The 70,489-nt window shown below is 40.5% G+C and overlaps 5 protein-coding genes, 2 long non-coding RNA genes and 1 other non-coding gene across 10 annotated transcripts; 4 read left to right on the top strand and 4 right to left on the bottom strand.

The window, feature by feature from the left end:
- Positions 1 to 4,924: 4,924 nt before the first annotated feature.
- On the top strand, positions 4,925 to 6,116 carry LOC122009696 (bZIP transcription factor 27-like). 2 transcript variants are annotated; one of them, XM_042565960.1, is made up of 2 exons: positions 4,925 to 5,642; positions 5,723 to 6,116. In XM_042565960.1, exons 1-2 carry the CDS (start codon positions 5,265 to 5,267, stop codon positions 5,798 to 5,800), a joined length of 456 nt encoding a protein of 151 aa, XP_042421894.1. In that variant the 5' UTR covers positions 4,925 to 5,264; the 3' UTR covers positions 5,801 to 6,116. The 2 variants fall into 2 exon arrangements, with proteins under 2 accessions (XP_042421894.1, XP_042421903.1); XM_042565969.1 differs by having other exon boundaries at positions 4,956 to 5,642; positions 5,729 to 6,116.
- A 1,183-nt stretch (positions 6,117 to 7,299) lies between these two features.
- On the bottom strand, positions 7,300 to 8,785 carry LOC122009690. Its single transcript, XR_006119636.1, has 5 exons — positions 8,729 to 8,785; positions 8,519 to 8,648; positions 8,155 to 8,450; positions 7,967 to 8,068; positions 7,300 to 7,865 (listed from the first exon to the last, which is right to left on the bottom strand). It is a non-coding gene; the product is annotated as an uncharacterized LOC122009690 (long non-coding RNA).
- A 32,023-nt stretch (positions 8,786 to 40,808) lies between these two features.
- Positions 40,809 to 42,550, bottom strand: LOC122030917. Its single transcript, XR_006125659.1, has 3 exons — positions 42,384 to 42,550; positions 42,042 to 42,144; positions 40,809 to 41,208 (listed from the first exon to the last, which is right to left on the bottom strand). It is a non-coding gene; the product is annotated as an uncharacterized LOC122030917 (long non-coding RNA).
- A 340-nt stretch (positions 42,551 to 42,890) lies between these two features.
- Positions 42,891 to 46,185, top strand: LOC122030907 (eukaryotic initiation factor 4A-15). The gene is made up of 5 exons (XM_042589954.1): positions 42,891 to 43,031; positions 43,820 to 43,889; positions 44,068 to 44,174; positions 44,256 to 44,686; positions 45,304 to 46,185. The coding sequence occupies exons 2-5, from the start codon at positions 43,822 to 43,824 to the stop codon at positions 45,937 to 45,939; spliced, it is 1,242 nt and encodes a 413-aa protein (XP_042445888.1). The 5' UTR covers positions 42,891 to 43,031; positions 43,820 to 43,821; the 3' UTR covers positions 45,940 to 46,185.
- Positions 46,186 to 47,252: 1,067 nt separating this feature from the next.
- On the bottom strand, positions 47,253 to 54,635 carry LOC122030890. 2 transcript variants are annotated; one of them, XM_042589946.1, is made up of 12 exons: positions 54,424 to 54,635; positions 52,797 to 52,897; positions 52,641 to 52,713; positions 51,580 to 51,873; positions 51,398 to 51,491; positions 50,448 to 51,217; positions 50,259 to 50,364; positions 49,289 to 49,344; positions 48,395 to 48,501; positions 48,204 to 48,291; positions 47,690 to 47,780; positions 47,253 to 47,574 (listed from the first exon to the last, which is right to left on the bottom strand). In XM_042589946.1, exons 1-12 carry the CDS (start codon positions 54,631 to 54,633, stop codon positions 47,549 to 47,551), a joined length of 2,016 nt encoding a protein of 671 aa, XP_042445880.1. In that variant the 5' UTR covers positions 54,634 to 54,635; the 3' UTR covers positions 47,253 to 47,548. The 2 variants fall into 2 exon arrangements, with proteins under 2 accessions (XP_042445880.1, XP_042445873.1); XM_042589939.1 differs by having other exon boundaries at positions 47,253 to 47,780.
- Positions 54,636 to 54,912: 277 nt separating this feature from the next.
- On the top strand, positions 54,913 to 59,522 carry LOC122030880 (ranBP2-type zinc finger protein At1g67325-like). Its single transcript, XM_042589929.1, has 10 exons — positions 54,913 to 55,044; positions 55,675 to 55,720; positions 55,837 to 55,952; positions 56,321 to 56,585; positions 56,903 to 56,979; positions 57,227 to 57,278; positions 57,369 to 57,478; positions 58,534 to 58,564; positions 58,809 to 58,957; positions 59,148 to 59,522. The coding sequence occupies exons 1-10, from the start codon at positions 55,036 to 55,038 to the stop codon at positions 59,148 to 59,150; spliced, it is 858 nt and encodes a 285-aa protein (XP_042445863.1). The 5' UTR covers positions 54,913 to 55,035; the 3' UTR covers positions 59,151 to 59,522.
- Positions 59,523 to 60,680: 1,158 nt separating this feature from the next.
- TRNAE-CUC lies at positions 60,681 to 60,753 on the top strand. The gene has a single exon. It is a non-coding gene; the product is annotated as a tRNA-Glu (tRNA).
- A 438-nt stretch (positions 60,754 to 61,191) lies between these two features.
- Positions 61,192 to 64,356, bottom strand: LOC122030871 (glucan endo-1,3-beta-glucosidase 6-like). The gene is made up of 3 exons (XM_042589922.1): positions 64,077 to 64,356; positions 63,475 to 63,943; positions 61,192 to 62,436 (listed from the first exon to the last, which is right to left on the bottom strand). Exons 1-3 carry the CDS (start codon positions 64,081 to 64,083, stop codon positions 61,317 to 61,319), a joined length of 1,596 nt encoding a protein of 531 aa, XP_042445856.1. The 5' UTR covers positions 64,084 to 64,356; the 3' UTR covers positions 61,192 to 61,316.
- Positions 64,357 to 70,489: the final 6,133 nt, after the last annotated feature.

The following is a 70,489-nucleotide window of genomic DNA, read 5'->3' as shown; positions in this document are numbered from 1 at the left end:
GAGGAGAGGAATACAGCAGAAGATCAAGAGGTCTTTAAGCTACAAAGAAAGGTATAACTAGTTAATTGTTTCTGCTGCATACTAGTTTAGTTTTTCTTTGTATGGATCCTGAAATACCAATACAAGAGGCTAGCGATTTTGTGCTTCAATTGAGGTTTCTATAGTTAAACCTAAGGTTACTGTAAGGAGTTTAAATATTCAATTTCTTTGAAAGACTTTGTCTAGGAAGTGGTGGATGATCTCATACCCAAGAAGGTCGAGTGTCTCGCCAACGACCTGGAAGTCAATCCTTGAAATAAATATTTAATGAACTTCTGTAATATGGTTTAACTTATGATGAACACATGCGTTGAACTTGGATTAATAATGTTAAGTTTCGTTTGCAATCCAAGTTTAACTCTTGAAAAGCACATAGGTTGCTAGGAAAAGACCTGTGCTTGTACAAATTTTTGTACAGGGGAAAAAAATGGAATTTCGAGTAGCACCCAACAGAGGATAATGTTCATTTATCAACAAATCAAGAGATACCTGAATCTAGTCAACCTAGTGGGAGTAATTTGCCACTGAATGAGTAAGTTTCTCAACAGTCTAACCTACGAAGTAGTCATCAGATTATTCCTCAGAGAAGGTTTGATATTGAGAATGAGGCATTGATGATTCTCTTAGTTGATGATGAGGAACCTCGAACAGTTGAGGAAGCTTTGAGATGCTAAGTTAGAAAAGAATGGAAAGTTGCAATGGATGAGGAAATGGAGTTAATGATAAAGAACCAAGTTTAATATTTAGTCGATCTTCCTCTGGGCCGAAGGGCTATTGGGAATAAGTGGATTCTCAAAATAAAGAGGAAAGAAGATGGATCGATTAATCGATACAAAGCTCGATAAGTTGCAAAAGGATACACCCAAATAGAGAGTATTAACTTTGAAGAGACATTCTCCTCATTTGTAAAGTTTGTGTCAATACTTGTCATCCTAGCTATAGTAGCATAATTTGACATGAAATTACATTAGATGGATGTAAAAATGGCTTTCCTTAATGATAATCTTGACAAAAAAATCTATATGGCACAACCAGAAGGTTACATTATTGAAGGCCAAGAGAAAAGAATATGTAGACTTGAGAAGTCTATATATAGGCTAAAGCAAGCTCAAGACAATGGAACATAAGATTTAATGAAGTCATTTTATCTTATAGTTTTGAAATGATCAATGAGGATCATTGTGTTTACCTAAGAAAGGAAAAAAAGGAAAGTTTGTCATTTTATCATTATATGTTGATGATATGCTAATAGTTTGAAGTGACATAAAGTGTGTGATAGAAGTCAAATCCTGGATTTCATCACAATTTGACATAATAGACATGGGAGAAGTAGAGTACATCTTAGGAGTGAAGATCATTAGAGATCGTTCTAAAAGGCTTTTGGGTTTATCTCAAGAAGCTTATATCACTAAGATGTTACAACACTTCAATATGTCAAATTGTAATATTGAACAGACACCTGTAGCGAAAGGTACTATCTTGAGCAAAAGTATATATCCCAAGACTCCTGAGAAAATAGTCGAAATGAAGGTAATACCATATGTCAGTTCTATTGGTAGTTTGATGTACATTATGTTGTGTACTTATCTTGATATAAGCTATGGTGTTGGCTTAGTTAGTCGTTTCCAATTAAACCCAAGATCGAGATATTGGAAAGCGATGAAAAGGATAATTAAATACCTCAAAAGGATAACAGATTATGTATCTATTTTTCAAGGATCTAAAATGAGCCTGAGTGGCTACACAAATACAGATTGGGAAGGAGACCTTGATGACAGAAAATCCACATCAGTCTATACCTTCTTGCTAAATGGTGGCGCAATCTCATGGAATAGCAAGAAGTAGGCTTATGTAGCCTTATTGATAATGGAAGTTGTGTGGCTTGCGCATCAATTGTGCAAAAAATCTGTCTAGTTGAAAAAGGTTCCTAAAACATTTGAAGATTGCTGAGGACAATGAGAGTCCTGTTACAGTGTACTGTAATGGTCAAGCTAAGGATCCTAAATATCACAGCAAAGGTAAACATATAGAATTAAGTATAATTTTGTAAGAGATATTGTGGATAAGAAAATGATAATTCTTGAGTATATCCCTACACGTACTATGCTTACAGATCCTTATATTAAGTCATTGACTAAAGAGTCATTTCAAAGAATGGGAAGTCTTTGTGACTTCGTAAAATGTAACACGTTGTAAAATGTCATGATATATTCAGTGTATAAGTTGTTATATTTTGGATTAAAGTCTCAATGAGCATGTTGTCAGGTTGAGATTGGTCTACTCACATGGACAATTATATCTATTTGTTTAGTATAAATAGAGGTAAGACTGTTACTTATGAGACAACTTATGTAGCTGTGAATAGAGGCATACCTATAAGTTAAGGTCGCCTTGATAATCTCAAGATGAGATCATTTATGTAATGATCGAAGTAAATGAACCCACCATTTACTAAACTTGTTGAAAGCCAGATTGGAATTCATATGTTGAATTCAGGATTAGACATTAGGTATGTCTAGATCGAAATATGTACGATGTTAAAATTTGAGAAAAACATGCACTTTTTTTAGTAAAGAGAATAACATCATAGGATGTGATTCATACCACATGTGCTATGGGGACAAGAAGGATAGTAGGAGAATGGATCCCTGTTTCTCTACTATGTGAGACCTTTGATATTATAAATTAATCTCAGTTTTTGTCCTTAGTGACTATTTAGTTATTTACTTGAAGTTTTAATTAGTGTCTGCTACTTTAGCATGTATCCTATGACTATGGATGATTCGGTCTATGGAACAGAACTAGAAAAGCGACTGATTGAAATGAATAGATTCTAGCTAAAAAGGAAGATTAAATAGATTTACATCTTTTGATGTTATTCATTAGTCGACCCATTTCTGTTATGTATAGAAATGAATGTAAATATTGAATATGGAACATGCTCTTGACATAATGGTCATTGTAAGAGATTAAAGATGTTCATATTGATATAAATAAAGATTATTTAATCTAGGTAAATAGCAAGACATGGAAATCTCCAAGATAATGGTTGTGTGTCACTGGGAGATTGGATGTTTTCTAGATAACGGATATGTTCTGCCAAAAGAGAGGCTATGTGCCATTACGGGAGTGTGTCTAATTCATTTGGAAGAACGGCTAAGTAAAGTGTAATAACTTTGTTAGCATTGATCGCTTAGAGAGCAGCTATGTGAGGTGTAACAATCTTCTTAGCAATAATTGCTCAGTGTACTTGCTATCGCACAAATCATTTTCCCAAAAGTATGAATTGGATGTTCTTATTTAGTCGTTGTAACTAATTAGTATTTTGCTTTGGCCTTCTTATAGTCTATGTGACTTATTTGATCTTTGTGACCAATTAATGTTTGGCTTTGACCTTGTGACATGATCATCTTGTAATCTATGTGACTGACATGGTCTATGTGACCAGATAACCTTTATGGATTGACTTGGACGAGTGAGAGATGTTGGTGTTAAGAAGGTGAAAGGGTGCATCTTCCCCTTCACCTTCCAACCCTTTATCATTCCTCCATTAATGGAGGTAGAGGAAGATGAAGAGTCATCTTCCTCTATAAAATAGGCGTCCAAGGCAATTGGTAAAAAGGAGGGAAAAAAAGAGGAGCACAAGAGAGAAAGGAAGAGGGGGCTTGCTATGTGCAAGTTTTGTGCAAAGTCAAAGAGAATGGGTTCATCCCATATGAAAAGTCTCTATGCAAGGTTCGTCCATGTGCACAAGATTGAAAGAGACATGAAGAACATTCAAGATTGGTTTGTCTAATCTCGAAAGAGGGATTTGATTTGTGAACCATGAAGAGCTTTTCGATTTATTCGTGATCGCTCTTCCGACAGCAAGTCCGAAGATTATATTCTGTCATTAATTGCGAATCTACATGAGATCGTTGTAAGTTTTTACAGATTTCGTATTTCTGTATTTTTCATTCTTAGAACTATCAACAATTCTATTGTAGAAAAAGGTAATTTACGTTCATCTCACGCGCTCCTCACAATCTGTCTTTAAATTATGTGAAAGAAGATAAATTACGAAGTCAGTTTATAATCGACCGTCAAGTAGTTAGGGGGTGAGAGATGTTTTTCCTTGACCGCCAGATATAGATATTATGAATCAAGTAACATCGAACCTGAGACAATCAACGTAACTTTATGGAAAGTGTCCATCAATCATCAAAGTAAATTGAAAAATGTTGATATTAGAGGGTCCAGAAGTCTAGCATTCTATAATTGCACGTCCCATTTGATGATTTAGATAATTTACTAAATTAAATTTCAAGAGTCATTTCGATTCAACTCGAAAGGGTTAGAGGAGGGGCATCATGAGTCCATGAATGGACTAGACGATTTTACGAGAGCAAGAGCTTCCTCGGTAGCTATCTAAATAGCAATCCATCAATATTCCACAGTCACCGGATAGGTCATTCGATTATTGTACATGTAATTCTGAAATGAAGTGTCAAAGTCACAAACTCGATTAAAAGTTGACTTTCAATGGGCGTTGTGGTTTTTGATCTATCGTTGCACTTCAATGTGGAAGACTCACTCAGGGTCGTTATCTTTCCTCCACCTCTTGAATAATTTTTTTATTTATTTAAAAAAATTAATTATAAAACAGTCTTTTCTGTTTCCTTTTTTTCACTTTGAATGGAATATATTCGGAGTCGTGTAAACCAAGAGAGTTTTGTTGATACGAGATATTTTTATACTATAATTATTTTAAAATATTCTTTTATTCTTTTTTATTTTTGTGAAAGGGAATTTCAAGAATCTCAAGTTGTGAGAGGACGAAAGCACCGAGCATTCTTTCTTTTCTTAAAGCCTAAAAGCCTAACGAATTGCCTTTCTTCCTGCCTCCCCACCATCGAGCACACAACCATCTTTAGACAAGCACAAAAGTTGTCTATCTCCGACTTGGAATCCCCTTTCCTCCTCCTCCACTCTCTCTTTGCCCAGACGACGCCTCAAAATCCCAAAGCTAAATCGGATCTGTCGGTTCGACCGGTTCACTCGGCAGTTGAAAGTCACTTGGGTTCACTCTCGTCAAATGAGTCATAACATGACTTTGAAATTCATCAAATACGATGAATAATGTGGATGAGAGCCATTTTGACAATATTCCTTCCCTTCCCTTCCCTTTCCTTCCCTTTTAAAACGCTGCACTCACTCCCTCCTTCAACAAGGACAACGGAAACAGCATGGAGGAGGTGTGGGAGGGCATCAGCCTCAGCTCTCTTCATCAGGACAAGCCTTCCACCCCTTCTTCCCTCTCCGTGACCGCCGCAGCCGCCCCTTCTTCCCTGACCTCTGTCGGGGGCATGGTCCTCCAAGACTTCCTGACCAGAGGGAGCCCGAAGGTCGGCCGAGACGGGGAAGGCCACCGCAAGCCGAGCAAGGAGCCCCCCGAGCCGAAGCAGCAGACGCGCGGCGTCGAGCGGCAGCGGAAGCGGATGATGCACAACCGCGAGTCGGCGTCGCGGTCGCGGGCGAGGAAGCGCGCGTACATGGACGAGCTGGAGAAGGAGGTGGGCCGGCTGCGGAGCGAGAACCGGGCGCTGAGGGCGCAGAACGAGAAGGTGAGCGGCTGGCTCCGTGATGATTCCGTCGGCGGCCGTCATCATTTTTATTTATTTATTTATTGAGTGTGCGGTGGCAGCTGCAGAAGGCCGTGGAGGACCAACTCTGCGTCGCCACGAAGCGAACCCTGCAGAGAACGTTGACGGCGCCGTTTTGAGGAATGAACTATATAGCCTAATGATCTACGATGATGGCTTTCTAAATTTGGTCTTGTATAGTCTTCTCTCGAAAATGGATGACCTCGAGTGGTGCTTTTAAGTCAGTATTGAATCCGCTATCGGGTTTGGTTGATTCGATGTCAGTGGGTCTTTATTGGTTTACTTGCATGGATAAGCATAAGGGAGAGGGAGTGTATCTAACTAAGCAAATGGTTCGTGTAATTTGCTTCTTCCCTCTTTTCTCTTCCATCCATGTAAACTTAACATGTGACGCGGTAATTTAACGAATAAAGAGTTCAGCTCTGTTTACTAGAAGAAGGTAAAAAACTACAAACGCTTTCCTCTGTTTATTTTGTAAAAGGATGATTATATTCTGTTCTCTATAGTTGCAAGTGACCTCACGCGGCCACTATCAACGATCGTGGGTATCACTACAAAAATTACCGCAAATAACGATGAAATATTTCGTCGGCATTCCGTCGATGAATGAGGATTCCGATGAAAGTTTTGATATCGGTAAGAATTGGGTCGGCGCTTAATTTACCGACGGAAATGATATTCAGTCGACAACTACAGACGGGTTAATGTATTCCGTCAGTATATATTAATGACAGAAAACTTATCCCGTCGGCAAAGGGCAAACGGAACTTAATGGAGGTTACCGACTGAATAAAATTCAGTCGGTAAATTATCGACGGAATAGGTAATTCCGTCGGTCGTTACCAACGGAATATGTAATTCCATTGGTATTGACCGGCGGAATAGGTAATTCTGTCGGTTTCTCCCGACGGAATACTTAATTCCGTCGGTAACATACCTACGGACTACCCATTTCCGTCGGTAAATACCAACGGAATAGGTAATTCCGTCGGGAGTTTATCGAAGATGTACTATTTCGCTTCGATAAATTTCTGACGGAACATGTACTTCCGTCGGAAATTACCGACGGAATTCAATATTCCGTCGGCAATATGCAGTAAAAAATTTGAAATGCCTCCCCTGCATTTCCAACTTATCATATATACCATTTTTATACAATAAAAACCATCACAAATGATGGTAACACAAACATAAGTCAGACATCAAACACAATCCGTACATCAATCACAATCCATACAATCAACACAACATACAATATACTCACAAACAAATGATAAACTATCTAAAAAACAATACAAAACATACTAATAAGTGGTCATATCTAAAAAATTCAATATAAAACAAAATATAACTATCCAAATATCAAGTACTGACAATCATAAACATCCAAAAGTACTGACAAGTGAAAGTCAAATACAAAATATCCAAACGTACCATGATACATCACCTACACATATATCCAAATATAATCATGTAAAAGTCAAATATAAGAGATTATAATCAGACTGAATCGATACAAATGTAATATCTAACTCAAAAATTGTAATATATAACTAATTTTACATGTAAAAAATTACCTGGATTATATTGTAGATATCCAATGATAGTACGGTGGTGAATGTATCAATATGAACTCCTAAAAAATATAAAACACTTAAGATAAACATCTTATAATATCGCAATAGAATAAATATATTTGACTTAACTAATTTATAAGAAATTTCTTAAAAAAATCAAGTTATAGTTAAACATATCTCAAAAAAATCTAAACATCGGCGAAGTCTGATGGGTCTCGGGTCTCCTCTGACTGGGGCTGCTGTGATGAGTCCCATCTAGCAATGATTGCTTGCATTTGGGCCAATGTCTGCTCCTGAGCAGTCCACTTCTTCTCCCACCTATGATCCATGGTAGTCATCTGAGTCTTCAATTCTTGGTTTTCTTTTCTTAATGACTCCACCTCATAAGAAGAAGAAGAGGAACTCGCACGACCCCTAGGAGTCCTCAAGCGATCAAATACCACCTTGGCATGGGAGCCAAGGCCGTAAAGGAAGGAGTTCTTTGTCCTTCCACCCACAACATCATAATAAATTTCGTTTATTTCCTGGGTGGATAGATCCTGTGACTCCCCCCCCCCCCCTCTACTGGTGGTTGAGATGCTTGAGCAACCCTGTTTGTCATTTCCTCCTGTGTAGAAAAAATTTACAATTTATATTTTATACATAATTATTAAAGCTAATTATTCATTATTAAAGATTAAATATAAATTGCAAGTTAATAATTCAAACCCCAATGTTATTTGATCGAGCATCAACATATGTGTCATCCTTTCTCTGGTGAGTTTTGAGAAAGATCTCCAGGCAAGTAGATTGTCTTTCTAAAGAACGCTCCTGCATGCACAAATAAGTTTGGCTAAAATTATACAAGTTTATTAATAAATAAAAATTTGATTTATATAACTTTAAATTAAAATCACCAGATCCATAGTGTGCTCAACAATGGATCGAGATCCTGATGTATGCTGAGCAGATCCAGTACTCGGCTCACCTGGCTCTGTATTCCTATTCACTCTTGCTTTTAGAGTCTTTGTCTGTCATCTTTCTGTAGACCAAGTGGTCGTCCATGCACTTCAGATCTCGTCGGATACTTAAGCTGGCCGTCTGTCATCCTTTCTCACATAGTATAATAGGTCTTTGTACAACTTGGCACAATAAATATTCCAAGTTGCTGCAAATTCTACCTCGTGCCCATCCTCCCACGTATATTTTTTTTCTGCAATTAAAAAATAAAATTTTAGTATATTAAAGGATACATATAATGTATATATTCAGTTTATTTACCACAAATTTTTTATAATAAAAATCCTTAGTTGCAGCATCTACATGTCTCCATGTAGTCCCAGATATGCAGACTCTTTCCTTAAATTTTCGTGTGATATATGTCGATACTCGATGGTCATCGGGAGTAAATCTACATATAAGCAATATTAAGACATAAGATATATGTTATAAATAAAGAACTTGAAATACTAATAATAAAAAAATACTTACGACTCTCCAACAACCCTAAGGACGGTGGATCCACGGAGTGGTGCTGGAAGATCTGCCATGATACCTTATATCTACAAAAAAAAAAAATTACAGCACATCATAATAAATCTTTACTAACATGATAAATAAGCAACAAAACATGATTGAAGCATTATTAAACTTGTATCACTTGAAACATTATAAATAAGGCATTATGTGCACAATTTCATCTCACGATCATCGTATCATATAACCGAAACTCTCCTCTCCACTAATAGAAATGTCATAAAATTTGATCCAAATTATCTGATCCATGAAACTGCAAACTATTATGATATGTAAATATAGTTTCCAGGTACATCGCAATGCTTATTTTTACTCTCTCCTATTAACTAAGAGATGTTGGTATGAGAAATTAAAATGTTAAACATAACTTTGAACAATTCTTTTTCTAGTTTTCTTTAGTTAAATTAGATATCTAGCTGTCCTATAAACTATTAATAAACCCTTCGTTCTTGTAAACACATTAAATGTCACATATTGGCAAATATTTTGTTTAAGCTAGTTTATGAAGATTTGCATGCTAATTGAAGAAATGTAAAAGATGTTCAAGTTACTAAGTTGACTACTACAAAGATTGTTCGAGTTATTAAGTGTCACTACAGTTTGATGAATCATCAAACATCAATAATAGCAATTGGATGTTGTTCCAAAAAGTCATGCCCGCTGCTTTTTGTAAGCTTTCAGCGGTCGCTTGCTCGCTGCCGGTGAGCCGTCGCTAGGGGCTTCTCGCGGCAAGCCAGCCGCCGCAAGCAACTGCCTGCGGCTGGCCTGCCGCGAGCAGCTGCCTGCGGCTGGCCTGCCGCGAGCAGCTGCCTGCGGCTGGCCTGCCGCGAGCAGCTGCCTGCGGCTGGCCTGCCGCGAGCGACGGCTGGGTTGCCGCGATAAGCCCCCAGCGACGGCCCGCCGGTAGCGAGCAGGCGACGCCGTCCATGTGAAAACCAACAAACGACAGAGGAGAGCGAGGAGCATACCTGAGTCGCTGGTTGCGGAACGCAGTGAACGGGAGAGGGCACGAGGATGCTGGACGCAGAGATCGCCGGAAAAAATCGCCGACAGAGAGAAAGAAACGAAGGTCGCGCGAAGAGGGAAGGGCTCCGTGCCCTAATTCTAATCTGTTTTACCGACGAAATCACGGTTCCGTCGGTATTTACCAACGACATTACGGTTCCGTCGGTATTTACCGACGGAATTACAGTTCCGTCGGTAAATACCTCCGGTTAACGGGTCCGCGTTAACCTTTTTTAAACCAAACGGGTATGTTTAGAAATATTACCGACGGACATTAAATTCCGTCGGTAGGTTATACGTCCGCACCCGTTAAACTGAAATAAAATTGAAAATCTACGGGAATTACCGACGGAATTAATAATTCCGTCGGTAATCACCGACGGAATTAATAATTCCGTCGGTAATCACCGACGAGATAATATCCCGTCGACAACCCCCGATTGAATTATATTCAGTCGGAAACTACCGATAAAATTAAGGTTCCGTCAGTACGTCTGTCGTTAATTCATCAACAAATTAGGGGAGGCATGGCTGGTGACTTGGAACCTGCCGGCGTGGTTCAATTTCAAGATCTGGAAGTTCAATCTCGATAGGAAGATGTCAAAGACAGCCTCTCCCCGGAGGAGAACAAGTAGAGCCAGTTGCATTGATGGCCATGGAAGCAACCTAGGTGTTGGACTCCTTGAACGTTTGGGCATTGGTGGAGAGGCTCAAGTATTACTGGTTGTGCTTCCAGGCTATCATGACATCGCCGGAGGTGATGACGAAGGCATAATTCCCCCAATGAAGTTTGTGCTGTAAAGAGTCACTGTGAGCGGTGAACTCACAGAGAGGATTTGGCCAGAGGAGGGCGTTGGTGGGGTTATTGAACAATTGCCAAGAGGTTGGAGTTCACGGCATCGAGGAGGAGGAGGTTGTCAGAATAAGGAGATGAAGGGCGCACACAAAGAAGGAAAGGGCTTGGATGGTCCATTTGACGGTACTGTCAGAGAGAAACAATGCTGTCAGAGGGGATGGAGGCATTGTAGTTGGCCGACCAAATGAAGATGGGATCCTCTGGACCATTAAAGGATCCTTCTTTTTACATGCATTGGTAAGAATAAATATCCTTATTTATTTTATAAATAAGGATCATTCATCCTTTCTAATGTATTAGTAAGTAGGGGCGGAGCCACGTTGATGATTGGTGGGGCAATTGCCCCACCTCAATATTTTGTAAATGTCCATAAATATTATAAAATTACAATCTTGCTCCAGTTAAAAAGAAAAATAAAAATAGGGCTCGCAAGTTGCAATCCTCGTCTTGAATTTCCCTACCCGTTGCCCTCTCCTTGCGCGGTTGTGTGCCGCCTGTGCTCCCTGAGACGACCACCCCCTAATTCCTATCCATCTACATCGACAACGACTCTAAGATTTTCTTCGCCCTCCTCTTCCTCCTCCGCTTCGGTTCTCTAGTCTCTACTCTCCGCCGCCTTCGTAGCTTCTCCAAGCAGAACCTCATCGACGACTCGACAAGGCTCTCTTTTACGGTGTCGACAGCCGACTTCCCTCTGGGCTCCGCCTTGTCCGCCACTCATTGGATTCGATAACGCTACTGTGCTTGCAAGACTTCGAGGACGTCATTCCCCCTAATTTCCACTGCTTTGTCCGCCGGATTCAAGACTTCGAGGACAGCTGGTATCTTCCCAATTTCACTTATTACTGCTTGCAAGTTGGAATTCATTCCCTGATTTCTCTTAGTATTTAGTAATTTTGGTTGATTAAATATTATTGGCTTTACATAAGTTACATTACTAAGACACTTACTAATTTTGGTTAACTCACAAGGTAGTAAAAGAACACATTTTTAAGACCAAGAAAGCGAACTTCTCGACTGATCAGATTCTCGATTATGCAAATTGAGAAAAGAAGTTAACATTTTAATCTTGTAGAGGAACTTCCTTATCATATAGGCTTACGATGTTGCATTTACTAAACAATTGAGGACTTGAGGTGAATAAATGAACGGAAAAATAAGTGGTGGACGATTAGTGTCAGCTATTGTTGCAATTTTCCAGTTGCCAATACGAAGCCCTGATTTTTTTAAGGAATCCTAGGTGGTTAAACCGTTAAAGATTTTTGAGTCACTTGTCTTTTTTGATACTGCACAAATTTACCAAAATTTTCTATGTTCATTAGTGTAACTTCTGTTTATACTTGTATCAGATCCTTGAGGGGATCAAAAAGCTCACCAACTTCATAATCAACAATCGTATTCATTGCCCCACCTGTTATAAGGGGCCTAGCTCCGTCCCTGTTAGTAAGGATGACAAAGTGGAAGAGAGATATGGATGTTAGAGTTCTGCGTGCTGAGATTGACAATGGTGAGAGAAAGAAGCGACAGGCAAGGTGAGGATGACGCCCAGTTATTATTTTTATTTTTGTCTTTTTATATTCTTTTTCATCTCTTTCCTTCGTAGAGTTTTTCAATTTTTTCTTTCCAAACGTCAATTTCTTTCATTCTTCTTTCCAACTTTTGGAGAGAGGATAAGTAAGATCAACATGAGATTCCGCTAGATGTGTCGAACAGTAGGGATCGGAATTCCATATATTTATCTGACTCCTATTCATTGAGAGAAGGTTCTAAAAGTGGTAAAATTTTCTGGACATTTTTTATGATCTAAATAATATGTCATTCATATTTACGATCAAATCATGATCGTGATTCAACCATAAATAGTTGTGCTTTTTTCTTGGATTTACCATCCCTATTATGTTATAGTTTTTATTCGGAGTGGACGACCGAAGGCCGCCCGGATGACACCCTCACTCGGGGTCCAGTAACCTGACCACTTATCCACCGTTGAAAGCCTTCGGACGACTTCCGACCGCTCGCTCCTAAAAAAAACTATAACCTGATGGGAACGATGAACCCAGGAAGGAATCGCAACCATTTACGATCGGATCATAATCATGATCTGACCGTAAATACGAATGACACATCCCCTGAGCAATAAAAAAAATGATCCAAGAGATCTATATCCATTCAAAAGAGGAGTGACAAAAGTCATCCTCAGACGCATTCTCAATTTCTACGACTAAAAATTGAATCCCAACTTTAATAAATTAATAGATAATTTTTTTAATAAGTCATTGGCATAAAAAAAACTGAATGCATCATAATTTAAAATTTTTCATAAAATCAAATCAGTCAGTTTTAAAATTAATCAGCATAAATTTGACACATGACACCAATTAAAAATTAAGAAAAAACAAACGACAGACGAAAGAATGATAAGATTATCTCTACGCTGCTAGTACGACCATCGCTCGTTAGGCACTCACCTCTCACCACCCCCTCGGAGCTATCTTTTCTATCTTTTTGACCTCCAAATCCACCGCTCGAGCCTAAATCCCATGTCGACGTGAATAAGGGACCAAATTTAAAAAATGTGCTATCTACTTTACATATATATATACACAAGAGGGTCAGAAGTCAAGTTGACCTGGAGGTCAAGAAGGTCAGAAGTCAAGCCTCCGTAGCCGGTTAGAAATCAAGATGGCGTGGAGGTCAAGGAGATCAAAAGACGAGCTTACATGGACAGGGTCGAAGTCTCAGCAGATGAGACGGTCAGAAGATTGGATTATGTGCCGGACAAGGATTAGCCCTGATAGTGGTCAAGGATCCGACCCACGGACCAAGTCGAGAAGTACTAGTCATGGATAACAGCGGATATAAGCATGTCCGGACACAGACCTGGCGTGCAGGTCGGGACATCCCAGTCAAGGATAATAGGCATATAAGCAGGTCTGGACACAGACCTAGCTTGCAGGTCGGGACATCCCAGCCAAGGATAATAGATATACATGTAGGTCTGAACATAGACCTGGCGTGCAGGTCGGGACATCCCAGCCAAGGATAATAGGTATACATACAGGTCTGGACATAGACCTAGCGTGCAAGTCAAGACATCCCAGCCAAGGATAATAGGTATACATGCAGGTCTGGACATAGACCTGGCGTGCAGGTCGGGACATCCCAGCCAAGGATAATAGGTATACATGTAGGTCTGGACATAGACCTGACGTGCAGGTCGGGACATCCCAGCCAAGGATAATAGGTATACATACAGGTCTGGACATAGACCTGGCGTGCAAGTCAGGACATCCAAGCCAAGGATAACAGTAAATAGAAGCAGGTCGGAAAATAGAGCCGGCGTCCAGGTCTGGACATACAAGCCAAGGATAACGGTAAATAGAAGCAGGTCGGGAGACAGACCCGGCGTACGGGTCGGGACATACAAGCCAAGGATAACGACGAACAGAAGCAGGTCGGAAAACATACCTGGCGTACAGGTTGGGACATGCAAGCCAAGGATTACAGGGAGCAAATGCAGGTCAGGAAACAGACCAATCAGACAAGTCGGAACAAACAAGCTATGGATAAGTAGTAGATCTAAGCAGGTCAGGATGTATACCCAGCGAAGCACTACAGGACAAACAAGTCAAGGAATCGTAACCGCCTGTCAGAGAATGTCAGAAAATAATAAAGGTGTCAGGAAATATGTTAACAGTCGGGGCGCACAACGTCTTCGGTCTTGTCATCATCCTATCAGGAAGAGCCACGTGTCAATCACCGCCAGACAGCCTGACAGTCGACATTCCTTGACACCCGTCAGACCCAGAAACTTCCATTACAGTATAAAAAGGGAGGCTTTGTCCCTTACGCAGGTACGCTCACTCGTCATTTCTCACTAGTCTTTACTTTTCGTCCTGTCTCTGTGCTTTCTGGGGAAAAGTACCTGACTTGAGCGTCGGAGGGCCTGACCCGGGGACTTTTTCCCTGGTTTCTAATCTCTAACGACTCGTGGGCTCGTCTGAGTGTACGCAGAGCAACAACATCATTGTCGTGGTCATCTTTCCTCGTTAGCCGCCCGTGCGAACCTTTCTAGGGGGGTACCCGGCAGATCCAACTCTTCAGCGACTTTCCGTCAACTTCCAGTACATCAAGGCCCGCCTTCATCCGACTCAGCTTCCAGACGGGATCAAATTTGGCGCCGTCTGTGGGAACACAACAGCTTGTTCTGGAACGTGAAGATGGAGGAGTCTAGCCGTATCAATGTTACTATGACCGCCGGAGAGTATGAACTTTTCAAGGAGGCCAAAAGGCGAGCAGCTTCCGAGAAGCAAGCAACCGTCTCGTGACCGCGACAAGTTCCTGCTGAAGCTTCCAAGGAGCCCCTCCCCGTCTCGGATCGGGGCTCTAAAAGAAAGCAGCCTGAGGTATTTCCTCAAATTCCTTAGCGTGAGCCCAGTGTGGGGTATTATCAACCAGAGCCCCGGGACCACAGCCTCAAGAAAGAGCAGCCACAAGCCTCCATGGCTGAAAGCTCCTTGCCCAGAGACTCCAAGAAGGGGAAGGCTCTCATAATACCCGAAGTATTCCCGGAAAATCCGGACGAGAAAGTACCTTTCTCGACCAGGATTTTAAATGAAAGACTGTCTAATGTTTATAGAGCCCCGTCGATTGGAGAGTATAACGGGAGCAAAGACCCGGAAGAGCATTTACGAAAATTTAAAAATGCAGCCCTGCTGCATTAATACAGTGATGCTGTCAAATGTAGAGTTTTCTTGAACACTTTAGCTGGCTCGGCGCTAAAGTGGTTTGATGGGCTACCTCAAGGATCCATCACCTGTTTCTTGGACTTCAAGACGGCCTTCCTGCGTCGATTTGCTAGTAGTAAGAAATATCAGAAGACAGATTACTGTCTCTTCGCTCTGAAGCAAGGGCCGACCGAGTCCTTAAGAAGTTATATCAATCGCTTCAATCAAGTGGCCCAAGATGTTCCCACCGCCACTTTGGAGATTTTGATGAGCGTCTTTTCTCATGGATTGGGAGAAGGAGAAGTCTTCAGAGATCTCATTAAAAATCTCGCTCGAAATTTTGATGAGATGGTGGAAAAAGCCGCCTGTTACATTAAGGTAGAAGAGGCACAAGCGGCTAGGAGGAAAGTCGAAAGACTACCTCCCTCTACCAACAAGCTGGAGAGAAGAGTGCCTCAACCGCCTCCTCAACCTCTACCGCGCGCTCGAGAAGTCAGACCTACTTTCCAGCCCGGGCCGGAAATCAGACCCGCACCCCGAGTTGCAGCTGTGCATGCTCCCGGACAAAGACCATGGAACAATCGGTATTGCACTTATCATCGGTCTCGCACTCATGATACTAATCACTGTTTTCAGTTTGCTCGAGACTCTAAACAGGCTGCCGAGATAGGCTTACCGCCGCCCGAATTAGCCCCTCAGTTAATCAAGATAATGGAAGAGCAACGAGCCACAACAGGACAAGCCGGGCAAGAAGGACCCAGTACTCATCAACCCGGTCGAGGGAAAGAGCCAAAAGGATCACGGGAGATCGAGAACAGAGGTAATGTTGCCGTCAGGGAGATCGACATGATCTCTGGGGGGTCGACTGATGGAGATTCAGGGAGAGCACGCAAGTCACATGTGCGTCGGTTGGAGGTGCATACTGTCGGATGCAGTCAAGACCAGGTTGCTGGCCCTGTTATCAGTTTCGGGCCGACAGACCTGGAAGGTCTGGAGTTACCTCATGATGATACCCTCATCATCAAAGCCATCATTGCCAATAGCCGAGTGACTTGGATTTTTGTTGATATCAGGAGCTCGGTCAACATTCTATTCAGGACCGCATTCGAAGAGATGCAGATTGATGCTACTGAACTCCAGGCGGTGGTCACATCTCTATATGGATTTACAGGCAATGAGGTGAAGCCAATGGGTCAGATTAAGCTGGCCATATCTTTGGGCACCGAGCTGTTGGTGCGCACGAGGAGGAGCACTTTTATAGTGGTGGACTCTCCTTCTTCTTATAATGTTATTTTGGGAAGGTCTGCTCTGCATGAATTTAGAGCTGCTGTGTTAACTTTCCATCAAAAAATCAAATTCCCCGTGGGCGAGCAGGTTGGGGAAGTTAAAGGAGAGTAAAGGGTCTCTCGCCGATGTTATATCGATATGGTCCGGGTGGAGACCCGGAAAAGTCAAATGATACAAGACGGAGGTGTCCATACTGTTCAAGAAGAGTCTTCGCTTATGGCTGAAGAGCCTATCCCTTGGGAAGAGGTACAATTACACGCCGAGCGACCCGAAAGTCTGACCCGTGTGGCAAACAACCTTCCTTCTCCCCTCAAGGAAGAGTTAATTCAATGCTTGATTCGTAACCGGGACGTCTTCGCTAGGTCTACAGAGGAGTTACTTGGGGTCAGGCCGGAGGTAGCCGAGCATAAATTACATCTACTACCAGACTCCAGACCTATCAAGCAAAAGAAAAGGAACTTCTCGGCTGACCAGAACAAAATAATTAGAGCCGAAGTGGACCAGCTCAGAAAGACAGGCCTTGTTCGAGAAGTGTAGTTCCCATCCTGGCTCTCGAATGTGGTTTTAGTAAAGAAGCCCAACAATAAATGGAGGGTGTGTATAGATTTTCGAGACCTCAACCGAGCTAGTCCCAAAGACTGCTATCCTCTGCCCCAGATTGATCAAATGGTGGACTCCATAGCCGGCTGCGAGAGGATTTGCATGCTGGATGCATATCAAGGGTATCATTAGATACCTTTAGCGGTGGAGGACCAAGAAAAGGTTAGCTTCATTACGGCTGACGGTACTTTCTGTTATACTGTCATGCCCTTTGGTCTCAGGAACGTCGGAGCCACATACCAAAGAATGATGGATAAAATCTTCCAGGAGCAGATCGGACGCAATGTGGAGGTTTATGTGGACGATATGCTTATCAAGTCCCCTTTAGCCGTAAACCTGATTAAAGATGTAGAAGAAACATGCAGGACTCTCCGGCAATATGGGCTGAAGCTGAACCCCTTGAAGTGTCTGATTGGAGTTAAGGGAGGAAAATTCTTGGGTTACCTGGTGACTGAGCGAGGGATAGAAGCTAATCCAAAAAAAGTTCAAGCGCTAAGGGATATGCAGCATCCTCAGAATTTGAAGGAAACTCAGAAGCTGGTCGGCCGAATAACAACCCTGTCAAGATTCATTTCCAAGTCTGCAGATCGGGTCGCTCCTTTCTTTAAGGTGCTCAGGAAGGCCTCCAAATTCCAATAGGATGAAGACGGTACTCGAGCTTTTGAGGAGCTGAAGAAGTACTTGGGGGCTTTTCCATCTTTATTTAAGCCAGTTGTTGGGGAACCCTTATGGGTCCACTTATCTGTAGGTCCCTTTGGAGGCCGGCAAGAGGGGAGGGGTGAATTGCCCTACAAATTAAAACACGAACCTTTCTCGGATTTCAACTATATAATGAACACTTGTAATAAATAAATAAAAGAGACTAAGTAAAGAAAAACAGACACCAGAGTTTTACTTGGTTTGCAATCAGGGGATTGCTAATCCAAGGAATGTAAGCGCACTATCTGATTCTCCTCTGGGCGGAGTAGCCTCTTACAGCGTTGAACGTACAAGAAGAAAAGTAAAGCACACAGAAGTTGATTACAAGTTCGTCGTTCTGATTGATTGATTTGCAGGGGTCCGAGCGCCTGGAGTGGTCCGGGCGCCCAGAGGGGATAAAACTTTATCCCAAGCGCTGCGTAGCTGTTTGCAAGAAGATCAGATTTGCCATGCTGGGTGCGCCCAAAGAGATTTCGAGCACCCGGACCGTGCCATGTCAGCAAATGGTCAGTTTCAACCAGTGAACTTTAAATAGAGCTCTGATCCTCTTTGTTTGACACAACCCACTCTGTACTTCGAGTTTCTTTCTGTCTTTCCTTTATGAGCTTCATTTTTCTGTACGAGGCTTATTCGCCTCCGAAGTTTTGTTTGGGACGCACCGAGCCCGTCGGCTCTCTCCCGTGCCGTCCTTCTCGCTAGCCGCGTCTTCCGCTCGACTTCCTGTGTTCCTAAGTTCCTGCACACTTAGACAGAAGGGTTAAACAACGCAGGACCTAACTTAACTTGTTTGATCACATCAAAACACCTCGGGGTTCCAACATTATCTGCCACCCCCGAGGCTGTAGGGGCTGTGCTTGTTAAGGAGCATGACAATGTACAACGGCCAGTGTATTTCTTCAGTCATCTATTAAAAGGGGCCGAGACTCGGTACACGACCCTAGAGAAGTTGGTTTACGGATTGGTCCTTATGGCTCGGCGGTTAAGACCCTATTTCTTATCGTATCCTATCACGGTTCTGACCAATAGCACTATGGGAAAAGCGCTAACTAATGTAGAAGTTGCAGGTCAGTTTATCAAATGGGCAACGGAGTTGGGAGAGTATGACATACAGTATCAGCCCCGCACCGCCATTAAGGCGTAGGCCTTAGCAGATTTCTTAACAGAAATTCATTAAACCAACTCTAAAGAAACTTGGAAGGTCTACGTGGATGGATCGCCTAATCACCAGGGAAGCGGGGTTGAGGTCTTGGTAATATCTCCCCAAGGAGATATACTCCAATTGACGATTCAATTGAATTTCCTAGCCACGAACAATGAAGTAGAATACGAGGTTTTGTTAGCAGGACTGCAAGCAACCCGGTACGTAGGGGCAGCCCGGGTAATCATTTATTCAGATTCACAACTGGTAACTCAGCAAGTGACAGGCAACTTTATGATAAATTGTGATAAATTACAAGTGGACCGGGAAGCCTATGAAAAGATGAAGGAGGAATTCGCAGAAATCACTGTAACCAAGATACCCAGGTCGGAAAATGAGAGGGAAGATGAGCTAGCAAAGATAGTCAGTTCCTTAACCACTTGGGTGTTGGACCAGTCAACGTCACAAACTTTTCTGATAGCTCAGATAGATCTGCAAAATAATAGAGAAACAACTATTGATTGGCGGGCGCCCATGATCAACTATCTCAGGCATGGTATCTTACCGACCGATCCAGAAGAGTCACGGCTGATCAGGAAGCAAGTTCATGCTTATGTCATGATCGAAGATCAGCTCTACAAGAGGTCCTTCTCTAGACCCTTACTCAAATGTATGGGTATAGAGGAGGCCGACCAGGCCTTGCGAGAAATACATCTGGGATGCTGTGGCAGTCATGTAGGCGGACGGACCCTATCTCGCAAAGTACTCCTGGCCGGATATTTTTGATCTACCTTACAAAGAGATACTCACAAATTGATAAATATCTGCCTGTCCTGCCAGAAACATCAAAATTTAACACATCATCCTACGACTCTGCTAAAAACGTCTATAGTCTCATGTCATTTTGATAAATGGGGCATAGATATTGTGGGACCATTTCCAATGGCACCAGGTCAAAGACATTTTTTATTGGTGGCGGTGGATTATTTTTCTAAGTGGGTGGAAGCAAAGACCTTAGCTCGGATCACAGAAGATGTCATTCAATTCCTATGGAGGAACGTTCTTTGCAGATTTGGTATTCCTCACAAACTGGTGTCAGACAATGGAAGGCAATTTCAAGGACAAAAAATCCAGGCCTGGTGCAAGGGGTTTGGCATAACGCAGGCATTCACGTCAATAGCATATCCACAAAGCAATGGTCAGACTGAGGTAGTCAACAGAGAAATAGTACGATGTCAAGCTGAATCATGTGGGAGGCAATTGGGTAGAAGAGCTGTCAAGCATTCTGTGGGCCTATCGTACAACACCAAGAGAAAGTACGGGTCTGGCACCATTCCACCTGGTTTATGACAATGAAGCAGTTGTACCCATAGAAATAGGAGTACCATCAGTCAGAAGGACCTTATATGATGAAGGAAACACAGAGAGGCAGTTAGCTGAGTTGGATCTTATTAGCGAAACCCGTGACAGAACGGCGGCTCGGCTGGAGGCTTATCGACAAAAATGAGGCAAAATTATAATAGAAGAGTAATTCCTCGATTCTTTGGGAAAAGAAATCTGGTCTGGAAACAAATCAAGCCCGTGAGAGATGTAACCAAGCTAGCACCGCAGTGGGACGAGCCTTACAAAGTCATCAAAAAATTAGCATCCGGGGCTTATTACTTACAAGATGAACGAGGTAAAAAGCTAGACCGACCCTGGAGCGCTAATTACTTGCAACCTTATCGGGTCTAAAGGAGCACGCTAAGAAGAGTAAGTCGGGCGGTAAGCCAAGCTGTCACTCACTTGACAAACCAGGATAGCAGACCAGGGAAAAGCAGATTGGAGAAAGTAGAAGAGGATATGAAAGCGGAAATTGTATGTCCTAATACTTTTTTGTGGTAAAACTAAGCTAATTTTAGCAAAAATAAGCCTTATAATGCAAAAGGAAAAATAGCAAAGAACTTTACAAGAAATTGTTAAGTCGTTATATACAAGTAGCCAAGAAAGATCACTTGAAAGGAGCAAAAACTTCATCGGAAATCTCTTTAAGGATCCGATCATGATCTAAAAAATCAGGAGGGGGAGCTGAGTTCAAATAACCTTGTTCATAAAGTTGACGCAGAGCCCCGGCCGCCCGTAGATAACAGACGTGGAGAAACGTTATCTAGCTTGTGTACAGAATTCCGGAGAACGCAAGTACAGAGCGCGATTCTGTTGACAGCGATCATTCTCTCCTTCTTTGTAAATGGCCAAAGCTGTTGATGCCCCTTCTGCAGTAGCCCGAGCCTGAGACGGTTCATTTCGGGCGGCTAATAGTTCTGTTGCTTGGGATGTCAATTGAGCCTCCTGGGATTTCAACTTCTTGTCTTGTTCTTGTGCTAAAGTCTCGACGGCGCGCATCTTTTGAGCCAATTGATCCATAGCTCGTTGATGCTCCAAAGCTTGCTGGTCCATGAGCTGCTGGTGTACAACCTCAACTTGGCTTTTTTCTTCCTTAAGGTCCTTAAGCTTTTGGTCAGATATCGTCAAGGATACCTCCAGGCTATTCTTCTTTTTTGTTAGTGCCTTTATTTCAGCTCTCAAGGCGTAACTAGCTTGTGTCGGGTTATTCAATTGAAGCTCCAGTTTAGTTACTTTGTCCTGCAGCATCTTATGTTGACGATGAATGGCATAGAAAGATTGATTTACGGTCAAGGACTTTGCACAGGCTTGGAACATAGGAGAAACATCTGATGAGGATGAAGAATATATTAGTTGCAGCAAATAATCGAGAATCACTGACCTTTATATATAGCTCAGAAAATCTATCCATTTGGGCAAGAGGTGGCAAAAGTTCCATCTAATGTTTACTTTCGTCCCACATAGTGGTCAGGCGACCTTTCAATGTCAAGCAGCTGGTGGGAACATCACGCCGAGATTGTAGCCCAGCCTCAGAAAGAGTGGTGGTACGATAGTAAAGAGGAACAGGTGGAGGCGGTTGTGAAGGCCCCGCGGCGGAGCTGGAAGGCCCAACAGCTGACCCAGAAGGAGCTGATGGAGCCACAAGAGATGGCCCTGGAGGCGAGATAGCTGGCAGAGAGCGACGCGAGGGAACGGCCTCGGTGCTCTGGTGCTGAGGTGACGTAGAAGGTTGAGTAGGAGGATGAGCTGGAGGAGAAGGTTGAGCAGTGGGAGGCTCAACTGGAATTGCGGTGGGATCCGGCGGAACATTTGCCTGGCTCGGGACAGGAGGCGGAGTCACAATAGGAGGTGGAGGAGAGGTAGCTGCAACTGGAGGAGGAGGAGAAGGGATAGAGGACGGGGTCTGAGTCTGATACAGGACGAGGGGCTCGGCGTCCACGTCTCTTAGCCAACGGCTGATCATCCGAATCAGAATCATCAGAATGTAGTCGAGCCCTACGTCTAGAAGCAGAAGGGGCATTCTAGCTCAGGCGATCATTAGTAGCACGGGCTTAACGAGCTGCCTGAGATGCCTCCCTAAAAGCAGGACTGACGTAGGGAACATTGCCTGATCTTCGACCTAGGCCCAGACCAGGTATATAAGTAGCTCGGGGAGGATTAACCGATTGGAGAGGAGTCGGGGTAATAAGTCGGGCTATACGTGGGGCCCGGGGGCGAACAGGGGTGGACGACCGGGGTGGACGCACAGTCCGGGGGCAAGTAGGGCGAGCCAAGGGGGCAAGTCGAACACCAGAAGACCCTCGTCGAGCAGGTCGGGGTGGAGGATTGGCCAGGGAAGCCCCACCGATTGAAGTCGAAGACGAGTAGGGAAGTGATCTTCTTTGTAGAATAACTCGACCACGCCTCACGATTTCCATGTCACTCAGGGGAAGGGGCTGAACCTCTGAAGCACGGGTTAAGACTTCAGCTACACAGAATAAAGTAGGAGGTCAGTGGCAATAGAAAAAAAATAAAATATTTTTGAAGCGGGGGTGGAACTGAGAGGGAAGCTTACCCATGGAATGAGGCGCATCCGGAGTAAGAGAGCTCAGACGGAAGTAGGCCAGTAACTCCTCAGACAATAAGCGGGTTAAGTTTAATTGCCAGTCCACTAGGCGAGAGGAAGCCTCTATATAGGAGGTATTAAGATGAAAATCCTCCAGCGGCGAGCTCGGGGGAAGTGAAGATTGTCATCGCAAGGGCAACTCCACCTCCTGAGGGAATCGGATGAAGAAAAATTTATTCCTCCAACTTGGGTCAGAAGGCGGCAGGGGCGAGAAAAACAGTCCGAAGACGAGGCTGGAAGCGGAAGGTGCCTTCTTCATGTTGCCGGAGGGTGAAAAAGCAATGGAATAAGTGGGCGGACCAGGACAACTCGCAAACGTCGCAAAGTACCACGAAGCTGCAGAGGAGTCTTATAAAATTCGACGTCAACTGTCCTAGAGGAATCTTGAAATGGCGGCACACATCCGAAAAGAAGGGGTGCAAGGGAAGACGAAGGCCGGCCACGAAGTGCTCTTTAAAGAAAGTGAAATATCCATGGGGAGGATCAAAAAATCGATGTATCCCAGTAGGAATGACCACATGCGCATTATCCCCGACTCCGTAGGTATAGCGCAGGTCATCCCGATCCAATTCATCGAAAGTGGATCAACCAGGGTAGTACACCGCCGCCAAAGAAGGAAGAAAAAAGAGAGACGCTATGAGAAAAGAAATGGAAGGAAAGAAAAAAGGATTGAGCGGGGAGCTAGCAACGCAAAAGCAAAGGTTCAGAAATGATACTGAACTCCAGTGGAAGGAAGAGGAAGACGGGCCAAGTCTAGAGGCGAAGCTTGAGGAGATTATTTATAGCCGCCAAGCAGAGGGGCAGTTTCGTCAGACTATCATCCATCGGAGCAAAATAATTGACAGGAACAAAGAGAACCGACGAATCTTCCTTGAAAATAACGTCCAAGGGTATATTTGGAAAAGTACCGGTGAGAAGTACGAGGAGACAGATCTCGGGAAAAGACGCAGCAGTTGTCTTATAGAAAAATGTCTTTGCATTCTCGGTCTGGGCTCAACCATTAATTAATTTCTCGGTCTGAAGTTATCTTGACCTGGAGTATAGATGAAAGAATAGATTGGAAAATATGACCGAGTCAGGGCCGTCAGTAAAGGAGAGCAAGTTGAAAAGGTCGGGATATAAACGCAGATTGGGCAAGTGGTTAAGCTAAGTTAAGTGGTCCATAGAAGAAAGTGAAGAAAATAGGTCGGAGTAAAAGGGGGATTCCCGGTCGGGGTCCAATAAGACGATATAGACAGCTAAAGCACATGTTCTCTTGATCGTGGGTCGTATTGGTCGGATAATATACAATGCAACTGAGAAGAGGGTTAACATTACATACCATAAGAGAATCAAAAACCAAGGGTCATGCCATATCATAAGGGTGATAAACAGTTCACATAGAAGGCAAATCCGCAATTACATAGTAAATAGATAGTAAAAGGGTGACAGCTTTAAGTTTACATTAAGAACCACATCTTGGATCATTGTTAGTAGGGGACTCAGGGGGGCAAGACACAGAATCGGCCGGAGGCTCAGGAAGGAGGAATAAGTCGTCATCGTCCTTGAAGGTGGGAAGCGACCCGTCCGGAATCTCTCTCATCAGTCGAGCGGTATCTAAGAAATCCTCTGAGGGAGCAGTGCAAAACAGATTCTGCTCAAACATTTGTCGAGCCCCGCCAGCCGCGCCACAACAAAGCATGAAATTCATCAAACCCCCTATCTTCCTCAGGAAGAAGGGGGAGGAGACGTATGCTCGCCTGTATGCTCGTAGACGACCCACTTCTCCCGTCTGGTAATCAGTCAACTCTGCATGGACCTTCTCCATATCAGCTCTGGCCTTTTCTACATCAGCTCGGGCCAAAGTCAAATCTTGATGACCCTGAGAAACATTCTCTTGAGCTTTCAGAAGGTTGACCTGCATTGATCTAATGGTTTCTTGGCTGGCCTCCCACTGGTTGTGAAGGGCCTTCTCCCGATCTGAACTAGAGGCCAGCTGACCCTGGACATCAGTTAAAACCTTTTGAAGGGATTCCCTGGTTTCCTGCAGACTCGCCAATCGAGAGTCCTTTTCATCCATTTTCGTTACCAGCGAGCGACGCCTCTCTGCCTCAGAAGTTAATTTGGACTCGCTCGTCCGAAGAGCCGCTTCCAAAGTCTTAATTTTGTCGAAGGCCGCATGAGAAATGTTGCGGGCAGACTCTGCAGACTCCCCAATCAGTCGAAAATAACTCGCTAAATCCCCAGGGGTCGGGTTGAGAGGATCTCGGGGAGTTAGCGGCAGCACTAACTCCTGAAGACGAGCCTTCAATACTTCGTTCTCCTTCTGCAAGCGAGTGGCGTATTGAATGATGCTCAGATTGATGGAACAGGCCTGTGTTAGATAAAGGAAGAAAAATTACAGAAGATTCCAGCAGAGGAGCGTTGATGCAAGAAGACTTACGGAAACAATCTGGCAAGCCGCTTGATCTTGCCCCGCCATCGGGGGATTGTTCCAAAACTTCCGGTTGCCTGAGTGCCAGGACGCCGCTAAATCGCCCTGTAGTTCAATCAGGGCAATAGGGGGAGGAGCCCCTTCAGCAGTTTCTTCAGTGGCGTCTGACCCTGTGAAGGAAGGCAGGCGCCAAGAGTCAGTAAAGGAATACTTCTTGCGAATTTTCCTTCGAGACCGAGAAGTAGAGGCGGGAGCAGCTAACGGAAGGGAGGCAGATTGAGTTGCAGAACTCCCATGCTGGTCAATTAAAGGAAGGGGTAGTTGCCCGGGAGAGGAGGCTTTAACGGGAAAAGAGGCATGATCGGAAGTTATAGCCCGACCGGGGGTCGGGGCTGATATGTGAGGCGACATAATGGGAACTTCCGGCCCCAAAGCAATCTCCCGGTCAGGAGTAGCTGCCCTGGCTTCCGGAGAATGGGGAGTAGCAACGGAGCGATGACCAGGAAGAGGGGGAGGTGACGCCTGAGTCGCTGGAGTAACCTTCTTCCTCTTACGCTGGAGCTTTAGACGTTTGGCCGGCGGGGGAGATACAGCCCGCTCTTCCTCGACCTGCTCTACAGTGGCCAGGTCCTCTACAGGAGCCACATTCAGATGAAGGGCCGAGGAAGCTTCTTCCTGGATCAGCGCAGGTGGGGCTAGCTGAGAGGCGGAAGGAGCAGACTGCGGGGCAGACAGGCCAGACCGGGAGGACGCCGCTAAGCCCTTCCCAAGCTCAACACTTAAAGTTTTCAAAATGGTGAAGGATTGGCATTTTACGTCTGAAGAGTAAGCCCGCAGCATGGCAGCCTCTGCAGAGTGAAAGAAGGATACCTCAGTTAGCGAAGAATAACAAGGAGGAAAACGTGGTCTTACCAAATGGAGCCCCTATCTCCGTCTGAACAGGGCTGAGCCCAAACAAATACAGAAAGTCTTCCAACAGTAATACAGAAAAGCGAACGCTCACGCCTTAAAGCTTTTCTGAAGCAGCGTTACAGGAAGGCTGGTGTTGATGTACAGGGAGGTTGGAAGGGATGTCGGAGCACCACTGGGTTGGCCCGATCAGGGGCTCGGGGGATCTAATAAAAAAGAAGCGAGATTTCCACCCCTTGTTGGAGGAGGGCATGTCAGAAAAAAATTTATAACCCAGTCTCGCCTATACCATAAATACTCCCGGTTCCAAGCGTTTGAAAGAGTAAAAATGATAAAATAGTTGGACTATCAGTGGAAGTTGATATACGCGACACAAAATGACAGTGCCACAGACTACTCTAAAAAAGTTGGGAGCAAACTGAGAAAGGCATATGCCAAAGTATTGGCTTAGAGAAGAAATAAAAAGATGGATGGGGAAACGAAGGCCCCCTAGCAGTTGATTCCGGAAAACGGTCATAAAACCTTCAGGAGGGGATGAAGGATGCTCGTTGGGTGTGGGGATACGAAGTTCATATTCTTTGCCAAGCTTTAGATCAGACCAGATCATGGACATGTCGTGGTTGTCTATGTCAGAAATGAAACACGAATACCAAAAAGAGGTCTTACCGTCAGCCATTATCAAGGGGAAGGAGGTCAAAGAAGGGGTCAGTCGAGAAGAGGAAGAGCACCAGGTGTAAATAGGCTAGAGGGGGAAGGGCCGGAACACCAAAGATGGCGAAGCAACACGAAGACGGAGACAGTTGAAACGCTCAAAGCAATGACTGCGGACTGCCTTTAGGGTTTATAAAGGGAGTTTTCCTAGGGATTATTGAAAAGGTGTCGAGTATCTTTTTGGGTGAAGCGCCTAAAGACGTCCGATCACAGAGGGACGTGCTCTTATGGAAAATCGTGTACAAAAAGGTGTGGCATCGGCGGCGTCATACTGCATAAGCAATAAAGGCATGTGACAGGTGTCGATCCCCTACGAAGCGTATTAATGATGAACGTGATAAGGAAATCATGAGATGAAGAGGGGGTACGGTAACGTTTACCACGCGATTTTCTCGGGAAATGGCAAAGAAAAGTGGCGGGAAAGAAATTTGAATGTGATGAGGCCACAAGACATCCTTTCCACTGGTTAAGTGAGATTTCAATGTTTCTATCTTCACAATATATCTGATACTATGTATCTTTGGCCTGCAGATGAAATAGAAGTGGTTCCTTCACACAAGCCCCCGGTTGGGAATTCAACCCAGGGTCGGCAACATGTATCCGGGTCGGGGAATCACCCCTAGGGCGGCAATATTTAGCCTGGTCGGAAAATTACCTCCAGGTCAACAACATCTATAGCCGAATGGGTTTTTCATAAGAATTCCCAGTCGGCTGTCCCAGACTCTCGCCCCAGTGCGAGTTATAAGTGAGCAAGACTCTCTCGTCCCAGTGCAAGTTATAAGTGAGCAAGGCTCTCACGCCCAACGACCTTCCCGGTCGGCTGTCCCAAACTCTCGCCACAGTGCGAGTTATAAGTAAGCAAGGCTCTCACGCCCAACGACCTTCCCGTCGGTTGTCCCAGACTCTCGCCCCAATGCGAGTTATAAGTGAGCAAGGCTCTCACGTCCAACGACCTTCTCGGTCGGACAATGATTTTCTTGGTCAGTATGTCTTGTATTCGTCGACACAACATGCCGCAAGCTAAGTCATCACGTCCGGCTGGTCAATAAGAAGTATTCAAAGGTTCTGGTTAAATAGGGAATCTCGCAGGCATATCCTCAAACGTCTCATTGGCTTTGGTCAAAAGTTCATATGGTATGAGGTAACATTGGATAAGCAAGCTACTTTTATTACTGTTATTTTTGTTAGAAATATTAGACAGACACAAGTGTTCTATAAAAACATGATGATACCCGAAACAAAGTGTGTAGCTACAATAAGAGGGGAATGCAAAAAACAACTTTTATTCCGTTAAAATCAGAGGTACATTCTTTAAGGATTTACATGGCTACCAGAGCCAAAAGCTTGATCATTCTTAGTCAGATGAGCTCAGACCTTAATTAGATCTTCTGTGATAAGGTCGATGATACGCTTCAGTTGCTCAATGATTTCATCTTTGATCTGCCCTTCCTCTTTCAAAAAGGTCACTTCATCCTCATGCTTCCTCTTCAAATAAACAATATATTGCCCCTGACTCCGGAAGTCCGATTGAGCTTTATGTTTAAGAGTAATTTCAGCTCGTGTTCTGGATTTGGCGGCTAGCCAGAGGCTTTCCATCTCATGAGTAAGGGACACGTGAAGATCTCTGCTCGCGGTCATCTCTAGCAAGATTTCTTCTTTTTGAGCTAGTAACTTCGTCAGAGTGTCGATTTGTTGAAGCGAGACTTCCTCTTTTTGAGCCGATAATTCCAGCAGATGGGAAGTTTGCCGAAGTAAAGAAGCAAGTTCGCCAGGTTTCGTCATGAATTCCATGGAGAAGAGATATTATATTGGTAAGAAGACAGCTTGAGGCATTAGATGCTAGGACTTTTTATAAGGAGGGAGAAGGTGAAGGGATTTCCTCGGAATTCAAGGCGGCGCTTGAGAAACAGTGTAACATTTATAGGAAGAAAGTGCGCTCAAAAGTTGAGGAGTCAACATAAGCATAGAAGGAGATCGTTCATCGCCTAGGATGACAAGAAATTCTATAGATGGCGGAAAGAAGACAGGTCGGTAAAAAACGCGGGAGCCAAGTCAGTTAACGCAAGGAAGGGGGTCTAGTCAGTCGGACTAGAACCTCCTTCGACTAGACTTGAGAGGGAGGCTTGTGATATAGCGCATGTTTGTGGAGTCGATAAGATGATGTGGTTATGAGTCAAGGCCACAAGAGGGTCAGAAGTCAAGCTGACCTGGAGGTCAAGAAGGTCAGAAGTCAAGCCTCCGTGGCCGGTCAGAAATCAAGATGACGAGGAGGTCAAAAGACGAGCTTACATGGACAGGGTCGAAGTCTCAGCAGATGGGACGGTCATAAGATTGGATTATGTGCCAGACAAGGACTAGCCCTGATAGCGGTCAAGGATCCGACCCACGGGCCAAGTCGGGAAGTACTAGTCATGGATAACAGCGGATATAAGCAGGTCTGGACACAGACCTGACATGCAGGTCGGGACATCCCAGCCAAGGATAATAGGCATACAATAGAAGCAGGTCGGGAAACAGACCCGACGTCCAGGTCTGGACATACAAGCCAAGGATAACGGTAAATAGAAGTAGGCCGGGAGACAGACCCAGCGTACGGGTCGGGACATACAAGCCAAGGATAATGACAAACACAAGCAGGTCGGAAAACAAATCTGGCGTACAGGTCGGGACATGCAAGCCAAGGATTACAGGGAGCAAATGCAGGTCAGGAAACAGACCAGTCAAGCAAGACGGAACGAACAAGCTATGGATAAGTAGTGGATCTAAGCAGGTCAGAATGTATACCCAGCGAAGCACTACAGGACAAATAAGTCAAGGAATCGTAACCGCCTGTCAGAGAATGTCAGAGAACAATCAAGGTGTCAGGGAATATGCTAACAGTTGGGGCGCACAACGTGTTCGATCTTGTCGCCATCCTATCAGGAAGAGCCACGTGCCAATCACCGCCAGACAGCCTGACAGCCGACATTCCCTGACACCCGTCAGACCCAAAAACTTCCATTGCAGTATAAAAAGGGAAACTTTGTCCCTTATGCAGGTATGCTCACTCGTCATTTCTCACTAGTCTTTACTTTTCGTTCTTTCTCTGTGCTTTCTGGGGAAAAGTACCTGACTTGAGCGTCGGAGGGCCTGACCCGGGGACTTTGTCCCTGGTTTCTGGTCTCTAACGACTCGTGGGCTCGTCTGAGTGTACGCAGAGCAACAACATCATCGTCCTGGCCATCTTTCCTCATCAGCCGCCCGTGCGAACCTTTCCAAGGGGATACCCGACAGATCCAACTCTTCAACGACATTCCGTCAACTTCCAGTACACCAAGGTCCGTCTTCATCCAACTCAACTTCCGGACGGGATCATATATATATATATATATCATGAGTGGCAATTCAATGTTAAGGAATTAATGGAAAACAATTTGATGATAAAAACAGTGCAGAAACAGAACCTGAACCAATAGCTTCCAATTGCTGATGGAACTTGCAGAGAGCTCTGTTGCCTTGAACCGTTCATGCACAATTTAACCTAATCTGTGTTAACCGTTGCAGGCATTTAGTAAGTGAAGGGTGATCAGTTCATGCACAAACCTATGCTTTCCTCCTTATAACTATGCGTCCAAGAGCAATCAAGAATACGATGAAATCCAAGGTGATCAAAGTAGAGAGTACATCCAATAGAGATTTGGTTTGTGACATTTCTGAAAAGGTTCTAGAGAGATGATCTTCTCGGCAACAGTAAACTTTACAAATCAGAGTCGTCTCCAACAGTAGATCAGAGTCGTCTCCAACGTCTTCTTTGAGTTTTCTTCTCTAGAACACTGTAAGTTCATTTCGTTTCATACAAAGTAATGTATTACAAGCAACAATGATATCATAACCCTTGCTCAGAAGAGGAGAAATTCCTCCAGCGATCGGAGATCGCATTTACAACATAGTTGTGCAGGGAAAAAGCGACTGAGTTGTTTTCTCTCCGTCACCAAAACTAACGCAAGTGTTGGCAAGGGACTGATGACCAGCGTTCGTAGCCAGTGAGCACCCACTACTGTGTTGAAAGGCCGGCAATCGACAAGTAGCACGTTCATCGTAATTTTTAATTAATTATGTTTTGATTTATATGATTACCTAATGGTCCAATCCGAAACAATCTAGTTCATTTAAAATAGATCATACCATATTGGGTTGGTCCAAGAAGATCCCAATTTGATTCAAATCATTGGTTGATTTAATCAGATCAGTTTAATTCAATCATACCTAGATCTGGTTCAAATCATTAGTTGGTTTAACTAGATCAGTTTATTATTGAATTAACTGGAATAGTTTGATTATATGAATTCAGCTAATCAAATCAAATCGGATTCGTTCTAATAGATAAGATTTGATGAAATAGGTTAGATATAAACCAAAACAAATATAGATAAGACATTCTTGTCTAATTAGGTTAGTTTTGATTGGAAAATAAACCGGACACAGGAGATGGTCAACAAATCCAATGCATCAGTCAACTGAAAACTCTCCAAATGAAAAAAATTTGTTTTTCTTATTTGCTTATGAATTCGGTATATATTTATTCTATGCATATGTGAGAATTAAATTTGACCGATTTTATTACTGCTTTGACAGTTTTGTACTGACATCATTATTTTTAATTCCAAATACCATGAACAATATATACAATGACGAGTCATTATGAACGGCAACATAAACTTTGGGACGAGATCAAGGAGCTAGAATATGACCCGTATCACAAAGTCGGATGATTTATTGGTCGGCTCGATCGGATATTCTGAAAACTCGAGCGAGAAGAGGTTCCAATTCTGGACAAAGTCAGAAGATGGGCTTTTGTTCAGTCCTTGTCGGACCATCTCAATGATATAGCACACCAACTATGGGATCATTTTGAAAGGCGCATCTCATATTCAAAAATGTGTATGAAATTACTTCAATTGGAATGGAATCCTGAAGAAGATCCCGAAGAAATAGATCCCGCAGAATCTGAGGATCTAGAAATAAACTTCGAAGAATTTGAGGATCCAGCAATGGATCCCGCAGAGGATCTAGAGATGAATCCTGAAAAATTAAAGGAGGATCCGGAAGAGTGTGTAGAAGATCCAGAAATGAAATATGGATCTGAAGGATGATTATGAGGCTAATCTTGCCATCGTCGAGTCCGGTATGAACAGGATGTATTATCCATTGCACTAGTGTATTTTCTAATGAGAGTGGTGCTAATTTATCTATGTTACTAGTATTTTGTTTACTATCGTTATGTACAAATAATTTTAGCTCATTTAGTTTTTTTAAAAAATAATGTAGTGAAATTTGTTATTTTATACCGACAGTGCTTTATTCTATAAAAAAACAAAATAAGTATATTATGTGACTAACTTGCTTATAATTAGTTCATATTTTATAATTAATTGATATTTATTGGTTAGTTCAGGTAAAAATGATTAATTCATTTTACTTGTAATTAATTCATATTTTATGATTAATTTATATGAATATGTTTAGTTCTTATGTATGATTAATTTATTAGATGAGATATATGTAATATAATTGATCAGTATTGATTGGATTGATACATATAAATAATGAGTGGAAACACAGTTATCATTTAATTTTGTAAACCAATTCTAATTTACATCGAATCAGTAACTAATTGCATGCATATGAATTACACTGAAATAATAAATAATATATTTATTTATGTAGATTATGGCAACTAAGAAAATTATAACTAAATTCAATAAGGAAGAAGAATTATATGAGGATAATTATAAAATCTAGCACCTCAAGATACAATACGTTCCTGAGGAACAAGAAGTTCTAAAAGCTGTAAATTAGTTCATGGAAGAACCGGCTGATGGTTTTATAGCACAGTATAGACATGGCCTTGATGCCTATAAAGCATGGAAAAGGAAGGATTCCACTGCTAAGGGAATATTGATTAGTTCATTGGTGAATGACTTGGTATTCAAGTATGAGCCATTACCATTAGCTCATGTTGTCTGGGCAGTCTTTAGAGGGAAGTGCAGTGGAGTAAGTTTTAATAAGCTTTGTTAGCTAACAATTAAGTTTGATAGCTATAAAAAGCGTTCGAATATTTCCATGACCCAACATCTTAGGGAAATGGATAATATGATACAAGATCTTAAGACTGCGGGTCATGAGTTGACTGATGAACAAGAGCTTCAAACAGTTATACGTTCCCTTCTTAATTTTTGAAAAATGATGAAATAGAACCTTACCCATAGTGAGAATATTAAGACTTTCACTGATATCTCACGTCATGTAGAACTTGAGGCGAAGAGGATTAAATCCGCAAGGATTTCTGGTTAAATTTTTGTAGCTGAAGGTTCAAGTTCCAAGAATAAGAAAAGATAGTTTAAGAAAGGAAGGAGAAAAGGAAAGGAGGCTAGTGCTGTTGCTGCGAAAAATCAAATCAAAAAGAAAGGAAAGAAATATGGACAAAAACCTAAGAGTAAGTTGACTTACTACAACTGTGGCAAAACTGGTCATTTTGCTCGAGATTGTACTGAGCCTAAAAAGGTAGATCTATCTTTATCTTCTTTCCATGAGCATTATGTTGCAAATACAGTGTTGTTAGTTGATTCTTATCATTTGTGGATTGTAAATTCAGGAGCAACGAACCATATAGCTCATGATCAAGCTATATATGTAGAGTGTCGTAAGGTACCAACTGATAACAAATAGATATATGTCGAAAACAATGCAAGAATTAAAGTCAAATGAATTATCACTTGCAATCTTAACCTACATGATAGACAGACCTTGTTTCTACATGATGTCCTATATGCTCCTGAGATTCGACAAAATCTGATTTCTGTCACTTGTCTTCTTTAATTTAGGTTATTACATAAATTTTTATAGTCATTGTGTAGAACTTCGCATTAACTTTGTGTTAATTGGGCATGATTATATAACAAATGATTTTATGATTTTTGATATAGAACCAAATAATAATAATAATTACTTTTTAAACATTGCTCTTATTAGTAATGCTGATGTTAATGATGAAATTTGGCATGTTAGACTAAGACATATAGGACAAGAACGAATGAATAGATTAGCTAAAAAGGTCCTTTTAGGCGTCCATGCTAAAATTAACTTATCTATATATGAGCATTACATTGCTGGAAAGGCAACTAGGAAATCATTTAGTAAGACTATTAGGGATGAATCACCATTGTAATTAATTCATTCGGATATTTATGGTCCAATGAATGTGAAGGCTAGGAATGAGAATTCTTATTTCATTACATTTACACGTTTTGGTCATGTGTATTTGATTTCTCACAAATCTGAAGTATTAGATTGCTTCAATCGTCACTTGAACGAAATTGAGAATCAATTAGAACGTACGGTTAAAATCTTCGCATCACCTGTGAAGATAAATATTTGTTTGATCAATTCAAGACAATGTGTAATGATAAAAAATTTATTAGACAGCTAATTATTCCTGGAACTCCACAGCAAAATGGAATTACTGAAAGAAGAAATAAGACTTCTCTTGAAATGGTTAGGTATATAATGGCGCGTGCTAATTTGTCGATCTCCTATTAAGGAGATACATTATTAGTTGTGGATTATATACTTAACAAAGTGTCTTCAAAGTCAGTTTCGTCTATTCCATATGAACATTGAGCTGGCAGAAAGCCAAATTTAAGTAATTTGAGACCTAGGGGGTCAGCCGCCTACGTTCATTATAAGACTCAAGAATATGGAAAATTATAACTTAGAGGTAAAAAAAAAAAATCTTTATAAAATATTCTGAGACTTCTTATGATTATGTCTTTATTGGTAAGCAACAAAATAAAATCATCTTTAAAATAAAATCAAGATATGCTACTTTTTTCAAAACTGAATTCTCAACACGAAGTGAAGTTGATAAGACAATTCTTCTATATGCGATAAAGGAGGAGAATAATGCTCCTTTATCAACAAATCAAAAGATGTCTGAATCTAGTCAACATGGTGGGAGTGATTTGTCACTGAATAAGTCAGTTTCTCAACAGTCTAACCCACGAAGAAGTAGTCGTCAGATTATTCCTCGAAGAAGGTTTGACATTGAGAATGAGACATCGATAATTCTCCCAATTAACGATGAGAAACCTCGAATAATTGAGAAAGTTTTGAGATGCTCAGTTAGAAAAGAATAGAAAGTTGCAATGGATGAGAAAATGAAGTCAATGAAAAAGAATCAAGTTTGAGATTTAGTTGAATTTCCTATGAGTCGAAGGACTATTGGGAATAAAGGGAAAGCAGATGGATCAATTAATCGATACAAATCTCATTTAGTTATAAAAGAATATACTCAAATGAAAGGTATTAATTTTTTAAGAAATATTCTCCCCAGTTGTAAAGTTCATGTCAATATTGTTGGTGCAGCGGGACCGACAAGAGGGGGGTGAATTGCCTGCGATAAAAATTATACCCTCCTCAAAGCTTTCAACTCTTAAAATTAACGCAACTAAAATAATAAGAGAAAAAGAGAAACAGAATTTTAACCTGATTACAACTAAGAAGGTTGTTAACCCAGGGCGATGAAAAAGTGCAGTAAGAAACTCTTTCTCAGAAGGCGGAGAAGCCTTTTAAACTTGAAAGCACAGAAGTTGCTAAGAGAGAATTACAAAGTTGATTTCGTTCGTTTTCGTTGTTCTACAAAGTTGCCCGAGACCCTCCTTTATATAGGGGTTTTAGAGCTTATCGGATGACCTGATCTTCGGGATCAGGTTTTGACTCGAGAGGGATCGGTCGACCGATCCCCAGGTTTGGTCGACCGAACCTGCTGTACCTACCCAGTCTTCCGTCCAAGTGCAGTCTCTGAGGATCGAGCTTTGGTTCGGTCGACCAATCGGCCAACGGTCTCCAGCTGAGTTTACCCGATCAATTTGCTCGACTAAGTCTCTGGATTAACTTCGATTCGGTCGGGCGATCAAGAGGTTCGGTCGACCGATCAGCTTTACCAACGGTCAGCTTCTGACGTGGCATTGGCAGTTGGTTGCTGATTGAGAGGGGTTCAGTCAACCGATCAAGAGGTTCGGTCGACCGATCAAGAGGTTCGGTCGACCGAACCATTGACAAGTCAACTTCCAATTGACTTGCTCTGGTTCGGCTTCTTTGGGTGATTTCGGTCATCCGGAATAGGATTCACCCGAACCCAGTTCCCGGCCTTCTCCTCGAGCAGTCTTCCGTCCCGGCTTTACGTCCCTCAAACACCGCGCATGTTCTTCACGCCCACCGGGTGTACTCTTCCTAGCTCTCTCATCCTTCGGACGCACCGAGCCCGTCGGCTAGGGATGACAATTCCACCCGAATCCGATGGAGGATCCGATACCCGACCCGAATGGAGAGGGTATGGAGGGACTATCAATACCCGATACCCGACCCGAATACCCGATTAAATAATATATGTACATATATTAAAGAAAATTTTCTTTTTTCAAAATCAACTTGCTATTTTTGTTGATATTAGGAGGAGACTATATAGATGTTTAATCTATTTTTTTAATTAGATATATATTTTTTAATAGAATGTTAATTTTAATATATTTTTGTTAAATGATAATAGTTGGATAGAAAGAAAAAAAATTAAAACTATAGAAGATATCCGATCCTTTAATGGGTATAGGTATACCCATCGAAGATCCTATACCCGATGGGTATGAGGACGGAGGATATAGAATCCGACCCGAACCCGACCCATTGTCATCCCTACCGTCGGCTCCCTTCCCGTGTCGTCCTTCTCGCTAGCTGCGTCTTCCGCTCGACTTCCTGCGCTCTTAAGCTCCTGCACACTTAGACACAGGGATCAAACACAAAGCAGGACCTAACCTGATCTTGATTGATCACATCAAAACTACCACGGGGTTCAACAAATATGTGTCATCCTAGCTTTAGTAGCACAATTTGACGTGAAATTACATCAAATGGATGTAAAAACATCTTTCCTTAATGATAATCTTGACGAAAAAATCTATATGACACAACCAAAAGGTTACGTTGTTAAAGACTAAGAGAATAGAGTATATAGACTTAAGACGTCTATATATAGGCTAAAACAAGCGTCAAGATAATAGAACATAAGATTTAATGAAGTCATTTTATCTTATGGTTTCAAAATAATCAATGAGGATTATTGTATTTATCTAATGATATGATGATGAAAAGGGGTCCCACTAAAGAAGGATCCAAGGGGGTAAAGGTCTGCCAACGTGGAAGTCAAGGTTAAAAATGGTCAAAGGCCCTGGTCAGCCGATAGGATTAGACGATTGAGAGCCCCCGATTAGCCGAGCAAGGATGCCGAATGACCATCCTCCGATAGCGACAACTGGAGTAAGCGATAATCCTCGACAGGCCAATCCTCGCCGATCGAGCAGTATGACCGATCGAACGAAGGTAACCATTAACAGTCGAGAAGCAAAAAAGAGGGCAAGCCAAAAGCTCCGAACGACATGACCGAACAGGGATAGCCAGTCCAAGCAGAATTCGATCGACTTACAGTGGGACCCAACTATATATCTCATTATACCCTTTTGGAGATTAATGTCATTGATAACAGAACATATTCAGCAAGCAAATCGTATTTTAGAAGCTTCCCGCCTATTACATCAGAGGTTTGCATGCTTGTTTAAGGAAAAATGTCAGAAACACTTTTTGACTTATCTTTTCTTAGGACGCTTTGAAAAACATGTGTATTCTTTGGGTTGTGTGCCCAAATACTATAGTGACACTATAAAAAGGGGTTCTCATCTACATATGGTGGTATGCGCAACTTTGTTATTCAACACACTCTTTGCTACAAGATTCTTACTATTCTCCACTATGCTGAAAATTAACTTGAACGTCGAACAACCAACGTTGGGAACCTCTTCCTGGCTTGGTACTAACACTTTTTGTGTTGCAGAATCGCACAAAATCACCACTTAGTCAATCCCAGAGCCACGTCCCCAGCTTGCTATCTTCTCAGCTTTCGAACATGATCACCTAAGAAAGGAAATAAGAAAGTTTATCATCTTATCATTATATGTTGATGATATGCTAATAGCTGGAAGTGACATAAAGTGTATGATAGAAGTCAAATTATAGCTTCCATCACAATTTGACATAATAGATATGGGAAAAGCTGAGTACATCTTAGAAGTGAAAATCATTAGAGATCGATTGAAAAGACTTTTGGATTTATCTCAAAAGTCTTATATCACTAAGATATTATAACACTTCAATATATCTGATTGCAACATTGAACAAACACCTGTAGCGAGAGGTACTATTTTGAGCAAAAATATGCATCTCAAGACTCTGAAGAAATAACCGAAATGAAGAAAAAAAATCATATGTCAGTATTATTAGTAGTTTAATATACACTATATTGTGTACCCGTACTGATATAAGCTATGTTATTGGTTTAGTTAGTCGTTTCTAGTCAAACCCAGGATCGAAACACTAGAAAGCAATGAAAAGAATATTTAAATATCTCAAAGGGACAGCAGATTATTGTCTCTGTTTCTAATGATTAGATATAAGCATGTGTGGCTACACAGATGCAGATAGGGCAGAGACCTTAATGACATAAAATTCATATATGGCTATACCTTCTTACTAAATGGTGACGTCATCTCACGGAATAGTAAGAAACAAGCTTGTGTAGCCCTGCCAACAATAAAAGCTGAGGAAGCTGAGTATGTGGCTTATGTAGCGATTGTGCAGAGGTTGTCTAGTTAAGAAAATTTATGAAACATCTAAATATTGTTGAGGATGGTGGAAGTCCTGTTACAGTGTACTGTGACAATCAAGCTGCTATAGTTTTTTTCAAAGATCTCAAATATCACAATAAAGGCAAACATATAAAAATTAAATATAATTTTATAAGGGATATTGTTGACAAGAAAAAGATAATTCTTAAGTACATCTCTACACGTAATATACTTATTGCTCTTTTTACTAAGTCATTGACTAAAAAGTCATTTCAAGGATATGTAAAATCTTTTAAACTTCAAAGAATAAAAAAAATGATAATCTCAATTAGCCTCATTGACTATCCCTGAAGTGATTGGCTCAGCCCTATGGAAGTTTTCCACCGACCACCGAGGTAAATCGAGATAAATGATAATCTCAATTAGCCTCATTGACTATCCCTGCAGGTAACCGGCCTGACCCCATAAAAATTTTCCACCGACTACCAGGGTAAATTAGGAAGCACATGCAGCAACCAGCCCAGAAGCCCAACATCCTTTGGTTGCACCTCCCATTTGGAGGAAAAATTTCTATAAATTCGCCATCGCTGAGGATCGAATCGCGAATGCTTGAGTGACAACCTAGATGTCCTCCCGCGGCACCACAACCCCGGGGATAAAAAAATATAACTTATTGTAAAGATATTTAAATAAATGAAAATGTCATAATCTATTCAGTGTATATATCTTTGTTATATTTGAAAAACAAAATCTCGATAAGCATGTTGACAGATTGAGATTAGTCCACTCACATGGACAATTATCTCTATTTGTTAAGTATAAATAAAGGTAAAATTGTTGCTTATGAGACAACTTACGTAGTTGTGAATAGAGACATACTCATAAATTAAGGTCGCCTTGATAATTGTGTTAAGATGAGATTATTTATGTAATTATTGAAGTAAATGGACCCACCATTTATTGAATCTGCATAGAATCATATTGGAATTCATATGTTGAATTCAGGTGGCAAAAGAAGACTATGCTCGCCCCTAGCGCCCCCGTCAATCCGTCCCAAGACCAACACGGAAGAGGTAAATCACGGGTGGCTACCAACCATTGGAATAGTGACTGCCACATGAGGGAGACATTTACCTCGGCTATGCCGAGATTCAAACCCTAAACCTCATAGTGACAGCATCTCATGCGCTAGACACTAGACTGTCCTGAGGGGACGAATTTAGGATTATACATTAAGTATATCTAGATCAAAATCTGTACAATATTAGATTTTTGTGAAAAACATGAGCTCTTTTTTAGTAAAGAGAATAATATCGTATCATATGTGTTATGGCAACAAGATGGATAGTAGGAGAATGTAACCCTGCTTATCTACTATGTGACCCTTGAAATTATAAATTAATCTCAATCTTACCCTAAGTAATTATTTAGTTGTCTACTTGAAGTTTTGATCAGTGTCTGCTACTTTAGCATGCTTCTTATTAGCTATAGGTGATTCGATTTATGGAACATAACTAGGAAAGTGGCTTATTAGAATGAATAGATTCTAATTAAAAAAGAAGATTAAGATTGATTTACATCTATGACATTTATTCACCAGTATCAATTATATTTTTGTTCAGTATATAAAATGTAATTATGGATAATTGTATTGATTGGAGATGCTAAACATGTTCGTAACATAATAGTCATTATGAGGAATTAAAGATATTTATATTGATGTAAATAATTTAATCTAGGGTAAAGACAAGTTATTGATGTCTCTGATTCATTCTATAAAGCAACTATGTAAGATGTAATAATTTTCTTAGCAATTATTGCTCATTGTATTTGTTGTCGCATGAACCATTTTCCCTAATGTATAGAATGAATGTTCTTATTTGATCTTTGTGACAAATTAATTTTTGCTCGGATCTTTGTGACATGATCATCTAGTAGTCTATGTGACTTATATGGCCTATGACCATATAACCTTTATAGATTGAATTGGATAAGTGGAAGATGTTAAACATTGCAAGCGTTTAGGAAGTGAAGGGGTGATCCGTTCACCTCCCTCCATTTAATCCCTCAACCTTTATTGCAATAAAGGTCATCAAAGCATTGGTTACAAACCGATGCTTTCTTCCTATATAACTATGCGTACAAGAGCAATTAGGAAGAGGATAAAATCGAAGGTGATCAAAGTACAGAGAACATCCAGTAGAAGGATTTGGTTTGTGACACTTGTGAGAAGGTTCCAGAGCAGTGATCTTCTCGACGATAGTAAGCTTCGCAGATCAGAGTCATCTCCAACAGATCAGAGTCGTCTCCAGCGTCTTCTCCAAGTTTTCTCCTCCGTAGCACTGTAAGTTCATTTCGTTTCGTACGAAGTAATGTATCACAAGCAACAATCTGCACAGTATACATGAACAATAGTTAGTTAGACTTAGCTTCCTCCATTCCATTGTCACTATAAAATTCAAGCAATCTAATTACTCTTTCCTCGTCGAATGCGTCGAGATATGTTTATTCTTTTATGGGTAACTTGGTGTGTGTGAGGAATGTTGAAATGCTCAGTGCATCTCGTTGTGTACTTGAATTGATCAGCAGCATAGCATGTCCCTGAGAATATTGTCGGGATTGGGAGAAGAGGTGGGGAGACAGTAACGATAAGTTGCAAGTTTCTTTTCATTTGTAGCAGAGACAAAGCTCCTCGTTGATGATCAATGAAGATAAGAGACAGATGCCCTAAACATCTTTTGAAGGATATGGAGCTAAATACCTTTGGAAAGATTTGGCGATTCCACAGGCTCAATAGATCATCCATCACTAAGAGGACCAAGTTGACATTGTCAGATGTTGATCACAACTCTTACTATAATCTCTTAAGTAGTGAAACTTGTCCACCCAATTCCATCCTCAATCAATTAAGTTGTGTGTGCAACAATATGCAATAGGTCAGTGGTTTCGCCATGATCTTCTCAGAGAGTGCCATTGGCACATACTCAAGCAAAGAAAAAGGAAATAATGGCTTTGCGTGTGGATTTCTTTTTGAATTGCACTTGCAAAAAAAGCATGTGATGAAATCATGAAATGCATGGACTTGATACATTTTTTGTGCACTTGCAAATGACTCAATACAAGTTTGGAGTTTGAAAAGGAATGTTCTTAGATAGTACATGTAAATAATTGGATAGTAACAATCAGACAATTGCTTGATCACATACCAAAAATAGTGAACTCACCTTCCAATTTCGAAGCTGCCTATGGGCAACTCAGTCGAAGAGTCATCCATCTCTACTTCCCCGAGTTCATGTGGCTAAGTGTACGAGGCTTGCTTCATCTTAGCTGCCATTGTATAGTCGGTTAAAACCAGGAAGATAATTGCCAGTAATGGAAGGTAAATGTTACCGATGGTACAACCTAGTAGTGAAATACGATTGCCTAGAGATAAGAAGGGATTAGCTTGAACAGGATCAAAATGAATGAATGCAGCTTGACGATCAAGACCCAAGGGTATTACTTGGAGTGAATAGAAACAGAACAAATGTAGATTAAAAAAAAAACGACAAGAACAAGGAAATTACCTTTCGGCGGAACCACCTAAACCGCTCTTGGATCAAGCATGGAGAAGGACGTACGCCGAGGACAGGCGTGAGATAGATCGCAAAAGGGAGATCGAGTCGTCGAAGGGGTTTAGGGTTTCTAATCTCCGTGGAGAGCAAGCGGAACCGAGGAAGAAGAGAAACAACCGGCGGCCGACGCGGTAGAGAAAACCAAAACAATATACGAAGTCAAGTGCAGGAATTTACTATACGTCACCTACAATCTCACCCAATAAAACACCTAAATTGTAGTCCATTAGATACTCAATGCATTGAACTGATCGCTTAGAGTATCGATGGTGGTACGATAAATTAGTACGAATGTATTTTTATATCAAATGAAAAATCTCAGGGAGTATGTTGATATTAATCAAACTTTATTAGGTTTTTTTAAAAATTTGCTAAAGAACGATCGATATCTTAAAGAACTTGGGCCGGATCAAATCTGACAGGGCTTGTGATCCGGCCCATTTATCGTAAGTAGGGATGGAACCCTAATAATAACATTATCTTCGCCACTCTGCTTTCCTCTCTCGAGATCTACCCGTCTTGGGAGTACCTGTTGCTCCCGCCCGATCTCGCGCTCATCAAGTCGATTTCTCCTCCCTGCTTCCTCGATCTAGCGATCAGGTAGGTTGGATTTCGCTTACGTCCTCTGTTTTCTTCGATTGTAATGTTTGATTTTGGATATGATGATATGCGCTTTAGAGAGGCTTTTATTGTTCTTTCAATTCTTAAACTCGGTGCTTGGTTAGGCTTTAGATCTAAGTTTATGGGTTGAGAAGGAATTAATAGAGAAAGCAAGTAGGTAAATGAGGAAGCAAATAGAGGGACTGCGTTAGCGGACGGTAGAGGAATTTTTATTTGAAGCTCAGACTTCCTTTCCTTCCGTTCCTGGTTTGGGTGAAACTACAAATAAAAAATGGATGAAATTAAGTTTTTTCCCTCACCTTTGCTCTTTAGAAATTGATATTATTATTTATTTACCGCCCCAGTAGAGGGTTTTCAAACCTTTTTCTTAACGTTTTAAAATTCACGATAGATCCTAGCTTATGCTCGGGACTGGCGTCAACTATGTTTCCCTCGTGCTTTGTTTTTTCATATCATTCGTTTTTGTGTATTCTTTCTGGAGTGTGCATCAAAATCATAACAAATCTCTGGTGCTCGTGATTGGTAAGGCTAAAATGTAGAACTTTCTCTTCGTTTTGGTAATTTTATGCATAGTTAAAATAATATCTCGATCGATTTAATCTGATATTCATTTTCCCTCTGTTTTCCAGAAGTCTGTCTCTTGCGTTTCTGTAGTTATTGCATCCTACGCTGCATCATCTGTCTCCATTTTTTTTTTTTTTTTGATAAGACCACAATTGAATGTTATTCATATTTGGTTCTTTTATGGTGTCACTTTTCCAATGCAGATATGGCTGGACAGGCACCAGAAGGATCACAGTTTGATGCTCGCCAATATGATACCAAAATGAATGAGCTGTAATGGCTCTTACTTTTAAATCACTACTATGATTACTTAAAAAACATTTTAGCTTCTTTTTTTTTTGCCTTTACAGGAAATGCCAGTTTGTTTGTTTGTTTTTTTTATGTTTGTCTACTTGCTGTTGGTGACTGATTTTTTTTTTTTTTTTTTGTTGCAATTTCCTTATTGATTCAGGCTAAATGCTGATGGGCAGGACTTTTTCACATCTTATGATGAAGTCTATGAAAGCTTTGATGATATGGGTCTTCAGGAGAATCTTCTTAGAGGCATTTATGCCTATGGTAATATGACAAGACGACAGTTTTCAGTTATTCATTTGTGTTACAAAAGAGGTTGGTCTTTTTTAACATTTTACTTTGTAGGTTTCGAGAAGCCCTCAGCAATTCAGCAAAGGGGAATTGTTCCCTTTTGCAAGGGACTAGATGTTATTCAGCAAGCACAATCAGGGACCGGGAAAACTGCCACCTTTTGTTCTGGTATTCTGCAGCAACTTGATTATGGTCTGGTTCAATGCCAAGCCTTGGTTCTTGCTCCAACTAGAGAATTAGCCCAGCAAATTGAAAAGGTCATGCGAGCACTTGGTGACTACCTTGGTGTAAAAGTTCATGCTTGTGTCGGAGGAACAAGTGTTCGTGAGGACCAGCGTATTCTTTCAAGCGGGGTTCATGTTGTGGTGGGCACTCCTGGTCGTGTTTTTGACATGTTGAGGAGGCAGTCTCTTCGCCCTGATTATATTAAAATGTTTGTCTTGGATGAGGCTGATGAAATGCTTTCACGTGGCTTCAAGGATCAGGTCTCCTCCTTGTCTTTTATTCTGTCTTAATTTTTCTATTTTGCTTCATATGGAGCAGTCCTGATCATATATAAATTATTTCTTTCTTTTGTGATGCTTTTCGATTAAATTATTGTGATAATATCATATACTCTTGAATCCCTGATGCGCACACATGATACACCTCGTTTATCCAGTGATAACAATATGGAGCACTTAGTTAAGTTGCGATTTGAAATGTTTGAACCAGTTCCTTGTTTTTTTTACTTGGGGTTTTTTGGTTCCTTAAATCTTCCTATGAATTTTTCTATAGCAGAATCTTTGGTTAAATGCTTCTCACATATAGTTAACTATGTTGCGGCATTTTACAATTGGCAGATGGGGGCACCTTGTACTTAGATTATTGCTATTATCCTTTCGCCGCATAAACTCTTTCTTGTTGTTGGCTTAACTTGTATTTACCTCTTGAATGACATAGCAAACAATTTAGTTATTTTAAATTTTCTTGTGTTTCCTGTGTCTGCTTAGTTTTTTAAAAACATTTCTTTCGAGTTTTAGTAGTGTGATAAGACTTCATTCCTACAAAATATACTTCTTTTTTGTGCTTAAATATGGACAATATGCATCTTTTCTATCAGATCTACGACATCTTCCAGCTACTTCCTTCAAAGATTCAGGTTGGAGTCTTTTCTGCCACAATGCCACCTGAAGCCCTGGAGATCACACGGAAGTTCATGAACAAACCTGTTAGGATTCTTGTGAAGCGTGATGAACTCACCCTCGAGGGTATTAAGCAGTTCTATGTGAACATTGAGCAGGAAGATTGGAAACTAGATACCCTCTGTGACCTCTACGAGACACTGGCCATCACTCAAAGTGTCATCTTCGTCAACACCCGCCGCAAGGTCGACTGGCTCACTGACAAAATGAGGAGCAGAGATCACACCGTCTCAGCCACTCACGGCGACATGGACCAGAACACCAGGGACATCATCATGCGTGAATTCCGCTCAGGCTCCTCTAGAGTCCTCATCACAACTGACCTGCTTGCCCGTGGTATCGACGTCCAGCAAGTCTCACTCGTCATAAACTACGATCTACCAACGCAGCCAGAGAACTACCTCCACAGGATCGGACGAAGTGGACGGTTCGGGAGAAAGGGTGTGGCGATAAACTTTGTTGTCCGTGATGATGAGAGGATGCTGTATGACATCCAAAAGTTTTACAACGTTGTGATAGAGGAGCTGCCTTCCAATGTCGCTGATCTCATCTGAGCCTAGAACTGCTGAAGCGATAGCTGGGGTTATTTATGCACTGGTAGGCCTCCATCAGAAGGCAGGCCTGTTTTGTTTTGTTTTTTAATTAAGCTCTATCTATTTTCAGTGGTAAGAATTGCGCTTTTTGTTTTTTGTTTTCTTTAACAGTAATTTGAAACAAGTATGAAACTTTTAGCTTGTCTTGTGAGAGCTGTTGAGGACTCTTGTGAGAGGCAAGTTTAATGAATATTTTTGTTCACTGCATTTGACAACGTTTGATATACGATTTTGAGAATAATATATACATAGATAGATTTGATATGCCGCGGTTCAGATGTCTCATGGCATCGTCTGCAGTTGAGGGGACGCCCCCATGTGTGCATGGGTCCATCGTCCTCAGTCACGGACCGAGCTGTGCGGCATCTGTCGCGCACCACATTTCCAAACCCGTTAGATATGTGTTTTTTTTTTCAATGTTCCTTTACATATTGTTGGATATATTCTTTTGATAGGATGACAGCCATTTGCACGAATAGTGACTATCCTATTAGTTTCTTGCTCTTTCATATTAGTGAGCTTGAGGGAATGATATAACAAAATAATGTTATAGTTTCGAGTGCTCCTCGTTTGCTACCGTAGATAAGCAAATAGTGAAGGCAGATTTAGATTTTGTAGGCCTTCTGTTGTAGATTGCTATGGGAGCTAAATTTCAGCTTTTAATTTTGGATTTAGGAGAATTTAGTTTGAGCCGGTTGGCTTAAGATTGGATGGGCCAACTATATGCTCTTTCCACAATTTCAACATAATGACCAAATTGTCAGGGGCGAGTTAACAAGTTGCACATTTCATGAACGAGGACACTAGTATTTGCTAATTATTTGTTTGACTTTATCATTTATACTTGTTCCTTCCGTTCTGTGTCGTTAAACTAATCGAGTCGTATTGTGAATGCAGGACAGGAGATTAGCAGCCCTTCGTATTGTCGTTCATGCTGATTGATGTCGTTTAGTTCGACTATGGCTTTTGATGTTTACTTCTCCCAAATATTTTTACCGGAATGTTTTTTTGTCGTTCTTAGTAACCGACAGTAAATGTTAATTTACTGAATTGTTTTATTGTGGTTGGGTGGTGATACCTTAATCAAATTTTGGAATTTGGATCTTTTTGGATTGGTTTCTTTTGTTTATAGATGCTCAACCATTATATTATGTCCAACCGTTCATCCATATTTCTAATGGGCAACCACATAAACAGTAAAAATTGAAGGATTAAAATTGTCAGTCTGCATTTAGGTTGTTGAATTACCGCACCGATATGCATAGTTCAATTCATGGAAAGAACACATTTTTCGTATCTTAAATTGCAAGAATGATGCAAAACACTACGACGACAGCCTACAAAATGTATCAACTGCATTGTGGTTTCAGCCAAGTCAAATGTGCAAAGTAGCTTACTTCACGTGCACAACCACATGAGCAGCTAGTCAAAGCCCATAAGATGTTTGTTTCTGGGAACTAGACAGTTCACTAGAATGGTTTATGGATAAGCATAATGGTGCTGATACAACACATTTCATAAATATGCCTCAACTGGGTTCTTAGTTACCCTCGCTGCCTTCTCCTTCACCCTAGATTCGCTGCTCCATCTCGGAGCCTGAATACATCGTCTAGGATCAGATGAATTTGCCATACATTCACCAAAAACTGAAGACTTGCTCACTCCCGTTTCCACTGGAAGTGAGTATATGCATAATGTGCTTGGAACGCACCCTTCTGAGACGGAGGATAGCATGACTGTTGAACCTTTGCAGCAAGCTGAGTTAATGCTGATCCTGAGGCCATTTCTGATTTCCGTGTTACCTGATTAGGGCACATGGAATACCATTAACAAAGAATTCAACAGCCATGCTCTTGATAAGTAGCCGTTGTTATATGAGATTTGATTCAATGGAATTGCCCAATCCGCTACTTAAAAATATTGAACGAAAATAATATATATTACTTTTTCAGTGTATTAGATACGTAATCTTTGCCTAAAATGATTGTGATATTGTTTGTGATTGCTTCTTAGAATTTATCTGGTAGAGGGAATGAAATGGGGTGGATTGGAAATGAAAATGGGAATGGAATCTAATGAAATAATAGCATAGTTGAAGGTTTAGTGCATGGCCATTAGGGTTTTCATTTGCCCACAAGAGTCACAAAATTCAATAGCAGTACTCTTAGTTGTAGGGTAAGCAATAATGTTATTTATGCAATGGTGCAAATCGAGTTTCAACATACCACTAGTATCCGAGAAAAGAATGAGGTTCCACTCAATAATATTGCTTTGTCAACGGACTCTTTGTTGGCAAAGATAATATCTGCTTCGCTGGATTAAAAGATAACTGCTTAGTTTCATTCATATCAGCACATTCATGTTGATTGACAGTAGAATGATATATCTAGAAGGAATGAAAGCTGCAAAGTTTTACCCTTTTGGGTGGCCAGTTAGCACGTCAGTTAGCAAGGTAACTTTAACAATAGGGCCACACTTTGTAAAATGAGAAAACAATGCTTCTCTTGTAGCTGCAAAATGTACCTGCATCAAAAGTATCAGATGCCCAATGACATGTACTGTTTCCATATGAATCTTATGTTCTAATTCAATTACTTACTAGCAACATACAAATTGCAAAACAGCCTTTTCATCTTCATAACCGTGGTTACGAACAATATGGCTTAACAAAAAGCTAAATGATAAATTTAAAAACAACTACAATTTACAAGCATTAAAAAATAAAATGAGAAAAATTATCATCATGTTGACCTCAGGCTAATGTATTTCAAATTTCAATCAGATTAAGTAATGGTTATTGAATTTGTAGAGAGGAAAGGAAGACACAAAAAAATGTTTCACATACTTATATAAAACTAATTTAAACTGACAGATAATCCAAAATAGTTTGGAATTTGGGATACACAGCTTTTTGTTGTCGTAGTATTGAGCTCAATGGCGAATAAAGATTAATTATTTTGGATACACTAATTGTACTTGTTTTTATTGTTGCCTGATCATCTTCATGGTCAAATTATGTTATTTCAAAGACAATGGGCTTGGAATGTGATTACCCCATGGAATTTTACAAACAGATTTACCATCCTCAAAACCATCAAGTTGTTTTATTAACAACATAAAGCAAGCATGATTAATAAATTGAGGCAGTATAATCCTCTACATGCATCAAATTTGGAATGCAGACATGCTGAAGAATCCAATGTGATTGTATAACAAATTTCATGTGAATGTCAGAATATTTGCCAAACAAATGAAAATAAGCAATTATAGAAGAAATAAGTATAAAAAACCAATTGTTTTGCTGATTTACATTAGTGACAAAGACAGTTCTTGACTCAAAATCCTCCTTTGAGTTGTTGTGCAGACCTGCAAAACAAGGAACTCAGCCTCAGTGACTACTTCTGCAAGTGACAGATGCCAAGAGCTCAATACACATCATATTAGGCAAACATTCTTTTTGCTAACTAGTTCAAAGATGATGGTTATTAAAGAGAATAGCGAGACTTGGTACCCTACTAAGGTATTTTGAGCAAAATCAATCCACTAAACCAATCATGTATAAAATATAAAACATTAGTTCAACATGGAAAAAGAAAGAGCATCGAGCAAGAGGAAATATGGTTACCGCCATAAATGAGAATTATAAAAAAATCTCCACCAATATTGCAAAATAGATGTTGTCCATAACATAATGGAAGTTCACATTAAGAGTGAGATATTAAATATGGAAAAGAAAAACAGATTGCAAGCAACAAGTCAATAACATTGTGGTATGCCTCTTTGCATAACAACATTAAAAGTACAACTCCAACCAAGAAAATGATTCTTTTTGTCATCTATCACAGAACAGGAAAGTTACTAAGTATTAAAAATAAGAATTATTATAATATTAATAAATATCGGACTATGCTTCTGAGTTTTGACACAGATCTATCATGGATTCATATTGATGCTAAAACTTAAACAAATCAGTATTGATTCTTCTGAGTTTTAGCATCAATAGTTCAATACCTAAACAAATCACTATTGATGCTAAAACTTATTACTGACGAACATCAAAGCTTGCTAGTAAATCTAGACATACCATAGAGAGACATTAGTGAGAATAATGCCTAACCTACTGTGAGATGTATTGAATCCAGTAACTGCAACTGTACACATGAATTCTAAATATTGTAAACTGAAAATCACAAGTGCCTACAACTTATAGAATCAAGAAAATAAACAATACACGTTGTTTCAAGGTCTGACTGAAAGACATTCCATAGCGCATAAATGACCTGATAGCAACTTGGATTTTGAGTCAATCAAAGCTGCCTGCTTTGAGCGGAGCTTTTGCATATCTTTTTCCACTTTTTGCAGCTTTAATTTTACATCAGTTATTTCCTGCATTAGGAAATCAAAGAAACATAATAGAATAGTAGTTTTAATTTTTTTTTAAGTTTCACATGGCAAGGTTTATTGCTCACAGTTCGGATGGGCTTGGGTTCACTGTTTCCATTTGCAAACTGCAAGGATTCAATCTTATCTGATGTTAGACTATACGGAACTGAATTCTGTATCATAGTTGTTTCTGAGGTATTCTTCTTTTGTACAGATTGAACTACTTTATCAGATTGTTTCTTCTGCTCACATAGAGATGATGCTGAAGTACATGTTGGCTTCAGAAGCTTTACAGTATTATTTTTCACTCTTGCTGACTCATTACAAATAGACAAATATTGGCACTTATTGGGCACAGAGCCACTTGCCTTTTGTAATGCCTCTTTAGTTTGCAGATGGTTTTCCTGCCTGCCTGAAAAAGAGGCAGACATATTGCCAGAAGCAATATCACCATGTCTTGTCTTTTGCAATTTATCTACTTCTTCAAATGAGTGCTGCTTATTGAGCTCCAGTAAATCATGTCTTTGAGAACTGTTGGTGACAAGTCTCCTTTTATGACCTTTATCAAATGCAGTACTCCTTTCAGTGTTATTGCCACTAAAAGTTGCATATGGCTCAATTAATGCGTGCTTCAAGTCTTGAATCTCTTCAGTTTGAGGTTTTAGTTTTTCTGTTCTAGTGAGACAGTGTCTTAAACCTCTTAATAAGGACTCATTTTCTTTGCATGGCTTCCCGAGCCTATCCCAAACATTACCACGAGGCTCTGTAATCTGTGCCTCTACGGCATCTGCATCATTTCCAGATGGTCCACTTGGAATAGCACTTCTATTGCAAAGAGACTCACGGTTAGTATCTTCTGTATGAAAAAAAGGTAGAACACTGTATCAGATATATATGCAAGGGCAAAAAAATTTGCAGACGTGTTTATCTTTATTCAAAATTGACTATCAAAGCAGAGAGTGAAAATTGTTTTACTAGGGGAAAAAAGAGGAAAATGATTCTTTTTAAAAAAAAAAAGAAAAGAAAAAGGACTTGCCTCTACCAATTGCTTGTGAATTCCTCATGACTGTTTCTGACTTTGGCACATGCGAAGGTTGACGAGGCAATGCACTTGAGCTATTTTTGGCTATCTGCTCCATATGAATGATGAAGTTAGATAGTGGGGAGCCTTTCTAGAAACTAATGTGAGAACTAAGACAAATGGCTTAGCCAATCAACCTTCCAATGCTGATTTTGTCTTTCTAGGCATTGCTCACCACCAGAAAAAAATTTAGCAGAGGATATCAAACTAGTATCCGCAAACATTGTGAATCCATTTTGAGTCTGATTAATGTTGTTTGTTTGAACCACACTATTGATTGCATGTGTTCGTTGCTGTGGCCTATCAGCAAGCACTTTGATGGAAGCAATTTCACTAGGACGCCAACCTTTATGGCCCTCTAAATCATCAATGTTGTTTGCATGGCTCAAATTGTCTTCATTATTTGATAGATCAGAAAAATCGCCTTTGGACTGAAATATAGAATACAAAGAATACATGAATAATTATCATGAAGATGCAAGATGAATTAAGTTTTTACAAATCCTGAAAAAGGGAAACAATAGGCCAACAGTCCAGGCAGTGCCATCATGGACCTATCACCAAACTAGCACCAGATAGAGGACTAGGCACTTAGACACTAGCCCATGAAAACAACCTTATACCAAGTTGTTCCATTATTCATTGCTTTAGAAATTCACTAGAAGCTTTACATGAACTAAAATGTCAGTACTAGTAAAGATTGCCATCACCAACCATTGTAATCTTTAGCTTTCTATATTTTCATCTTAGGACTCTCTAACATGCTACTAGAGTTTTCTTTAAATAAGCAACTAAAGTTTCTTCACTTGAACTATTGCTATAACGACCCATGGGATTCCTTGGCACTGACAAGCAAGAGCTACTGTGAGTCGTCTTCCACCCATAGTAATCTAGACATTTGTAATATGCCTGTGCTGCTATTTTTTCCATTTCAATTAATTAGTAATTCTTCTCCTTAATCATAACAAAAGAAAGCAATTAGATTTGCTCAAAACAAGTTTACTTTACATGGTATAATGAACCATAAATGCCAAGTCTCATTAACTATCCACGTATGATACACCCCAGTTAAGCATAGATTGTCCCATATGCTCACCACCTATGCAAGTAACCCAAGAGCCAATGAGGCTTCACCAGTAGCAATTACTCAAATTTAATGCCAATAACTTCCTATTCCTTGACAAAGTATGGAGATTACCTTAGTTGTTTCATCTAAACAGTGAATAGGAGTATTTGAAGCAATGGTTTGAAGTGATAGATAATTCCAGAGCCTGCACGATATAATAGTTAGCATAGATAAGCAATACTAACCACATAAAACACCAACATATTTGTTTATTAAAAAAGCAAATACCATGCTACAAAGTTTTCACTTTCATTGCCAAGAAATGCCTCCAGTTCATCTCGGGCTTGATTTTGATGTTTCCCATTGCAAACAAGAATAATGATGTACTCCTGGATATGCAAATAACAACTTATTCCATCCCACCATACTAAAACACTTAGGAAATTATTTAACAATAACTTCTTAAATAAAAAAAATTCGATATAGTTAACCCCACCTAGTGGGATAAGACTTGGTTGTTGTTGTTGTTGTTGTTGTTGTTGTTCTTTAATAAAAAAATTCGGATGGTGCTCAAACATGATCCAAGAGATCTAACAATCTGGATATTATTAACGATAAAACCTTGGAGTGATTAAATCCTGATATTCATGTAGCCAGTATAGCCAACACTAAATAGTTAAAACTAACATGGCTTGATAATGATGAATCAGAAGATCGTCATTATTTCACTTAATTGACGAATAAATATTATTTTAAAATATATAAAGACTAAATCATGTTTTATTGATATCATGCAATTACTATTATTAGCATTGCCAATTGATTTAAAGCCTCATCCTAAGCCATTTACACAGCCACATAAGCTTTATACAGAAAGGACAACATGAGATCTACAGTCTACTAATGGCCTCATATAGATCAAGCACGCTAAATAGATCACTAGCTTGTTAAAATTCAAGATATCAAGTTAGTATTGATTATATTAAGCTAGTTTTACCAAATAGATAAACAAAAACCAAGAATATTTACCACCAACAACCCCTCCTCCCCCTCCCACAGCCGTGTACACACACACACACAATTTTTTTTTTTTTTTGTGGCATCTGTCGCTATTTTTTATTTTATTTGTTGTTCTACTATTATCAACATTTAAATAGCATCTCCATTACTCCATGCACAACAATGAACTATAAGAAAAGTTCTGTCTGTAATCCACATTTTATCATCCTAACCAAAAATTCTGATCAATTAAGAAGAAACTCCATGATGCAATTTTAATAATGAGGGACAATAGTATTTATGCAGCACGAGTGTTCTATGACTATTTGGTCTTCAAAGAAGCAAGGAGTTCCATATTATAGGTGGAAGAATATCCCAGAGCAAACCCTACAGCAACCAGCCATGATATCTTCTGCTGCTTGCTTGTCAATCAGGATGTAAATACCAGCTAATGTGAGAGATATCCTCAAAATAAATACAGGCATTCTTCCAGTTTGATTGAGCATTTCCCAATCGCTCACCATTGATGTATTTGTTGTTCCAGCATCATGAAATGGGCAAAAAAAAAAGTTCGGGTTTCCACCGTTCAGCCATTAGGATGATTCTTGACCTCTCCTCGCGCTTACCCACTTTTAGCGTGGTATTGGGCGGAACAGGTCTATCCCGGTATCCGAACTATATCTAGTCATCAATACAGCAAAAATCTCCGTTCTAAACTAGCGAGCATAATTCAGAGTAAATTTTCCAAGATCCCAATCCCGGTCTCTCCCACCAAATCCAAGGGGGAAAAAACCCAATTCAAAACAATACCCTATCCGAAAAATCTCCATAGTGAAGCAAGATCATTGCCAGATGCATAATATATACAAAAGCTAATTTAACAGGAAATCGTATGCCAGGTGGTGAGATCTTGTACCGTGAGGACGTCGTCGGAGTAAGCCCCGAGGAAGTCAAGGAGCTTGCGGGACACAGCGTCTCTAAGCGCAGTCGCCTCCAGCGACCTCCGATCCATCTTGAACGACCTCGGCTCCGACGAGAACACATCAACACCGGCCACCTTGCCCTCCGGCGACGGTTGATCGGGGAGGCCTCGCTCCGCCATTTCCCTCTCTACTCCAGTATCCATAGCCTATTATCACACTAATCGTGGTTAAAACAAGTCAGGAACGCGGATGCCTTTGATGCTCGTGCTTACTCTAAACAACACCCGCTTTATGATTCGTCCGTATGCGGACCCATCTGAGATCCGATCCGTTGACCAACGTGGGTTCGAATTGCTGGGAGAAGCGTTTTGCACAAGGAAGCATGTTCACTTTAGCTCCTCGTTTGTTAATAATAACAATTTAAGCCTTAGACTTATTGGGATGGGGTATAAATGTAAAATGCAAATTTAATTTGGACCGTTGGGGAAAAAAAGAATCGAAGCTTGAATAATAGTAAATCTCGGCTTGTGGAAGAACCCTAATCCCTTTCTCAACTTTCTCGATTTTTATCTCGCAGAGAACGGAGCCCTTCCCGATTCGCTACTATGTCTCAGGTGCTTCACCGTTCTACTTGTTGATTGGATTTTCTCCTCTCTTTGTTTATCCATCCTTCCTCTTCCTCGATTATCTTACTCGCTCGCTTGTGCTCGCGTTTTCAATGATGTGAACAAGTGGTTTTGGAGTTCCAGATTCGTTCGAATTATACTATTTGTGAGTCTATTTCGGATGTTCTTTTTTCGAGTAGGTTTTCCTTTTTTGGTTGTTTTCAATGCTGGATCTTCGAGTTAGTCGAGTGGTTTCGAATTTTTCTATGGAATTTTTTGTCCAGTAATTCCAGGCTTTCTAATGGATCTTAGTCTTCTATTTTTATGAGATAATTTCCCACTGAATTGATGCAACCATCGGAGATGGTTGTTTTCTCGGTGACACGAAGCTTGATCAGATCATAAGATCCCCGATTTTCCTGTTTTCGAAGGGTGCACAGAAAATCATTGGTGGAGGCTTACACGGTGATTGAAAATTGATCTGATTAGTTTGCAATGAAATTCCGGAAGTTATTTGTTGGTTCCAATAAATGACGCTGTCATCACTGTAGTAATAAATGATTAGATGGACAGATAAAATGATATTTCCCTTTGTCTGAAAAAAAGTCATTTTTGTTGTGCCTTTTGCTCTTTTTGCAGGTTGATAACCGGAACCCATCTGCTGGCAAGAGGGCCAGAACCGATGGTATGAACTATGAACTTCCATTTCATTTGGGATTCAAAATAGTTATGTCGTCATTCTTAAATTTGTTAATCACTAGAATTACAGAACTTTTCTAAAGTTTCATTTTACATTTTAAGGTGGTCGACGAGAAGATGATTGGACTTGTCCTAGTTGTGGTAATGTTAATTTCTCATTCAGGACAACCTGCAATATGCGCAATTGTACTCAGCCAAGACCTGCAGACCATAATGGGGTAAGGTTTACCCACAAAATATCTTCAGTTCTTAACGAACATATGTATATATATTACAATTAACTGTATGGTAAATGTTCATGTAAATGCCATGCACTACATGTTGTATGTGTTAAATCTTTTTGTTTTAGCTGAAGAAAATGTTGAGATGGGGATTTGAATGGGGCTTGTGTGCTGTGTTCATTGTTATTCCTTTTAGTGTTTTATCTGATCAAGCACATGTTTCAAGAAAATTGAGCATGTTAATTTTAAAATGTTTGCTGACACTACTGCCAAGTTTTTAGGCTCGGTTCCTCCTTTTCCTCCTTTTCTTTTGGTTGGAAAATTTTCTATTTCCATACTTACATGCTACTTTTATCAATATCCAGAAGTTTGCACCAAAGTCTATGCAAGCTCCTCCACCCTATGCTCCAGCTGGTTATGTAGGTTATGGTACTCCATCTTCTATGTATCTTCGCACTCCACCATATGGATCTTCTGTTTTCAATGGTCATCCATTGCCTCCATATGACATGCCTTTCTCTGGAGGTTCTGCTTACCTGTATGAGTATGGTAATCGTCTTTCTGTGGGGAGTCCATATGGGCCTTTACATCTGTCTGGTCCTTATTCCGCTGGACCTATGATGGGAGCAGGTACTAATTTTTGGCATTGAATTTAGTGTATGTATATATTAGCAAATTTAAACATCTTTTGAGCATGGATTATTTACCTTATGTGTGAATAAGACAGTTCTATTTCAGAGTAGTTTATGTTGAAAGTTCCATTTTGTTATGAATTTTCACCACTTGCCTTCATATTGGAAACTAGAGATCCATTTGATGTTCTTTTTTCATTTTTTATTTTAGGCACCATTTGGATGCCAGATGGTTGTTCGTCCACATTTAAGATTTGTCACAGCTTCTGCACTTTCATTGATGTTTTATGCCTTGACTAACTTCATATTCTTTAGGTGGTGGTGGGTATGGTATGCCGCCGCCTATGGTGGATAGGTATGGCTTGGGTTTGCGTGTTGACCATGGTCCAATGGTAAGTTGAACTAGAAATATTTTGTAGTTTATGAATTTATTTCCTTCTCTAGTTGTTTCCTATGGCTGTTTTTGAGGATTACATGTCATAAACCTCATTTACTGATAATGCCTTATATTTTCAACCTTCCCTTTTATTGGAGCTGCAAAATTATTTATAATGTAGGGTTAGCATAGTTAAATAAATTATCTCTACTGTTTTCTTGTATTACACTCAATTACTTAACTATTATAGGAAATTTCTGCAGGGTCCTAGATCTGGAGCATATCCTGAAGAGAGTTCACAGAAGAAGAATGCAGGTTAGTTGTTGAGTTGTTCTTTTCTTTTTCCTTCTCATTTTCAGCTTACAGATAAACATCATTATTTACTTTGTTTTTCATATAATATAGGTGAAGGGCGTGAGAATGACTGGAAATGCCCAAATTGTGGCAACAATAATTTCTCATTTCGAACTGTCTGTAACATGAGGAAGTGTAACACCCCGAGGCCTGGAAGCCAGGTTAGAACACTTTGCAGCTCATCTCAATTTCTTATTCGAAGATGGCTGTTGTTTGATTTTTTTTTTTTTTTGTTGTTGATGATATCCTTTTAAAGTCGAATTAAGCTAGTTTTTCTTCCTCCCCCTTTTTAATACTATTGCGGTTATGATAAATGTTCTCTTTGTTCTCTTAGTTTGCTATCACTTTTATGTGCGGGTATGTGTGCGCATACTTTTTTACTTGCTTATCGTCCTTGATCATAAACAAAACTTGCGGTGAAGTTATTAATTCAATATCATTTCTCTTCTTTCATGAGAACTTCCTTGTTGCCTAGGATTTTTTTCTTCTGCCATTCATATTACCTTTGGGCATCTGAACTCAGATACTTCTCCCTGTTGGGAGTAGCTATTTTTTATCTGGACTATGATAAAACCTGGAGATGCACATGGTCAATTGACTGGTATTCAGCTACATATATGAAAGTGGAATATTGCACTTTTGATTTTTATTATGTCAATTTAAATGGATGAAATTGATTAACCAGTCAACCATGTGTGCTCTTATATTACTGGCGTCAAAATAATATATCTGCTAATTTTTCTATCCTAAATAAACTAATTGGTTGGCTTGGTTTAGAAAAAGGGCATAAACATTTAATGAGACTGTACCATGACCATCATACCTTTTGTACATTACTATCACAATCATACCAAAAACCATACATCCATAATCGTACTTTCTAGATGTAACAAAATTATAAAATATCAATTTAACTGCATTGTTTTGGACTGTATATATAAAATCTGTAGAGTATAATCAGATATCTTCATTGTGGTTGTTCATTTAATTGGTTGAAGTAAAACAATACACTTCAAACTCTTTTCTGTGTAACGGTCATAGGCTTTACTAGTGTTTTCTGCCGGAGAAGTTCATTGTTTGATTCCATTTCAAACTCCACTTTACTTTCTTTTTCCTACTTTTGAATACTCTCTTCTTGCTTTATGATGAAATCTGATATTTATTTATGATCATTTACTGATCTCTCTGGTTTTCTCCTTTTTACAATTTCATCCAGGGTTTCAAATCAGAAAATTCAAAAGGTTCAAGTAAGTTTGATCTCTGTGCTCTTATTTCAGCATTGCCTTCCTGTTGTTCATTTCGATCACATTGTAAACAAAATTAAAACCCTAAACAAAATGTTTCCTTGTTTAATATCTCATTGTAGTCAAAACAGAATGGCAATAGGAACTTCTTCAGTCATGCCTTTGACTAATCCTTTTATCTATGTACATTTTATTTGGGCCTTCCACGTGTGACATATTTCTGATCCTTTTTTGGTTCTCATTGCAGAACCAAAAATGCCAGAGGGAAGTTGGAAGTGTGAAAAGTGCAACAATATAAACTATCCATTCCGAACCAAGTGTAACCGACAAAATTGTGGTGCAGAAAAGCCATCAGAATCACATTCTCCAGGGCCGTCATCCAATGAGGATGATCAGGTTCGTTGTTGTAAATACGTGTACTTGTCTCTTATGTTCACCTTGTGTGATAATTCTTGCATATCAGAAATACAGGAAATATTCTCTTGTATTCTCTTACAAGAAATCAATATTTGTGGAGCAATATATTCTATTAACTTGTTGTTTCACTATCTCTTGCATCCGTTAATTTGTCATGTGGTTGTTACAGTGAGTCCTAGGACTATTATGTGGGTCGAGAAGGTTCGAAGTCTTCGTCAGCGTCGCACACTTGATTGTCTATGGTCAGTCGTGTCCTATAGTTGCGGCCATCCATATGAGTTTCTCCACCCTCTTGATCTAAGTCGAGGATATAGTAAGGTTAACATTTTTGCAAGTTTGCATCTGGTATCTTGGCTTGTATTGGTCTTTCATGAAAAATATTTACATATCTAGCCTGGTCCAGTTATCGTACGTGCTTGTCGGTTCGACTGGTTAATGTTTCGTGAGAACCTTTGTTTAGTTCAGTTCTGTTGCGTTGTGTTGAATTGTTTCTGAGATCCTCTAGTAACTAATATATCTGGATGGTACCCCTTCGTTTGCTTTATGATATCTGGAGTATGTTCATAATATCAAGGGTTTCGATATCTACGAGCAAGTTAATCTAGCTCATGTATTGTTTTCTTTTTGTTCTTCAAAGTCTATTTTGATGCTTCTCGAGGATTTATAGTAAAGGAGTTTATGGTTCCATGTCTCAAACTTCCGACTCGCCTTTCTAAAGTTTAACTAATGTATTCTTTCACAAGTCTGCAGTATTTCATATAGTGTTTCGAGTTCTCCAAGTAATAACGAGTGGTCCGTAGACTGCTTAATAGTTTCTTCATCCGTATCTTCTCCAATAATTCTGCCAGCAACGGTGTTTAGCTTCCAATAATCTTTGCTTTCGGTTTGGATTGGATTAGCTTTGGGTTATCCGATCGGGTGTTTTATTGTGGTCAGTGTGACTGATGAAAATAGGAATTGCAAAGCTACACTGAAGATGAAGCAAGACACAACTACTATTCTTCATACCTTTTAATGAAATGTTTTGTTAGGTTTATTGTTGAGTTAGTAAATGATCAAGGCTCTCATAAAAGATCTAGTTTGATACTCGATATTGGAATTTCTTCTCATAAATTTTAGCCTTTGGAAATGAATAACATCCATTCGTTACCAGTAACAACTGGCCAAGAGATCCTTAAATGATATTATTAAATAACTTGTCATAAAGCATTAGGTAATCAGTATCCTGTTTCTTTTTTTTTTCAAGAAACAGGAAATATTCTGAAATGCAACTAGATTTTTTGTTTAATCCAAGTTTTTAACTTTTATGATCTGATTAATTCTGAAGATCAGTAATCTAATTTAATGAAAATTTTCTATCGACTAGTAAAATACAGATAGTCTAACATTATAAGTATTTCAAAATTTTCAAGTGAAATAGGTCTTGGATGAGGAAGTCCATTATATCTATTACCATTGCTCAACTAGATATGTTCTATAAAACACAATCTACTTAATGAGTTATCGAGTGAAGTTCTTAAACATGATGACTTTCAAAATGGACTTGTGAGATTCTAAGGATGGAGCGTATTGGGAAACGTTTTCCTTTTTATCTTTGTTTTGCTAACTTCTAATGCGGGTCTGAAGAAGTGGCATAGAGTGGTATAGCTTGGAGTGATTAAAAATATAAATATAATACAATATTATCATCAATATTTCGAAATCCGTTGTAGTCTAGTTGGTTAGGATACTCGGCTCTCACCCGAGAGACCCGGGTTCGAGTCCCGGCAACGGAATTTTTTCTCTATTTGATTTTGATTTTGATTTTGATTTTGAGTTTGACTGTGAAACTCTATTAAAACTTTGCTGTGTAATTATTTATATATCCTCCGCCTTCCGGTTCATCTAACTTCCATATCAGGCCATCATCAGGCATGTTTTTTTTTTCTTCTAGTTTTTCTTATGTTTTCTAGATTCGACGAAGAAATACCAGCAAGATTTGTTCCCAACACTCAGAAAAACGCAAGATTCAGAAGTCTGCTAAAAAGTTCGCCCGTGAGCATGGAAGCAAATTGGAGGCTTCTGTTTCATGATACAAAAAAAAAAAACTTTGCTGTGTAATTATTTATATATCCTCCGCCTTCCGGTTCATCTAACTTCCATATCAGGCCATCATCAGGCATGTTTTTTTTTTCTTCTAGTTTTTCTTATGTTTTCTAGATTCGACGAAGAAATACCAGCAAGATTTGTTCCCAACACTAGAAAAACGCAAGATTCAGAAGTCTGCTAAAAAGTTCGCCCGTGAGCATGGAAGCAAATTGGAGGCTTCTGTTTCATGATACAAAAAAAAAAAACAATGTCACACCAATTGCCAAACCACTGAAACGAACACCGCCAGCAGCAAGGCAACCCCACAATCCCTCACTCCCTGCAACTTCCCTGGCATGGCCGAATCTACCACAATCATGATCTCAAACCTACAAGTTCTCGTCGACGGATCCTTCTCCGTCACCGTCGCCAGGTTCGAAAATCCGCACGCGACGTCGTCCTGGTCGTTCTTCTGGTAGTAGTTATTGAATGCATACGAAATGTTGCCTTGCTCGTCCAGATCCCCACATGAGGTCTTGTAGCCGAGGGCTGTGCAGTCTGCCTGTGAGCAAGCATAGCTGATGCTCGGAGCTATCCTGGAATCATCAGGCGCCACGGCCGGCTTGAGGACGCACCATTTCTTGTCTAGATACTGGATGTTTTGTGCCTGAATCAGGGATCCGGTCTTGGTCGTGCCGAGATTCAGTTGGTACTTTGGCAGTCCATCATAAGTGAAAACACCCCAGTGCCTTTCAAAATTTCCCGGTTGGATGCTCTTTTCGTCTTCGTCCACCAAACTGAAGAGGTACGCATCGATCGGCCCTGGCCTCATCGGCGTGCCCTGTCCCATGGAGATATGATTCATGAATCCCTGATTGAATCGCTGAGCATTCTGAGGGTTCGCGTTCATGTCCCCGTCCGTTGGCCAGCCAATCTCTCCGACGACGACCGGTAGATTGCCGTAACCGTTCTTTTTCAGGGCCCAAATTAGAGTGTCGTGATTGGCATCGAACATGTTGGTGTAGCTAGTCGTGCCATCGACCACCGGCGAAGAATTTCCATCGAAGAAAGCATAATCAATCGGGAAGTTTGGATCCCTGTAGAGACTGATGAAAGGGTAGATGTTCACAGTAAAGGGGCCTGCATTGTCGCTGAGTAACTTGATGATGGCGAGCATGAGATCATGGATATCAGACCGGAAATCTCCGTCGGATGGCCGACCGCTAGGCGATCCGTAAACGTCGGCATTGAGAGGGACAGTGACTTTAACCTGGCTGCCCACACCGGCTTTGATGAGAGCACTTTGGATGTTTTGGAGGGCTGGAAATGTAGTTTGGAGAAAACTTCCATTGTAGGTCTCCAAGAAAGGTTCATTTCCAACCGCGACATACCTTTCAACACAAAACAGGTTATCATGTAAGATATCGAACAGAGACACTCGGCTAGAACATTAGATAACTGGTGTAAGATATAGAACAGAGTCCACCATGCTTTCTGGAGCAATTGGAGTATTATATTCCATGTTTTAGGAGACCAAAGGATAATCGATAGAACCCTAACTCTCTTGTTCTATGGACTCTAGTTTTTCAACACTAAGGCTCCACTCCTCCAAAAACATTCAAGTATTCTAGATCTTGCAACATCTAACTGCATAATTCACCTACACAACATTAGGCGAATAGGCAACTCAAACTAGTATTCGTAGCAAGGAAGTTCGAGCTCGATGAAACAAGAACTAGACGAGAAAAGGCTAGCTAACTAGAAGGCAACAACAACCCAGTTAGTAAAAAGATGGAAGCTTAAGTTACAAGGATCATGAGGTAGGTTCTCAACAACTAGTACATAAAATTGTTCAATAAATAGCAATCATCAACTATTCGATATCCACTCATCAGTGATTTGTCTTTCCCAATTGAAGCTATAAGAAAATCTCTCAATCAAAGAAACACTAAAGAGATCGCAGTTTAGATCATCGCCAAGGTATATACAAAGACCATTTGATGACTAATCTTGGAGAATTTGTGTCCTTATACATGCATTTCCCTCGTCCAATAGTTAAAATCCTCATACCACTCGGAGTCGGATCACATAGATAAAGCCACTATAAGGTTTCTTCTAACTAAATTGTTCAATGAATAACAATTTTGAAAATGGCACCTAATAGGGAATCAGTAAATAGCAATCATCGACTATTCGATATCCACTCATCAGTGCTTTTTGTCTTACCACTTGAAGCTATAAGCAAATCTCTCAACCAAAGAAACTCTAATGATATAGCGCAGTTTAGATCTTCGCCAAGGTATAAAGATCATTCTATGACGAATAAAGACACTATAAAGTTTCGTCTAAGTAAAACATGGATCAGGAGTATAGAACTTGTAGCAATTATAGCAAAGATATGGCACAAAGCCTAAACGAAGAAAAGCTACCTGATGTTGACTCCATCATTGATGTAAGCTGAGACATTGCTCGAAACCCAATTCTGGGCCGCCTTCGAGCTCGAGGCCAACACGGCGAGCATATCGTTCGGGATGCCGACCATAACCTCCAGCCCACTCTTCCCCAGCGCGTCCATCGTCCCTGCATCGGCATCGAACAGCTTCACCTTCTGAAACCCATTGTCCCTGAGCAACCGAACCACCGTGCTGGGGGGCAGAGGGTGGCTTGTCTGCATGCCCCAGTTAGCTCCGATGCCCCCCACAGAAGCCACCAAGCAAAGCCAATAGAAAACCCTAAACATCAGAGAAAGCCCCTCCATGCTCTCCCGAAACCGAGGGTTAGGGTTTCTACCGAAACAAACCAAAAAAAGCAGCAGTCTTTCGCAGAGATGAAGAGGTGAGCTTTGGGGGGCAACACTCGACGCCGCTCCCATCCAACAAACCCTAGGCCAAACGTATTCTGAAAACAACTTCTTCAGTAAATCACCCCCAAAAAAAACAACTTTTTGCAGAGAGAATGAGAACGAGAAAGAGCAAAGGCATCATCATCATCATCATCATCACTTTTAGGGCGTGTGAAGGAGATACCATACCAGACATGGAAGCTGCCGCGTCAAGAACTAGGGCAGCTTGTTGAGCTTAGAGATCCATCCAGGAAGGTGTGCTAGCTAATAAAGAATTGATTCTTGGCAGGGCGGCAGATCAGAGCAGCGAAGAGTAGCCAGGGCAGACAGTGGCCATTAATGCAGTCATCAGAAAGAGACAGGCGGAAGGGAGATCGATATTTAAGACGACAATAACATGAAAGAGTGGACTTTTGTCGTAGGAAGCAAGAACAGAGCTCGGCATTGATTTGATAGTCCAGCCATTTCAACGCACAAAACAAAACAAAAAAGAATGGGTGGATAAAAGAGATGAAATAGAAAATAAATGTGGCTTTACGAAATTTAAAAGCTAAATGTGTTTTTAAAATTTTACAATTTTAAATGCACATTTTGATCTATTATCATTTTTTTTAGCCAACTAATCCGGCAATAAACCTATATTATTTGAAATTTAAATTCCATCTTTTTATTATTTCTCAAAATATTTTATCCCATTAATTTAACTAAATTATTTTTTATTAATCTAATGACACCGGACACTTATCACACAGTTAACAATAATTAAGAAGATTCTTCCTCTGTCAAATCAAAATTTATTTAAGAATGGAGAATTAAATTCATTCTCAAATCTTGTATTTGGTTGATGAAATTAAAAATTAGATTTTGGATTAAAATTTAAAAAATTTAGATATCGATGAAACTCACCTTCTCCTTTGATTTTTCTCTCATCAAATTTTTTTCCTTTATTCTCTTCTATTATATTTTTCTCTCTCATCATATTTTTTTCTCCTCCTCTTTCATCATACTTTCTATCTGATCATGTCCCCTCAGGACAATCCAGTAATTAAAACATAGGATATTGTCACATGAGATCTTAGAGTCAAAACTCAAGGCATCAAAGCATACCTCCCTCGTGCCTTAGCCACCTGCACTAATAGTTAGTGGTCATCCATGATTTACCTCCTCTGTATTGACCTATAGATAGATTGGCGGAAGTGTTGGGACAAGCGAATCATCTTTTGTCACATATTTTCTCTTACATCATATTTTCTCTTTCCTCATCCTCTCCCATACTTTTTCTTCTCATTTTCTCTTATTACACTTTCTTTTATCATTTTCTCTTATCATGTTTTTTCACATCATACCTTCTCTCTCATCGTTATCCCTCATCATACTTTTTCTCTCTCTTTATTTTCTCTCACCATACTTTCTCTCTCATCACACTTTTTTCTACTCATTTTTTTTTATTACACTTTCTGTTTGACTTTTTGTTTCTTGTATTTTTTTTCATGTTCAACTTTCTCTCACATCTAATTATTTTTTTTTGTTTTCATTTAAGGGTACAAAAGAAAATTTTAACTCATTTTGATAAAAAATATTCAACTAATAAAATATTATTTTTAAGATAATATTATTCCTAATCTAATTGTTAGGATAAATTTACTTTGAGCATTTATAGAATTACAAAAGGCTAAACTCTGATCTCGTTGTTCTCCCTGTTTTTTTTTTTTTTTTTACTTTTTTTAAAGTTTAAGATTTAGTCTATTGGTTTGAAGTACGCGGCAAAACAAATTTAATTTCTTTAAATTATTATGTCAATAGTTTTCTTTAAAAATTTTTTAAGTTAATTGAATCAATTTTTAATAAGTTTAAAAAATTGCAGTTTAATCCCTTTAAAAACAATAATTAACCCTCTGATAATTTATTACCAACGGGTAATCTCGAATACGTCCCTCAATTTTTACTAAATTCATTTAAGGTACTCTCTGATAATTTTCTGGTGAATAATTTAATAGTGAAAAGTAAAAATACGGCGATGTGTTTTTTTTAATATTAATGAATTTTAGAAGTATTTTTTATATGAAATTTTATTTAGATGCAAATTTTATGTGAAATTTTAGAAATGACCCTTTTTTCATCCTCCATTTTCGTAGATTTGTCCAACCCGGGTGCGGTGTGGTGGTAAGCCGCTGACACTCCTTCCAAGCGGTTTGATTCTCATACAAGACGCACGGCAATTGAATTTTTCATGTCTATGAGTGCCACCGAAGAGTTACAACATTTTTTAAATTTATTGGATTAATGGGATGGTAAAATCTGAATATCTATTATAAAAAAATTGATAAATTTGTCCAATGTAAATACGGATAATGATGCGACTCTTCGTCCACAATTCCTAACTCTATTTTTAGTTCTTTCCATAATTTATACATTGAATTACGGACAGAATCCGACCAACTATGATCCCTCTTGAGTTTATTTTACCACCTAGATTATAATTTTAAATTGAGCCAGGCAGCCAGCGATGGGCAAACCCCTTTGCTCGACACCATACAATTCGTCCACTGCTAGTGGTCTCCATTGGTTGTCCCCTGTTCGATACTATACAGTCTGTCCCACTTTCGATAGTCGTTTGTGTTGGTACAAGTTGTACTAATGATCTAACTCAAGTTTTGATGAATGACAAAGTAAGTTAAGTTAGGTTTTGATGAAATCCAACTAGATCGACGAGTTGACTGGATAGCTAGTACGAAGTCCAGATAGGTCGACCGGCTGGCCAGATTTCTGGCACAAAGTCCAGCTTGGTCAATGGGCTGACCGGATAGCTGGCATGAAATCCAGACAGATTAACAGACTGATCGGATGTTTGGCAAAGCAGTAAGTTAAGGTAAGTCACTGGAGGAGAGTGACTTGGTGAGGATGTCTTCCCTGTTTGCGGGAACAATAGGCGGCGATCCAACTTAGATTCATTTGGAAAATTTAAATTGAGATCTTAACTAGATTCTGCTCTCGATGAGACAGAATCTAATTACTACTTTTGACTATAATTGTGCTAACACTTATTTTGTAGGCTAATATTAGTTTTATTGTCTCGGACTAACTTCATTTTGTAGGAAATAAGGCTGTTGGAAAAGTTGGTCCGAGCGCTCAGAAGGGATCCGGGCGCCCGGAATGCCCAAAATCAATCTTGTCGCCAACTTGGAGCGTGTTGATTGGATGGCTAACGTCACAGTCCAAGCGCCCAGAAGGGATCCAGATGCCCGGAACTGCCTATATAAGCAGCCTTCCACCAGGAGCGCAAAAACACAACTTCTCTCTACAACTGCTTTCTTGCGCGCTGCACCAAAGACACTCCTGCGATGCTATGAACCTTCTCCGACAACCTGCAACTCAGTTTTTATTTTCCTTATTGTCGGTAACTTTATTTTATAGTTCTTATACTTATTGTGTAACTCTTTTGCGAACTATTAGTGGAATGCCCAACGAACGCACTCTCATGTGCGGGACTTGGAGTAGGAGTCAACGAAGGCTCCGAACCAAGTAAAACTTGGTGTGTTAGCGTTGCTTTCATTATTATTTACCGCTGCGTACTTTGACTCGATAACGATTTTTCAACGATCGCTATTCACCCCCCCCCCTCTAGCGTTCTTTTTGATCCAACAAGTGGTATCAGAGCAGGTACCACTCTGATTTGGTGTAATCACCAATCAGACAAGGGGTGAAAATTTTTTATTTTCTTATTTTTTTATTTTAAGTTTTTCAACATAATCTAAATTGGTACAATTACCTCTTTGGAAACATTTTCTCGTAGCAAACCAATTTGAATTGGTACAACACAAATTCAGTCTTAATATTTTTATTTTTATCCCACACTACTAATTCAAGACCAAAAGTCTTGGGACCATCTCTGTTTTTCTTTATTGTGTGCAAGACCAATGGCCCAAAACGAGGGATACAACACTGTCCGTCCTCCCCTCTTCAATGACGATGACTTCCCGTACTGGAAGAAGCGAATGAAGGTCTATCTGAAGACCGACTTCGACCAGTGGTTCAGTATCACCAGAGGCTACAAGGCTCCGGTCGATAACGCCAGAATTTCGATGGACCCGGAACAATGGAATCCGGAGATGAAGAAGAAAGCCTAAATAGATTTCAAGGCTCTCAATACCCTCCAGTGTGGGCTAACGAAAGAAGAACTGAATCGCGTCGGCCTACACGAAAATGCAAACGAACTGTGGGACAAGCTCATCGAATTGCACAAGGGAACCAACGACGCGAAGGTAACCAAAAGAGACCTCTATCTGAATAAACTATTTAATATAAAAATTCAGGAAGGAGAAACTGTGAGTCAACTCCATGCGAGAATAAAAGACATCCTCAACGGGCTTTACAACATCGACCACCAGATGGAGAACCGCGACCTGATAAAGTACGCCCTTAACACGTTTTCTAGAAATGCATTGTGAGCATTCATCGTGGATGCTTACAAGATTTCGAAGAATCTTTCCAAATTAAAGCTAGATGAACTATTTTGTGAACTTGAACTCCATGAACAGACCAGGACTTTAACTTCTGCCTAGTTTCATTCACCAGGACTTTAACTTCTGCCTAGCTTCACTCACTAGGACTTCCCATCTGCCTGGCTTCACTCACCAGGACTTTCGTACTACCTAGCTTCACTCAGTAGGACTTTCAACTAGCTTCACTCACCAGGATTTCCCAACTGCCTGACTTCACTCACAAGGACTTTCCAGTCTGGCTGGCTTCACTCACTAGGTTTTTCACCTGGTTTCACTCACCAAGATTTCTCAGTCAAGTATCTGATCAATCTTGACCTACTTGACTCTTCTTCATATCTAACTGATCATCCTTGACCAACGGAGAATTGTACCAACAAACTCCCCACATGAACAATTGCACCTGCAATCTCCATGTATTGTCAATGTATTGTCAAACATCGAAACTCAAACATCAAGACTCAAGCTTGAGCCTTCTCAAGCTTAGTCAACCAGGTCAACCTTGACCTAGGGAATATTGCACCAACACCCTGAATATGACGTAACTGAGCCAACCAGGGTGTTCCATGTGGTGAAGCTCGTTGGGGATAAACTTTGCATTCCGGACGCCCGGATCCCTTCTGGGTGCCCGAACCTCCACTTTTCAGCAACCTGCAAAAAAGAGTTAGTCCGAGGTAAAATGCAAACTACCCTGGAAAATAAAGTGTTAGCATAGTTAAAGAGTAGAGTAGTAATTAGATTCGGTCTCCTCGAGACTGGAATCTAGTCACGATCTTGACTTAGATATTCGAAATGAATCTAAGTCGGATTGACGCCTAATGTTCCCTTCCCGGGAACGCGTCCTCACAGTCACTCCCCTTCAGTGACTTACATTCACTTACCTGCCAGACGTTTGGTCAGCCCTTCGACCCGTCTGGGCTTCGTGCCAGCTATCCGCACAGTCCGTCGACCTAGCTGGACTTCGTGCCAAACGTCCAATCAGCCCATCGACTCGTTTGGACTTCGTGCCAGCTATCTGGTCGGTCCGTCGACCTAGTTGGGCTTCGTGCCAGACATCAGGTCGGCCCGTCGACATGTCTGGTCTTCTCCTGCACACTCGGTCAGAGCGTTAGATAACAACGAAACTAACTTAACATATTTTTTCATTCATCAAAATTTGAGTTAGACCATTAGTGCTAACTACACCAACAGGAAGAATCAATGATTAAAGATGAAATCATCGCTCAATAATGGCGCGCTCTTCAGTTGACTCAGGCTGAGTTAGAACAGGCTCGAATATATCTTGAGCAAGCAGGCCAAGCAGAACGCTATTGTTTGGGGTGCCGACTCACGGCTGACACTGGAAGAGAGTTTTGAGCACTTAGATGACCTCTATGTCTTTACAAATTTAAAAATGGAATTTTTTTTAAGGGACGCTCCCCTGTAGTTTATCAACTAAATGTAGACATGATCAAGATTCAGTCTCTATTACTGTCTCTTTACTTCTTTTCCACTAGAACTCTCTTCCTTCATGCATACATCTTTAACAGAAAGGGCATTTTTTAATATCCCCAAATTACGCGACAATAGTGACGCTAATTGCCCCGAGCAACACTACTTCTCTAAGCCATGGCAGGGGCCCTTCCCATCTATCACCCCAGATGTGATGAGTTTAAAAAACCAACCTAGAGGTAGTTGGTGAAGGTCTTGCTTGCTTTTAACCCGTGCGAGGGCGAGACTATAGAATGTCAACCGCGAGGTCACTGGGGTGCGAGAGCATGCTCGCTTATAACTCAAGCTAGAGTGAAAGTCTGGGACACCGACCGAGAGGTCATTGGGTGTGAGAGTATGCTCACTTATAACTCGCGCTGGGGCGAGAGTCTAGGGTCCCGACCAAGAGGTCGTTGGGCATGAGAGCATGCTCTCTTATAACTCGTGCTGGGGCAAGAGTTTGGAGTCCCGACCGAGAGGTCATTGGGCGTGAGAGCATGCTCACTTATAACTCGTGCTAGGGCGAGAGTCTGGGGTCCCGACCTAGAGGTCGTTGGGCGTTAGAGCATGATTACTTATAACTCGCGCTGAGGTGAGAGTCTGGAGTCCCGACCAAGAGGTCGTTGGGCGTGA

The sequence above is a fragment of the Zingiber officinale genome, chromosome 1A (genome assembly GCF_018446385.1).
Source record: "Zingiber officinale cultivar Zhangliang chromosome 1A, Zo_v1.1, whole genome shotgun sequence".
Classification (NCBI taxonomy): Eukaryota; Viridiplantae; Streptophyta; class Magnoliopsida; order Zingiberales; family Zingiberaceae; genus Zingiber; species Zingiber officinale.
This window is presented reverse-complemented; position numbering and strand designations above follow the sequence as displayed.

Bases quoted from the DNA above. Each gene is read 5' to 3' on its own strand.
- LOC122030871 (XM_042589922.1), bottom strand. The intron at 62,437-63,474 runs GTAGCTTTTCTT...TTGTGTTGAAAG, and splicing joins AATGATGGAGTCAACATCAG to GTATGTCGCGGTTGGAAATG.
- LOC122030880 (XM_042589929.1), top strand. The intron at 55,953-56,320 runs GTAAGGTTTACC...ATCAATATCCAG, and splicing joins GACCTGCAGACCATAATGGG to AAGTTTGCACCAAAGTCTAT. The intron at 56,586-56,902 runs GTACTAATTTTT...CATATTCTTTAG, and splicing joins TGGACCTATGATGGGAGCAG to GTGGTGGTGGGTATGGTATG.
- LOC122030890 (XM_042589939.1), bottom strand. From the start codon at position 54,633: ATGGATACTGGAGTAGAGAGGGAAATGGCGGAGCGAGGCCTCCCCGAT. The intron at 51,492-51,579 runs GTTGATTGGCTA...CATATGGAGCAG, and splicing joins GACAAAATCAGCATTGGAAG to ATAGCCAAAAATAGCTCAAG. The intron at 48,502-49,288 runs GTAAATCAGCAA...CTTTTGATGCAG, and splicing joins GAACTGTCTTTGTCACTAAT to GTACATTTTGCAGCTACAAG.
- LOC122030907 (XM_042589954.1), top strand. From the start codon at position 43,822: ATGGCTGGACAGGCACCAGAAGGATCACAGTTTGATGCTCGCCAATAT. The intron at 44,175-44,255 runs GTAATATGACAA...TTTACTTTGTAG, and splicing joins TAGAGGCATTTATGCCTATG to GTTTCGAGAAGCCCTCAGCA. The intron at 44,687-45,303 runs GTCTCCTCCTTG...CTTTTCTATCAG, and splicing joins CACGTGGCTTCAAGGATCAG to ATCTACGACATCTTCCAGCT.
- LOC122009696 (XM_042565960.1), top strand. From the start codon at position 5,265: ATGGAGGAGGTGTGGGAGGGCATCAGCCTCAGCTCTCTTCATCAGGAC. The intron at 5,643-5,722 runs GTGAGCGGCTGG...GTGCGGTGGCAG, and splicing joins TGAGGGCGCAGAACGAGAAG to CTGCAGAAGGCCGTGGAGGA.